Here is a 72089-nt window from a genome sequence, read left to right on the forward strand (position 1 = left end):
CTCTGTAGCAGTAGAAGCATGAAACGCACTTGAGATCATTTGGTATTAAATACATGAATGATTGGCTATAGTGCAAGTGGGAGATTGTTAGAGTAGATGCCCTAGAGCCAATCAATTATTGTAGAATTGACTCTTTGTAATAATGTTCATTAATCAATAAAAGGCATTTTATTCTATATCGCGTAAATCATTATTATTGCAATATGTATTGATATATGTCCTTAGAATGGTAGATTGAATATTTCCTTAGATGGTAGAACCGTGACGAGGGTATCAAGTGTTTCAAATCTTGATAGTGAGAACCCTATGAGCACATATGGTGGCCATTCTAGAAACGTCTGTCCACAGTACTATTCTGAAGTAAGGGCATAAAAATACGTTAAGGCTATCATAGTGTTGATCTCACTTGTCAAGGTTGTTTGGTGACAACCTGGTGCAACACATGGGTATTTGCTGTAGGCTAATACACCACAACAAGTTCACTGGACTGACCCAATAAAGGATTTCATATGGATGGTAACCCAGTGTCTATGGAACAAATCCTCTAACGAATGGTGGTGCATGTGATCCTTAGACTTGAGATCACCGGAGCACCTTGTGCACCGATTGGTGTAGTTTGACATTAGCCTAATGCAGTTCTTTTCAGAGCTGTCAATACGATGGTAATTGGCTGCATCAAGGAGTGTATCAAGACATAGGATTCATCACTCCCGGGTACGGGAGAAAGTTATCTCACGGCACAATTCAGTATATGGCAATGACACTAAAATTGTGGTCACAATAGGATTGAGTTGTTGTTCTATCTAGTTTATAATACAGGTCATTGGTCTAGAAACTGAATACATAATATCGAGAGTAACTGAAGGTTGACACTATTTCTATGCCTTTGTCTCGTCGAGATAACGGATGATGAAAGGATCGAATTGTACGATAACTATATCGTTGACAGGTAGCTACTTTGCTGAATTCGAATCTATCGAGTGGCCATGATGCCTTGCTAGAGGCCAATCTTGGTCTGTGTATTAGTGAGACGATTAATTGGTGTTAATTGCAATACTATACACTACTGGTATGATGAGGAGCCTATGGGTCACACACATAGAAGATAATTTAAGACTCGGGAAGTAAGAAGGGCATTTTCGTCTTTTTAAGCGAAAGGGTATTTTGGTAATTTCACAGTGCAATTAAATTTGCTGAGGTAGTAGCCTTTATTTAATTTGTTGGAAAAATTAAATAAGTGAAATTACAATTAAATATGTGTTAGCATATATTTAAATATATTATCATTATTGTTAAATGTTAATATATATATTAAATATATATTAATTGATTTTAATTGAGATAATGATGAATTAAAATAAATATCTAATTGGGAGTGTTTGGAAACAAGGGGTGTTTTGGTTGAAGCCTAAGCCTATTCCATATGGGAATAGGGCAATTAAATTTTACTATAAAAGAAAAAGGTTAATTGAAAAAGTGGGTGATTTATTCATTCATTCACTTTGATTAAAAAAGAGAAAGCACACAGCCCCTTTTGCTCTCCCCCATGCCAGATTTGTTTTGATTGAAAATCAAACACTCTTCATTTCTTCTTGATTCTTAAGGCTAAAGAGGATCTAGCAAATCCCTCTTTAGTTCCTTGTGATTGTCTTCGTGTGGACTACGTCGGTTCGATCCTACACTTGGGTCAGTAGCAAAACACATTTAGAGACAAAGTTGGAGGAGCCTCCAAACGTGCATATGGTTTCTTAAACTCTATATTAGTTTTCTGCAGATTCTTATTTTGATATAAACTGTAAAATTATACCTTGATCTTGGTTCTATGGAACAATCCTTGTTATTATTATTTTTTGTTTTCCGCTGCGTAAATGGATCGCTTCCTAACAATACTTTTGATAGACCATTGCAGAACCAACAACTTATTCATATTTATAATAATAAATGTTTCTTTTGTTTTGAAATCTCTATGTTGTGGAACTATTTTAATGTGTGGTTGTAACAGATGAAGCTTTATTTCAGTTCAAATCTTGTTGCAAGATCATAATATTGTATGCTATAAAGTTTTAATAAAATATTTGTCCATCCATAAATTTACATAAAAAAATGTAGTAAATCATTTGTTATCAATTTTTTAATACAATTATAAAAATCTAGACTCAACAGACGTGAAAAAAACAATGCAATTAACACAATATATTTTTTGTTTTGGTCAGGTGCAAGATTAAAAAATGGTTCTTATGGATGAAGATGCAACATCTATACAGTCATACATTCAGGAATTATATTTGCAAGCGATTGAAAACTATAGATTGACATATGATTCTTGACAAATAAGTATCGTTGATTTCAGAACAAAAGTATGCAAGGAGAATAGAAAATTGAGAATGTTTATATGGAACAAACAAAGGCCTAGATTTCCAAAGCGAGTCAGAAAGTCAATCTCCAAAAAGAAAAAAGGTATATTTAATATTAGAACTTCATGTAATTATTATATAAAGAGTAAATGAGTTTAGTCTATATCTTTTTTCTTTTAGTTATTCATGAACTATAAATCGATGTTTTGACGTATGAATTTCATAGCAAAATGATCCATAATAAAGTATCCAACAAAACTAACTACCTTATTTATTTTGCTATAGTCACACAAATATTTTGTATATTACATGGTTGAGTAAATCAGTTTCTATTTTCTTTAATGATATAATTTGTTGTGTAACATAGTCTCAATCATAAAACTTGTGTATCGAAGACAAAGAAAGACCCAATAATTTCTTTAGATACTTCTATAAATATAAACGAGATATTTAATTGCTGTTTTTGCCTTTTGATTAAGCTTTTCAATTATATAATTTGTTGCATGGTATAGTATTAATTCTTCTATTATTATTATTTTTAAATTCAGATGAGAGATCTAAGGAACAGAAACAATATCTATCAAACACAGAGAAGTGTTCTACAAGTTCTTCAGATGCTTATGTAAATGTAAATGAGATACATGAGGAAAATAGAACAGAGAGAATGTCCGTATTAAAAAGGAAGAGAGGTAAAAAATATTATATTAGTGGTTACCTATATTTTTTAGATTATGATAACTTAAATTGGCTAACTAAATCTATGTTTTTTAGGTGCTTCTCCGTGTGGAGAGCCTGACTCTAATATTTCAATTACTAATGCAGAACAATACAATTGTGAGCCATGAATTTGACAACATATGTTTAAACATTCAGTTTGTTATATCTTAAAAACATAATGTTGTTTCATTATTTTGTAAAAATAAAGATGCAGAACTTTGCAAAAATAATTTTGACATTGCAAGTCTTGTTGAAAATTGTGATGATCTTTTTTTATTATTTTCATTCTCAGGTCAGACAATGAAAAAAAAAATCTTTATCGAAGACAAATAGAAGTTCAAAATCTCGCTCAACAGAAGGAGGTAACAAGTGTAATACCCAAGATGTCAAAGGTATGTCCCTAACTCGAAATAGTCATTTAGATGTTAATTTTATGTTAAAAAGCATAAAATCTAACTAAGGGCAAAATAGTCGATTCATTTGGAACGGTATGAATCAATTATCCATAGAAAGGCATTAGGGGTGAAATGGTCATTTTGCCTATGGATAAGCATTGAAAAATTCAAGGATGAGTAGGCTTCATTGCATTTAATGACATTGATTAAGTAATAATTATGTCTAGTGTGAAATTACCAAAATGCCCTTATATGAAGAATTAAGGACTTATGAGTTATACAACTAAAATAATTGGGTCAATTGCATAATTTTGGAAAATAAATGAAATATTTTCCTATACATGAGATGAAATTCGTTCAAGCCAAGGGAGAGAGCCTTTCTTCAACATTTCTTCCATTTTCTCTCAAATCTTCCATGAAACAAGATTTCTTTCTCTAAGTTTTAAAGGAGTTTTGCTTAATTTTTCAAGGAGAACAAGATAGGAGCCTTGGATCTTCAATTTGAAGGGTTTAAGGTAAGGATTAAAAACTTTAGTTTTGATGTAATTTGAAGATTTGAAGTAGATGTTGAGGTATAATGTTATATATGTAGGATTAAGGTGTAAAAGAAGTCAAAGGCAAAGGATTTGTTGGAGGAAGTCTTTAAAAAGGTAAGGAAGAACCTCCCATGACTTTAGGGTTTATGCTAGGGTTTGTAGATTTTTATGAAACCTTAAATTAAGGCTTTAAGGCATAGAATTAGTTGATGGCAAGTGTAGTTGAACTCATTTATTCTACTTATTGCTTTGAATTCATTATACATGAAGTTATTGCTATTTATGTTTTATGAGTTGTTATGTTTGATTGAAGAAAATGAAGTGTGGATGCTGATTGTGGCAAAACTTGTAGTATTGGAGGCCACATGGTGTTGAATGGTTGCTATTAGAAGTGTTGAGGTGTTGTTTGCATTAGCTTACAATGTTATAGCAATAATGGATGATTATGGGAATGAGATTTTACACTTCCTTTAAGATGTTAAAGACTATTAAGGGGAGGTTTATTTGATCCATAAGTTAACCTATTGGTTAATGTCAATAGGAATTGATGTGGCATAGTTAATATGAAAATTCGGATTTAATGGGCTTAGGGGTTTTGGTAACCCTGCTTCTGTATTTCGACCATAACTTGAGTTATAAAAATCGAAATGAGATGATTCTTGAAGCATTAGAAAGCTAAGACACAGACCTATAACTTTTATGTTTATGCCAAGAGCCAATTCGTTTGAGAAAAGGATGGAAAATGGCCTGAAGCATAAACTGGTTATTAAAGTTTAAGATTTAACATAATCAATTCTTATGATTATGAATTGATTATTAATGTATTATTGTAAGTATGCCATGTACTAATGTTTACCCATTAGTTAGATGATCTTTGAAAGATATACATGGTCATGATGTCAATGCATGATTAATGTTATGAAATGGCATGAAGATGCAATGTAATACATGTTTTAAGATGATGTATGTGAGCAAGAGGTAATGTAAATGGGTTGATAATCCATAGATGAATTAAAAGTATTAAGCTCACCAAAATATGTATTTACATGCCATAAGATGTTAGAGATGCAAATAGACATGATAGAGATGCATATAGACATGATGGAAAACGCGTAAGCATATCCTCGTATACCGGTTGAGGAAAGATGAATATATGCTTTAGATGCTAAATAACGCGTAAGCACGCCTCCCGATGATATGAGCTCTAGATGAAATTTGAGGCTAGATGATATGAAGTGCTTAAGATGCTAAGAAAGGTCCGATCGGCTAGACGTTAAATGTTTCATATGCATTTAGTTGCATTACATGAGTTATGATGTTATTTACATCATGAGATGATTTATACTCATGTTAGATGATTTTAGATGTTATGTCATGACATGTGATGTGTGTGTACTATGTTTACATACTTATTTGTATGTGTACACATTGATGTTTATATAGCCATGGGATAAAATGATGAAAAGCATATGAATTAGTAATAAAAGGGGAAGTATCCCTAGATGTAAAAGATAAGTGATGTGTTAACAGATATGTTTAAATAAAGATCAAATAGCACATTTAGAATGAAACGGATCATTCCTTACTAAGCGATTAGCGCTCACCCTTTTATTGTTGATTTCTTTACAGGTAGACTAGAAGCGAGGAATGCTAGAGACAGCGGGGCTACACGTGAAAGGAGATGATTTATTGTCATCTTGATGTTTTTATCTTGATGTAAATAATGTAAATGATAAATATTTGTGAAACACCTTTTGGAATAGTCCACCTATAAATATGTTTCGAATGTGTATTTTATGGATAAATTCTTAAAGTTTTGAAATTATATGTTTGGATCCTGCGTGACATTTTATATGCGTGTATTGGATATTACTATTATTATCCTTACACAGATATTTTTTCTAAATACAACTCGTTTTCCAGACATGTATCCTCGAGATTCTCATTGAGAGATATTCAGAGGATACCTGACTGGAAGGGGGTTTTAAAACAAGTGTCACATTGTTAGTTATACATATTTAAATGTTAACTCAAGTATTAATCTTAGTAAAAAAAAAAAAAATGTCATTTTGAGTTTCTAAATTAACAAAACACGCCAATTACTTTCTAAAAATGACACGTTATTTCTTTACACAGTGGAAAAAGAGTCCTGGAACTTTGGTGAACCATACTACAAGTGCATTCATTGTGGATCAGTCATGTGGTAAGAAGAGCGAACTGTTAAGAACCAAGAGCCAGCCATCCCTTTGTTTTCATTATGTTGTATGGATGGCAAAGTTCAGTTGCCGTTATTGAAAGAACCACTAGAACTATTAAAAGGTTTATTAGATGTGTCCAGTGGTAACAAAGGGATTAGTTTCAAGAGTAAAATAAGAATATACAATTCATTGTTCTCATTTACATCAATAGGAGGGCATGTTGACAATGAGGTTAACAAAGGGGGTGGTCCATACGTTTTCAAACTCTGCGGACAGAATTACCACCAAATAGGATTGTTACTTCCACTTGAAGGAAGGAAACCTCAGTTTGCGTAGTTTTATATTTATGAACAGAGTATGAAACAAATCATAGATTAAATTCTGTATGAGGTAGTACAACTAATGATACTGTTGACAGGGAATTAGTACAGGAATTGCAATTGATGTTTGATGCGAACAATGAATTGGTTAAAAGTTTTTGTTCTGTCAAGAACCATATCCATTGGAATGATATTAGAGATGTGCATTTGTAGTTAAAAATGAAAAGGGAAAAGGATGGAAGACAATACAATTTGCCAACTGCATCTGAAATTGCAGGTTTAATTGTTGGTGATATTGGAATTTTAGAAACTAGAAAAGATGTGATTGTTCATCATTCGAAAAGTGTTTTCAAAGAATTTCTTACTTGCATCCAAGCTTTATGGCATTAAGTTATCCAATATTATTTCCTGACAAAAAGTCTTCAAAAAGAAACAGGCTAAGCATGAGAGAATATTATGCATTTCGATTGTAGTATAGATTATGTGAAGGGCATACTCTATTGAAATCAGGTAGATTATTGCAGCAATCTATTGTGGATGCATATATGGCTGCTGAAGAGGAAAGATTTCGTTGGATTAGAAACAATCAGAAAAAATTGAGGAGTGATTTGTACAGTGGGTTGATGGATGCCATTTTAAAGGATGATGTTAATGCACAACATCTAGGGAAATCTACGTTGCTCCCTTCATCTCACACTGGTAGTCCCCGATATTGTGTTCAGAATTATCAAGATGCAATGGCAATCTGCAAATGTTATGGATACCTAGATATTTTTCTGACGTTCACCTATAATCCCAAGTGGCCGAAGATACAATATCTACAGAATTGTATTAGACAATGTGATCAAGAAAGTAGAATAATTGCAATTTGCAGAGTTTTTGAGATCAAATTGCTTGAGCTAATCCGAGATTAAAAAAGGTGAATAATTTGGTGAAACAGTGGCAAGTAAGTATTCCAACAAATAATATTTCTACTTTTTTTAACAAATTGTAGTTCGTTGATAATTTATGACATGAAATTATGTTCTACCAAGTATTGTTGAACACGTTATAATTGTTTCTGTCAGTTATCTACACTATCGAGTTCCAAAAGAGATGCCTCCCACATGCTCATATATTGGTTTTTCTACATTCCCAATATATGAATCCGTTGGCATCCAAAATAGATGAAATAGTTTCTACCAAAATTCCAAATAAGGAAACTGATGGTGTTGCCTTTGCAGCTATGGAGAATCACATGATCCACGGTCCATGCTGTGATGTTAACAAGAATTCACCATGAATGGAAAGAGGAAGATGTAAAAAACATTTTCTGAAGAAATTTGTCAATGAAACATCTATGAATGACAACAAATACCCAATGTATAGAAGACGGAATAATGGAGCATTTGTTGAGAAAAAGGGTATAAAACTGGATAACCGTTTTGTTGTTTCTTATAATAAGAATCTTTTGGTTAAGTTTGATGCTTGCATAAATATTGAGATATGTAATCAACATAGATCAATCAAGTATCTATTCAAGTATGTCAACAAAGGGCCAGACAGAATGAGAGTTTCTATGGAAATTCAAAACAATGGTCAATAGAACAATCAATGGGAGATTTTATAGGACAAAGATGAAGTAAAGGCATATCTGGACTGTAGGTATTTACAAAAATACATCAAATATCATGTTTTTATAATGTTTGTTGATATTTGTTATAAATACGATATTAAGTAATTCAATCAAAAAAATTATAGATATATCTCTTCTATGGAAGCTTGTTGGAGGATATTTAAGTTTGACATCTATTACAGAGAACCAATTGTTGAAAGATGGCCATTCCATTTAGAGAACAAACAAACAGTTATTTTCGATCCAAGTAATTGTTTGGTTCAACTTTTGGAAAGCAAGGTTGTTACGCAAACAAAATTGACTGAATGGATGAAGTGTAATCAATGATACCATTATGCAAGATCATTGACTTATCCTGATTTTCCGAGTGAATGGGTTAGGAAGGATACAGAAAGACAATGGTCCCCAGGACAAAAATCAAGGTGTATTGGCAGGGTGTATTTTGAATTTCTAAGTAGTGGTGAGAAATATTATTTTCGAATGCTTCTAAACTTAGTAAGAGGAGCAACATCATTTGAAGATATTTGAACTGTCAACGGAGAAATATTCCCTATATTCAAAGATGCATGTTATGCATCAGGGTTGCTCGATGATGATAAAGAGTGGAATGATTGCTTGGATGAAGCATCAACGTGGGCTACCGGAAGATAGTTAAGACAGCTCTTTGTAACTATTCTTGTATATAATGAAGTGGTAAGTCCAAGAGACTTGTGGAGAGAAAATGCAGAACGCCTATATAAAGACATTCCCTACATTCTTAAATAGAAAATGCAGATGATAGAATTGAGATGCACTAACATATTCACAATCATGCATTGTTCGAGATTGATGAGTTCATGAAAAAGGGAGGAAAATCCTTGGTTGATTTCCCTGGAATGCCAATTCCAGGCTGTTTCGTTTTTTAGAATTCATAGAATAGATTAATTTCTGAAGAACTAGATTATGATATCGACAACATGAAAACAGTGCATAGTGATTTATACAAGGGTCTCAACAATGGCCAAAGACGTGTATATGATTCGATCCTTGATTCTGTCAACAATTAAAGTGGAACACCATTTTTTGTTTACGGACATGGTGGAACAGGCAAAACCTTCCTATGGTAAAAAATCATGGCCAAATTAAGATCCGAGGGTAAAATTGTAGTTGCCATAGCTACATTAGGAATTGCTACATTGCTTCTAACCGGTGGAAGAACAACACATTCACGTTTTCGAATTCCTTTAGATATCACTGAGGAGAGTACATGTGATATCAAAAAAGGGACACAATTGGCAAAACTACTTGCGCAAACAGCTTTGATCATTTGGGATGAAGCACCCATGGCAAACAAGTATTGCTTTAAAGCTTTTGACAAAACTCTGAAAGATATTTTATCTGAAAACTATCAATCAAACGTAGATAGAAAATTTGGAGGCCTCACCGTTGCCTTGGGAGGTGATTTGTAACGGCCCACAACCGCTACTGCTGCTGGGTCCGGCCATGGAGTTCACACAGCTCCCTACGTGGCAGGATATCTCCCCCCCCCCCCCCCCCCCTTTCTTAAGGGATTTCTTTTGCCTTCCCCACCACTCGAACCCAAGACCAAGGGGTTATAGTCAATTGGGAAGCATGGTGAGTACCATCAGGCTATCACAACCCAATCTAACTGTGGGCCCGACTGGGGATCACAAAGCACCCACTCTTGTGACCATTTTACTCAGTACTGTCCCCCCCCCCCCCCCCCTTAAGGGATTTCTTTCGCCTGCCCCATGGCTTGAAACCATGCCCAAGGGGCTATAAGCTAGCCTGATGGTACTCATGGTGCTTCCTATTTGCCTATAGTCCCTTGGGCATGGGTTCGAGCCATGGGGGAGGCGAAATAAATCCCTTAAGGGGGGAACAATACTGAGTAGAGTGTTCACAATAGTGGGCATGCTCTGTGATCTGGCCCAGCTGGGCCCACAGTTAGATTGGGTCGTGACATGATTTCAGACAAATTCTACCAGTAATACCAAAAGGAAAGCTGTTTTTGTCATCTACCCTTTGGAAACATGTAACAGTGTTGACACTTACAAAGAACATGAGGTTGAAGACAAACTTGGTGAACCCAACAGAATTGGATAACTTGAAGGCTTTTGATGAATGGCTACTTAGTATCAGGGAAGGAAGGGATGTTGCAGAAGATGAAAGTTACATCCAAATACCTAAAGACTTGAGAATCGATCAACATACCAGTCACGAAGAAACAATTATGAATGTTGTTTTTCCAGATTTAGTTGCTCAGACAAATAATATTTATTATATGAGAGAGGGAGAGCAATATTGACACCCAAAAATGAGACAGTACATAGATTGAATGACTATATCACCCAGAGCCTGCCAACATATGGAAAGACGTATTTAAGCTTGGATAGCACTTGCAAAGTAGCAGGTATCTCAAACAATGATGACATTATCTATCCCACCGAATTTCTTATTTCTCTTATGTGTTCTAGCATGCCCAAACATGAATTGCATATGAAAATTGGCACTCCAATTATGTTGTTGCAATCAATCTAATGGTCTTTGCAATGGAACCAAATTGATCGTAACCCATTTAGAAAAGTGGTCCATACAAGCAACGATTATCATCGGGTCAAACATTAGAGATATTGTCACAATTCCCAGAATAATAATGTCAAATGTAGATATGAAGTGGCCTTTCAGGTTGAAGAGCAGATAGTTACCTGTGACAGTTAGCTTATGTATGACAATAAACAAAAGCCAGAGTCAATCACTCAAAATTGTAGAATTGTATATGAACCATCAAGTCTTTACACATGGTCAATTGTACATGGCACTATCAAGAGTAACTTCGAGACAAGGTATCAGGATTCTACTAGCCCTACAAGACGATGAATCGGTGGAGACATTGACAAATATTGTTTTCAAAGAAGTCTTTAACTATAAGGATTAATATGTTCTATATTATATGAATCATTGTTTATAATAGAACAGATTGATCCATTGTATATAATATAAGACATTGATTTGAGAGATTGATGTGAAAAATTAAACATATTTATATGAATATGAAAAGGTCACATTAAATGTTTAAATAAATGCAGTAATATAATTTACTTGATACAAAGACATTTATATGTTTTATATTATTATTGTTAGATACGATGAACACTACATTGAATGTATTATCTGTTATAAATACATATTTTTTACACACATAAATTATCGCGTGACAGGCGTCATCAAGATATTTAACATTAATATTACAATTAAACAGTTTAAATATTTATAGAATTACATAAACTGGAGATTTTGTTTCACATACACAAAAATTACCATCAGCTGAATACATCCACGTCCATGATAATAATACGATTATAAACACTTGTGAGCCAAATTTTGACAAAATATTGTGAAAATGTTTAACAAACGGTTTAAATATTTACAGAAGTGTTATTAAGTGGACCAGAGAAAGGTACAACAACATTGCAATCAATATAATCAAAATTAGACGACATCTCCTCAATTTTCAACACAATTGTCTCTAAAAAACTAGAATCTTCATTTGGGAATCTGTGCTTAAATGTAACGCCCACATCAAGGTACGTAGCTTTATTCATGCCCTAATACCCTTAGTTGAATTTTGTTAAAGTTATCTTGAACAAGTGTGAAGAATATTCTTTAAAATGTTATTACGGCTAAAATTGTCATTTCACTCATATTTAGATGAAAGAGTGGGAAGTGAAAAGAAATAGAATAACATGGAGAAGATAATAAAAATGAGGGCATTCTTGTAAATGACTAAGGGACATAGATGGAATTTTTAGAAAGTGCAAGGGTAAAATAGTAATATAAATATAAATATATATAATATATATACTATATATAGATATATAATATAATATATATAATATATGGAAATAAGGTTCAAGAGGAGAAACCCTAGCCACTCTACCCCTCCATTCATGCCATTTCTCTACCCAAATTCTCTCAAATTTCTTCACTAAATTTCCAAGGAAATTCATAGGATTTTGGCTAGATTTTGATAGATTTTCAATCCTAAAGCATCCTAAGGTAAGATTCTAGCAAAAGGAGTGTGATTAAACTTTAAACTTTTAAATTTTTATGGTTTCTATATGATCTAGGTCCAAGAGGAAGAGATTTTCAGCAAAATGGAAGTGATCTCACATGTTCAAGGTAAGTAAACCTAATTTGAACCTTAATTTGAGCGAGACTTGTGTTGAATGAATTTTTGCATGTTTGTATGTGATGGTATGAGAGAATTATGGGCTGTTTTTGATGTTTATCGATGTATAAATTCTAGCCATGAGAAGTAGTGTATGGTCATGTGATGATTTGGTGAAGTTGTGGAAGATTTTGTGATGAATTTGTTGGAGTATAGAGAAGTGAGAAATTCGGCCAGGTTTGATACTAAATTTAGTGAGTTTTTGGCTCACAATTTGGTTGAATTAGAGAGTTATGGAAGTGTAGCCAACATGGTAGTTGCATGTGCATATGAAGTGTTTGATGAAAATCCAAAGAGAAATTGCATGCATGAGTTGGCTAAAGCCTAATGAAGAAAGGGTTAGAGGAAGGCAAGAATTGAAGTTTGATTGTCTATTATTGATCTTTTAACATGTTTTCACAGGGGAGAATGGTTAGGAAAGGTTAGTGAGTAAGTGGAGGTAAATAGGTATAGAAAAGCCTTAAAGTAGGCATGTTACCAAGGTTGCCCTGTCAAATTCGTGACCTTTTGAGTGATTTTTGGGCATCTTACCTATCGAACTGGGTTGAGACCTAAATATAAAAGTTGTAGCCCTTTCTCTAAGATTTAAAATGAGACCAAGATCATAGCAATCTGATTTGTGAAACTTGAGATATGCCTTTTTGAATATGACATGTGCAATATGACTACCTCAAGAATGCTTCCAATTTATTAGTTTATTTTTAGTCTAATAATCTATGATTGATTTCAAGTATGGGAATATTGTTGGTAGAGAATACTAGTTCCCTAATGATATCTTTATATGCCATAATGCATTCTCACATTCTCACATTCACATTTAGAAAGAATAGCAAAGAATGAGCATATTTCCATGCACATACACATATATGAGAACATAAAAGAATAAAGAGAAAGAAAGAAAAGAAATAAATTGTAGAATCATCCGCTAAAGAATATAATTAAAGAAGTTCAAATCTGAAATTTATTTAAAGAAATGTAAAAAGAGAAGAGAAGAGAAGGTTGTTACGATGGGGAACCCGTAAGTGACCGAGAAGAAGAATAGCCCACATGCACGCCACCTTTAGTGAGCGGTCTTAGAATAAGAAAGAACAATTTGTACAGTCCATTAGAAGTGCATGTGGATGAGGACTGTACCCAGCAGAGCATACCTAAATGCACGCCACCTTAATTAAGCGGCCTCATAATAAGAAAGAAGAATTTGTACAGTCCGTTAGAAGTGCATATAGATGAGGACTGTACCCACTCACACGACCAGGGTTCCGAATCCATGCCTCAACCGAGTTCGATCGGCAAAGAAAGAATAGAAAAGAAAAGAAAAGAATAGAATAGAAAAGCAAGAAAGAAGAGAAAAGAAAGAAGAGAAATAGAAAAGCAAGAAAAATAGAAAAGAAAGAAGAGAAACAGAAAAGAAAGAATAGAAACAGAAAAGAAAGAAGAGAAATAGAAAAGAAGGAATAGAAACATAAAAGAAAGAAGAGAAATAGAAAAGAAAGAATAGAAACAGAAAAGAAAGAATAGAAACAGAAAAGAAAGAATAGAAACAGAAAAGAAAGAATAGAAACATAAAAGAAAGAAGAGAAACATAAAAGAAAGAATAGAAACAGAAAAGAAAGAAGAGAAACAGAAAAAGAAAGAAATGCAGAAAAAGAAAGAAAATAGAAAAACAAAAAAGAAAATGCAATGCGTTGAAAAGGTTTATGCATTTGTGCATATGCATCATGCCATTTCTACTATCTTGAGTTAGTTTCCCTATTTGTGCTTATATATCACTAAGTGAGAAACTAGAATCTTAGAAAGGGCAGAGAAGAATTGAGAAGTTTGTGTAAGGAAAGAAAATCCAGGATCTGAGTAACGGAGAAAGAATAGAAGTATTGTGGGTTTACTTACTGACAATTAGTGCTCACTCTATTGATTTCACTGTTTTTCAAGTAATAGATGAGATGCGGTCGGGAGGAATGTCAAGTAGCAGACAAGAATGGCACCACTAGCTGAGATTACTTTGCACTTATTTTTGTTATCTTGTACTTAATGTAGAGATTTGTATATAAAGTCAAATTTAATTTGGGCCTACTATTACGTTCGTATATGCATATATATTTTCTATAACATGTTAGTGAGTTTTACTTATATTTTTCCAAAGAACATACTAGCTAGAAGGAATATTACATTAAATTCTTTGACATAAGCTCTTCTGGTGGCCAAAAACATTTATGACACCAAATCATAGGCCTCTTCTTCATCTTTCTCAGCTTGTGCAATTAAAGATTTAATGTTATTATTTTCTTCAGACAATTCATAACTTTTCTTTTTAAAGACTTCCTTTTGCTACCGCTCATTTGCAAAAGACTCTTCAACATTTCTAAATGATTCTTGACAGTGTTTCAATTCAGTTTTGGCCTTTTCAAATGCATCCTTTGATGTTTTCCACTGTTCTTTCAATCTGGAAACCTCAGCAATTGCATCTTCATTTTGTTTTGTCAAATCTGTGACCACATCTTCTGAAACAAGCTAATGTTCTCTGATTTCTAAGAAACCTTCATAAGCCTATTTCAAAAACAATGAAACCACCTTAACATTATGATGCCATAAGTATATATTCACATGATACAGTGAAAAAACATTACCTCTTTCCTTAGACTAAAAGTTTTGCTGTCTAGATCTTCTTTACAAAGATTTTTCCATTTACATTTAGAATTTGTATTTGGACCCCGTTGCTAACAAGTTTTCTGCCGTTTCACCACTTGAGGTAATGGAATTTCTTCTGACTGATTATCTTTTTCTTCAGTCAGTTTAACATGGCAGGAACCAGGATCAGGTTTCACAGGATTGGAGACTGATTGCAGGTAAAATAAAAGTCTGTATAGGCGTTAACGATTCGGACTTAGAATCACTACTTGATCATGCTTTATATAGTACTTTAGAATCAAGTCTTCGAATAAATTTCATCAAGTTTTTTGGAGCCATTACTACAATAAAAACAAATGACAATATTACAATATATACTAAACACAACAAGATAATATACCACTCGCATTTCATAACATGGATTCATAAAACAATGACAGTATTACAATATATACTAAATACAATGAGATAATAAACAAAATCATAATGAGGAAAACATCAACTTTAGCAATAGATTTACTGACGAGATAATCTACAACATGACTACCAGGACAATAGATAAACAACCCAAGCAGAACAAACAAAATCATAACGAGAAAAACACCAACTTCAGCAGTAGATTTACTAACAAGATAATCTGCAATATGACTACCATAACAGCAGAACAAACAAAATCGTAATAAAAAACACACAAATTTCAGCAGTAAAAAGATCGACATAATAATCTACAACACAACTACTAAAGAAACAAATAAACAAGGCAAATACAATAAATTATCAGCACAACTATCTAAGAACAGCTTCTTATAACAATAATAACAAATCTCAGAGCTATGTAAGAATAACATGCATTTTAATCAAAGTTAAAATCAATGACAAATTAATTAGACCAATGGAAAATAAAAAACGACATTGTCACTGTAACTAAAGAAAATGTACTTACTTATCTCAGTTTTAGTCAACGATAAAAGACGGATGTAGAAAATGTGACAAACAAACTGGGACAAATGCTCTTAATGTTGAAACTGATAGAGAAAACCCTGAATCCCAAAATTTACTTCAAGTAATTAAATATCAACAACATTTTAAACAACAACGTTTTTCAGTACTTACGAATTTTACAAAGCCAAAACAACAGCGCACTATAAAACTTTAATATTACCACTTGAGCCGAGCAATAAGTGCCACTTAATATAAAACTATAAAAGAAGGAAAATGAAATATTCCTTCAAAATCTCACTATCAAATACTTAATCTCACAATACTAATGAATTTGACACTAACGTTTAAAGAACCAATAGACTTTCAAATTCAATAACAATTCCTTACATAAAATAACATGAATCAGAAACAGTATTTCCAATTCAAGGTGGAAAAAATGTAAATAGAGAAATATAATAAATTAAAAATAGAGAAATCCTTGTAATTTAATTCTAAGAATGTAAATGACAGATAAAACACTTGATTGTGTATTGATCAACTTAAAGCAACAGGAAGTGAAATTTGACCATATGTACAAAATCATGCAAACAGATGATGTTTTTCTAATGGGAGTTGATCGTCACGCAAGTATTACAATGTTGACGAACTAAGAAAAAAGTGTTGGGAGGATGACAACCTAAAACCCAACAGACCAATTCTATATATGCCTATTCAAGAACATATTATGTAGATATTATATACAAGCAAAACAACATGTGAAGAAGAAGTACATACATTGTAGTTTCTAACCAATAAATTACAGTCTCTACACTATTCTAATCAAAGAGAAAGAGACTTTGTCTCATCCATTTTCCATAGGCCTTCCTCATACTTGTACCACCTCAGAAATTCTTCATCACTTCGGCTACACTGGCAGATGATGCACGAGGGTTCAGTACATGTTAAGAATTCACGTAATCGAGCAGCGTTCTGCAAGATAATTTTATCTAACTTCTTAATAATTTTTTCGGGCAACGATAGAGGAAACAGTGGACCTTCTATAAGAAGACATTGTGACATGTTGAGGATTTTCAGGTTTGGTACATCATCCAGTATAAGCAATAGGGCATCCTTAAATATCATTGAATATCTCAAGCTCAAAACCTTCAAATTTGGAAGCAATCTGGCTATCATAGAAGCAAAGAGAAAATCAAAAGACCCATGACCTTTAGTTCACTAAAGTTCTTGCAATTTAAGGCTATTTCCTCTATAAGATAAGGGGATTTGCTATATTAGGCATTGTCAGAGATTGAAGACATCTCTATGTACGAATGGACTTACAGATTATGCCCTTTTTTATTCTGTTCCAAGCTGGCATAACAAGGCGCCTCAGCTGCGGGCATCTGCAGACAACAATATTATTAGAGTAGATGCCTTAGAGCCAATTAATTATTGTAAAATTGACTCTATAATAAATGTTTATTTATCAATAAAAAGCATATTCTTCTATATCATGTATGTAATGATATATGTCCTTAGGATGGTAGAACTATGACAAGGGTATCAAGTGTTTCAAATCTTGATAGTGAGAAACCTATGATCACATATGATGGCCATTCTAGAAACATCCATAGCCCTAATATTATTGTGACCAAGGACGCAGATAATACGGTAAGACTATCATAGTATTGAATGACCATGTTGAAAGGCAATGATTGATCTCACTTGTCAAGGTTATTTGTCAACAACCTGGTGCAACGCATGGGTGCTTGCTAGAGGCAAGTTCACTAGACAGACCCACCAGAGGTTTCCATATGGATGGTAACCCTAGTGTCTATGGATTTAGATCCTCTAATAGATGGTGGTGCATGTGATCCTTAGACTTGAGACCACCGGAGCGCCTTGTGCACCAATTGGTGTAGTTTGACACTAGCCCAATGTAGTTCTATTCAGAGCTATCAATACGATAGTGACTGGCTACATTGAGAAGTGTATCAAGACTATGGTGGATCGACAAAGGATTCATCACTCCTGGGTACGAGAGAAGTTATCTCACTAGGTAATTCAGTAAATGGCAATGACACTAAATCTGTGGCCATAGTGGGATTGAGTTGATGCTCAATCCAATTTAATATTCCTGTCATTGGTCCAGTAACTGAATACAAACATGTCTAGGATATCTGAGGTTGACACTATTTATGTACCTTAGTCCCGATGAGATAACAGTTGATGAAAGAATTTGATTGCACGGTAACCATACCATTGACAGGTTGCGGTTTCAGTGAATCCGAATCTATCGGGTGGCCATGATGTCTTGCTAGGGGCCAATCTTAGTTTGTGTGTAGTGAGACGATTAATTGGTGTTAATCATGATACTACACACTATTGATATGATGAGGAGCCTACGGGTCACACACTTAGAAGATAATTTAAGAATCAATTTATGAGAAGTGTATTTTCGTCTTTTAGGACGAATGGGTATTTTGGCAATCTCACAATGCAATTAAATTTGCTGAGGCTGTTGCCTGTATTTAATTTTAATATTAAAATTAAATTAGTGAGATTATATTTAAATATATCTATTTATATATTTAAATGAATTATTATTATTAATTAAATGTTAATATAGTAAAACCTCTATATAGTGATACTCTATATAAGAGTAAACTCTACATAGTCATAAAAAGTTCTAGTCCCCATTTGGGATAGTTATAAATAAGAATAAACTTTACATTGTAATAAGTTATAATTTTTCTAATTCCCGTCTTAAGGAAGGTTGCATCCACATAATAATAATTATCTGTATATTACCAAAAAATATATGTCATGTTACATTAAAGGTTTAAGATGAAATAAAATATTTATCTAAAGTTGTTTGGGACAATGATTTATATTTTAGAGTTGTTACCACATCTTTTACATTGCTAGTATGTAATAACTTGCTAGCATAGACACCTTCTTGTTGAAGCTAAAATATTTTTAGCTTCTTAAGCATGTTTAGAGCTTTATGACATGAAACTTTTTGTATTTCTGTACTATCATCCTTAGGATTATTTCCTTTATCTTCTTGTCTAATTGTAGCAATGATTTCTTTTTCAGTTAAAGCATACACGATTTGTTTCTCATTTGGATGATCGAGGAAGACATTAATATCCATTCGATTAGTGTAGTGAAATTGTTGAATCTGATCACTCAATTTTGCAATGACTCTTTTATTTTTCTCGTCCACTTCATTTGTAACTTGCAATTCATCGAAATCGGGGGTCCTAATTTTGCAATACTTAAAACCATTGGCAATTGTCTGTGGCTTCACATCAATTCACCATGCATCAACTGCATTTATAGTTCCATCAATGACACTTATCTTTGCTGGTTCCACGACACGGTCTTTTATCCATTTCAAAAGTAGGCAATTGAAGCGCTGAATTGAAATCCTAATACTACTAAAATATGAATTGAAATCCTAGTATTGTATTACTAAAACGTGAATTAAAAAATAAGAAATCAAAACTACAATTTTTGTAACTACACCTCCATTAAGTATAACCTCCTTATAGTAATAAAATTAGTTGGTCCCACCATAATGACTATAGAGAGGTTTTACTGTATATTATTATATATATTAATTGATTTTAATTATAATAATAATTAATTAATTAAAGTACCATAAAGGGTATGTTTGGTTGCAAGGGTGAACTAGGGTTGGAGCCCATGGCTATTCCTAAGTGGAATAGGGTTTTAATTGTTACACTATATAAGTGCAACTTAAAAATTAAAACATATAGGAAAGATTTATTCATTAATTAAAACCCTAGCCACCCTATCTCTCTCTCTCTCAAGAAGAAAACTTTTCTTGTTCTTCTATCTTTATTCTTGAAGCCCTTGATTGTTCTAGCAAAATAATCAAGGGTTCTGCAGATTATCTTCGTGTGGACTTATGTGAGTGTGATCCTACTTTGGATCGATTGGCGAAAAATCATGTGAACAGTAACTGTGAATAGTATTCCTGTCTGAAATCAGAGATATTCGAACGAGCCTCCAAACATACGTAAGTATTCTATTATACAGATTTTTGTCTATAAACATGTAAACGGTATAATCTATACTCGGATCTAGGCAAAGAAAGGTAATTAATTTACCGATTGAATTTTTGTTTTCTGCTGCATATGGTAGATCAATTACTTACAAATATATGGTAGATTACTTCCCAGTTCACTGTGAAAAAAAAAAAATTAAAGATGATGATCACTGGTACCAAAGACAATTGAGAAGATTCGATCAATAAACAGCGAGAATAAAAAAAAAATAACCTTTCAGCAAGGTTTTAAACAAAAACATAAAAAACGTTACCTTTCAGCAATATAAATAAATTGTTCATCCCTTACATACAAATTGAAGTGAAAAATCAAGATTCATGAATACCCATGCTAGTTGTTCGCCATGAATACCCATGCGGATTGTTCGTCGTGTGGCACATTTTGGAAGATCTAGGATTGCCCAATTTTGACACATTGGAGAGTCAAATTGCTTTATCTTGACACGTTGGATGGTATTTATTGCGTCATTTATAATTAATAATTGATAACAATAATAATACAGGTGCATTGCATTGGCATTCCAAATATGTGAATTAATAACAAGTATACAGGTGTATTGGATTGGTATTATGGCGTGCTGTCGTAGGCACCCAGAATTAAAACCTAAAAACACATGTAGTAGTGTGAGTCAGGGTCATTCCCACGGAGAGTGTCTAGCCATATTTTATGTTATGTGAACAAGGCTGAGGGGGGTTTTAGTAAAACAGAAATAATCTCAGGAAAAACAAAAGCAATTCAAATCTAAATTAATCAAAATAACGAAACTTGGTCTCTGTCAACATCCACCGTCGGAATCTTACAACTGATCATTAATGCAAAAGTAAATCAATTCTTACTTTGAATATTCACCGTTGGAACTATTTTCCTATCTCTCCTTAATTGTAATTAATTAGGAAACAAGCGATCTTAATTAATCTTACCACTAAACAACCCTAGACAAGCGCTAAAGATTTAATCTAGTGGCAGCCTTAAGAATTAGAGAAATCGATGAAGCTAAACAACACAAACTCAAGCGGTTGTATTTAATTTAGTCGAGTGTTCTTCTTAAGATTACTAATTCCTGACACAGCAAATTATTAACCCTAATTGCTTCACAAGTTAGAGGAATCAAACAATTACGGATTTGATATCTAACTACCAGTAGATTGCAACAATTAAAAACTAGTAGGCTTCTATTAATTAAATGCAACAATCATAAATTAGGCACAGAAGAACATCCAATACTCAAACACAAAAATTGAACACAAAAAAAACTAGATTAGATCTCACGGTTTATTGATTTCAAGGCCTTCGTTTCCTTGACAAGTTAAAAATTAGCCACTCATGGCCATCCGAATATTCCAAGGACAAACGAAAATCCCAAAAAGAGAGAGAGAGGCGTGTGTGATATCTGTTGTAATCCCTAATCTGATCTTCTCTCCAATATCCAATTCGAATTTGAATTCTACTAAATCTAAATCTCCTAAAAATATTATAAAATCCCAAAATAACCTTATCATCCTAATCTGAGTAGTTGAAAATAAAATAAAGTCTTAATACAAAATAGGAAAATGGTGTGTCCAGCTGTAATTTTCGTGCAAAGGCCTTCAAATCCCAATAAAAATCTGCCTATTTGAATTGCCTGACAAGGTAGAATGTTCCGAACGTCCAGTGCAGATGCGTCAACTTCAAGCTCGATTACAACCTTGATGCAGTGAGTATCTCTCCAAACTCAAAACATGAAAGTGTAGATCTCTTTCTTAGAGTTCACAGCATTTTGAATCATCTCAATCGGAGCTTGGATGAGAGCGTATGCCCAGATTATGAAACAACATCGAGACTGTCCTAATTCACTTAATTATTCCGTTTTGCAATTAACGCTCCATTTTCATCCAAATAAAATAGATAATAATGAGTATATTTAGGCAGCAAATAAGTCGAAAAGACTAGACATTAAGGGGGTTAAATGACATTTTGCATTCTCATCATATTACTTATTGCATTGTATTGACATTGGAAAACTCTCTTCATATTGAATTCGTATTTAATTGCGTTGGTATTCGGAAGGTCTAAATAAGGGGTTATAAAAGAGGGACATGTTCAGTTGTAGATCATCGCAATTGTTGATTGGTGTCAACAATACATCTGGTATTTTGTTAATTGTTAGATTGAGTGATTGTTTTCATTCGATCAATTTTTTGAATGATTAATTGTATTTCTTTTGAACAATCGTCTGTTACAAATTACATATGCAAATCTCTAAACGAACAACAAACGTAAAAGACTCTTACATAGAAGAAACATTGTAATATCCCACTGGGTACGTATTTAAGAGTTGTTGTATTAGTAAAAGTTTATTGTTTCAACTTAAATGAGTTTGTATGTTGAATTGTTGCCTTGAATTGGTTGAGTTTTGGTAAGTTGGAAATCCAATCTTCGCCGGGGCGAAGAAGAAGGTTCGCCGCGGCGAGGAGGGAGAGTTGATTACAGGTAGGTTCTGCCCTATTTCGCCGAGGCGACGAAAAATTCTTCGCCGCGGCGAAGAGCCTAAAAAAAGATTCTTGAGTTTTCTAGAGAATTCTTCTTTTGGGACACATGACCATTCTACCCCTAATTAGTAGGAAAAGTGGGGAGTAAAATGAAAGGAAATTTAGTAGAGATTGTGTTTGTATGGGGGTGTAGTTGTAAAGGATCAAAGGATAGATGGAATTTTCAAGAAGGACAAGGGCAAAATGGGAAATGAGCTTTAATATGAACTAAAAAGAGTAAAGTGTAGAGAAAGCCCTTACTCATCTTCATTCCACCGCCTCTTCCATTGCCCATATTCTTCAATTTCTCCACCCAATTTTCCAAGAGTTCTAAGGGATGTAGAGGGGTTTTGAGTAGAGATTTCATTAAAGCTTCCTAAGGTAAGAATTCATGCTTTAGATGTGAATTTTTTTATATATAGTGAAGCTTATGGGTTGTTTCTGTCCTTGTGGTTGTTTTGAGTTGTAGAGAAGAGACAAGCCCACAAATGAAGGAAAAGTGCTAAAGAAGCCATCTTTGCACAAGGTAAGTAAATCCAACCAAGTTGAGTTATGACTAAGCTTTGAGTAGAGACTTATTTTAATTATGTATGTACATGGTAACCTACTGAAAATTGAGATGAGATGTGTGCTTAGTCTTAGTAGTTGGGATTGATTAAATATGAGAAGTGTTGTTGATATGTGTATTGAGAATGGAGTTGAGAGAAGTTTGAGAGATGTTGTGTAATCCTTTTTGGGAGTGCTTTTCTTGACAGGGATTATGAGTAATTGAGGGAGTTTTTCCCCAATTTGGATGACTAGAAAAATGAAGTTTAGTAGTAATTTTCGTAGGGTGTATATGCACATGAGATGTTGAGGAAATGCCTAAGTGAAATCTGCCCTGTCACTGCCGAACTTTCGGAGTAATTTTTGAGTATCTACGGTTCGAACTGGGCTGAGACCAAAACTGAGAAGTTGTAGCCCTGTTTCTAAGCTTTGAAACGAGACCAGAACCGTAGTAATCCGAGGTGTATAGCATAAGTTATGGCCGTTTTAGTGTGACTGGTGCAGAATGACGTTTTGAGGAATTTTGTAATTGGCATTTCATTAGGGCATTAGGGAGCATGAGATAGCTCTACACCTTTGTTTATGCACTTAAGCAGTAAGATGTAGCTTGGATATAGTATAGAATATGAGTATAAGCTACTCTCTTAAGAGAAAGAGAATAGAGTAGGTTGTGCGATGGGGAACCCGTGAGTATGGGTAGAGTATTCCCGCATGTACGCGCATTGAGAGAGCGGCATGAGTATCAGATAGAGAAGTGGTGTAGCCCGTGAGAGTGATGTGGATGAGGGTATACCCGAGTACCCGAGAGAGAGAGATTATTCACTCACATGGCCAAGGGTTCCGAATCCATGCATAACCGAGTCCGATCGGCTAGAATGAGTAGAGATCAAGAGTGGGAGTGAGTCCCGGCCGTGCCCCCAGTAAGATGGGGTCGTGATTTATGAAGAGTTAAAAGGAAAGATTCTAAGGGAAAGAGAAAGACAAAAGAGAGAAGTACCCAAAGAGAAATTGAATGAGGAGTTGTAAGGAAAGAATTAGAGAGAGAGTTACGGGGCTAGCATGAGTAGAGGATTTACTTACTGAGCATTGTTTTAGTGCTCACCCGTTGTTTCCTATGTTTTGCAGGACCTAGGTGAGGACACTGTCGGATGGACGTCGGCGTTCGAGAAGGAGTGGTTACACTGTCCCTTCTGTTTTTGATGACTTTTGTATATGTCATATATTTTGTGTAAAAATGCATATGTTTGTAAAGAGTATGTATATATGTTTAATAAAAGAAAAATTTGGGCCCAATTTCTTTATCTTATTTATATGTATTTCCTTATAATCTTTTGAGTAGTAGTGGCTATTACAAACATCTTCAAACAACGATACAAACTAAAGCATTAACAACAACAGGTCTTTCCATTTTGAAGATCCTTGCAGAAGCAAATAATAACCATGCTTCGCTACTATTTGGAACACATTGTTTCTTGTGGAAAATGAAGAAATAGAGGATTACAACTACTCATTGCAACTTGCAAACAAGATGACTAGCAAGCAATGTATCAAACTGTCGTTGCTCTAATCACTATGCACGACAATAGAGGTATAAAAATTATATGACCTATTAATTCTGCATGTTTTCTTTAAGTATAAACAACATTTTAAATGACAATGTTTTTCATCATTTAGGAGTTTTAGAAAGCCAAAACGACATCGTATAGTAAAACTTTAATATTACCACTTCAATTGAACAATGTCACTATAACTTATCATCAAAGTATAAAAGAAGCGAGACTCAAAGATTCCTTCAAAATCTCACTATCAAATACTAAACCTGACAATGGAAATGAATTTCACAATAACAATTACAAAATAAATAACATGAATTGAAATATATAAAATACTCAATTGCGTATTAGTTTGAAACTACTTCATTTTGAAATAATGTTAACGAATAACGAAAGATAAATTTGAAACAACAGAAAGTAAAATTTTAGCATGTGCACATAATTATGCAAACAGATAATACTTTTCCCATGGGAGAAGATCATGATGCAAGTATTACAATGTTGATCACCTAAAACGAAAGCCTTAAGAGGATGACAACCTAAAACACAACAGACCAATTCTATATATGCTTATTCAACAACATATTATCTATATATTACATACAAGCAAAACAAAATATTAAAATTATAGTCTCTACAGCGACCTAATCAAAGAGCAAGAGACCTTGCCTCATCCATTTTCCATAGACCTTCCTCACACTTGTACCACCTCATAAAGCTTTCATCACTTCGAGTACGTTGGCACATGATGCATGAGTGCTCAATACATGTTAAGAACTCATGTAATCGAGTAGCCTTTTCCAAGATAATTTTATCTGGCTTCTTAATAATTTTTTCAGGCACCACTGGAGAAAGAAGTGGACCTTCTATAAGAAGACTATGCGATATTTTGAGGACTTCTAGATTTGGTAGGTCATCCAATATAAGCAACAGGGCATCCTTTACTATTGCTGAGCATCTCAAGCTCAAAACCTTCAAATTTGGAAGAAATTTGACTATCATAGAAGCAAAGAGAATGTCAAAAGGACCCATGATCTTGAGTTCATTGAAGTTCTTGCAATTTACGACTATTTCCTCTATAAGATAAGGTGGATTTACTATACTAGACATTGTCAGGGATTCGAGAGAACTCCATGTACCATCCGTCGACATTGGTCACATTCTTGAACCATCCGGAAGGCATCCTTGAATAAGGTTGGCCAATAAAATCCAGATTGAAGGACCTTGGCCGCTGTCCTACTTCCTCCAAAATGACCACCCACTTCTCTCTCACGGCAATGCCGTAGAATACTCTCCATCTCCTCTTCCGGTACACACGTACATATCATCTGATCAGCATAGTGTTTGTACAGAAATGGTTCTTCCTAGAAATAATACTTCAAGTCAGAGAAAAACTTCCTCTTCTACTGAAAGGTCATTCCATTTGGGAGCACTCTCGATGACAAGTAGTTTGCAAAATACCACAAGCCTTCTTCCACTCTCATCAATTTCTCATTCGAGAAGGTTTCTTTGATTTGGGATTCCTCTTCACTTCCTTGACTTGATCGTTCAATCCTTGACAAATGATCTGCCACCACATTTTCTGACCCCTTTTTATCTCGGATTTCCAACTCAAACTTTCCTAAAATAAAACTGTGTGTTTTGGAGAAAACAAAATTTCGCAGACTTCACTGTGGCGAAGAAAGAATTTCGCCGCAGCGATGAACTAAAGTAAATCTTGTGCCTAGCTTCTTTCGCCACGGCAAAGAATAAACTTCGCTGTGACGAACCTTCCTGGAGTATTTTGAATTTACAGAATTGCCCTCCGCTTGCTTCCTTGTTTGAATCTTCAATCATCGATGCTTTCCCATGGGAACAAACTTCATAGTGCTTCAACTCTGCTTCAGAACTTTCCCAAATTCTGAGATTCGCTTACTTCTAGGTCTAGAAACTCCAATCCACTCATTATTCCCTCAAAATGCACGTTTCGGCCTGAAACATAAAATATATAGAATTAAGTAGCAATTCAGGCATAAACAAACCAAGAAGTATCTAAAATCCGGCCAAAAAGCCTAAATAAAATAGTATAATCCTCGGATTATCACTCTTTAATGCTCTTATGAGTATGTATGCATGTGGCTCATGCTTATTATTCTTTCTAGATTCACATGTTTGGATGCAGTAATGCAACATGGAATGTGAACATGTCATTCTCTACCATCTACCAACTTATATGAAGATATCAAATAATCATAATCATGTATTCACTTCACTTTGACATTTCATCAAACAATTTATATGCACACATCAACTCTAGTTTGGTTACATTTCTACCTCTCTTCTAAGCCACCAAAATTTGGAATAAAACACACCAAGATTAACGTCAAACCTATCGAGGATTCACACTCCATAAATTCTACTCCAATTCTTCCATAATTCATCCAAACTCTCATCAAACATCAAGTACACAAACACTACTTCTCATGGATAAATTCTGACCATCATCCAATATCCATTCCATCAACAATTCTTCATATATAAGTATATACATGCATAAAAGAAATTCTCTACAATTCATCCAAACTCTCTTTCTCTTTGTTCTTTAATGTTCTCATACATGTTTATGTGCATGGAAATATGTTCATTCTTTGCTATTCTTTCTAAATGAAAATGTGACAATGCATTATGGCATATAAAGATATCATTAGGGAACTAGTATTCTCTACCAACAGCATTCTCATACTTGAAATCAATCATAGATTATTAGACTAAAAATAACTAATAAATTGGAGGTACTTTTGAGGTAGTCATTCTGAGCAGGTCATATTCAGGAAGGCATATCTCGAGCTATACACATCGGATTGCTATGATCTTGGTCTCATTTTAAAGCTTAGAGAAAGGGCTACAACGTTTATGTTTAGGTCCCAACCCAGTTCGATGGGTAAGGGGCTCAAAAATCACTCAGAATGTTATTGATATGACGGGGCAACCATGGTAACATGTTTTCTCTTAGGATTTTCATCAAACAATTCATATGCACATGCTACTACCATGTTGGCTACACTTCCACAACTCTCTAATTCAACCAAATTGTGAGCCAAAAACTCACTAAATTGGGTATCAAACCTGGCCGAATTTCTCACTTCTCTACACTCCAAAAATCTCAACACAAAATCTTCCACAACTTCACCAAATCATCACATAACCATACACTACTTCTCATGGATAGAATTTATACATCAATAAACATAAAAAACAGCCCATAATTCTCTCATACCATCACATACAAACATGCAAAAAAATTCATTCAACAAAGTCTTGCTCAAATTAAGGTTCAAATTAGGTTTACTTACCTTGAATTTGAGCAACTCCAACACTATACTCTCTCTTTGGTAGAATTCCCTCCTTCTCAAACCCTAAGCATATATAACCATAAGAATTCAAAACTTTAAAATTTAATCTCACTTCTTGGCGCAAGAATCTTACCTTTGGATGCTTAGGATTGAAAATCTATCAAAAGTTAGCCAAAATCCTATGAATTTCCTTGGAAATTTAATGAAGAAATTTGAGAGAATTTGGGTAGAGAATGGCTTGAATGGAGGATAGAGTGGCTAGGGTTTCTCTTCTTTAACTCTTAATATCATAAAATTATATATATTTATATTCCCATTTTACCCTTGCACTTTCTATGAAATTCTATCTTTGCCCTTTAGTCAATTACAATAATGCCCTCATCTCCATTGCATTCTCCATGAAATTCTACTACTTTTCACTCCTCACACTTTCATCTAATTATGAGTGAAAATACCATTTTACCCTTAACAATGTTTTTAAAGAATTTCCTTCACACTTGTTCACGATAACTTTAACAAGATTCAACTAAGGGTATTAGGGTATAAATAAAGCTGCGTACCTTAATGTGGGCATTACAGTGTGTCACGTCAATTTTTCTAACTTTAAAAAAATTACAAAATATTTTGAAGATTATTTTTTTAAATACAAACTTGGGAGTCTGGCCAGTTAAATTTCCTTCCCCAATATCATCATATCTTTCCCTGAACAAAAATCTTCCTTCAAACAACAGCTACTCTATCTATAAACCAACAAGCTCAAATCCACTGAAACCTTCCACATACTCTCTCTTCAATGGCACAAAATCTACCTCTGCCTCTTCTCCTCCCAAACCCACGGCCCATAAAGCCTTTCTTTCTTAACCAAAACCAACACAATCCTCAATCCACAATGCCTTTTTCACGATAACAACAAACGACTTCACCACCTCCCTCTTTCACTCCTCTTCTGCAAGACTTCTTTCACCAAGAAAACCCTCGCACACTTCTTCACTACCCTTTAACTTCACATCTTCCATACCTAGAAACAGAACCCGAATTGGGAAGTCATGTGACGTTAACCATGGGAAACCCAGGTCAAACCACCACCTCTCTAGTAAAGGTCAGCGACTTCTCCAATCTTTAATTGATGAATTGTTTGATGTGAAAGATATTGGCAGTGTTTCGTTACAGTTATTTGAGTCTTATTGGGAAAACCCAGATGTAAAGATTGATGCTTTGAGTTTTGATATGTTGGGTATTGTTAAGGGTTTAGGGTTTTACAAGAAATGTGACTTGGCGTTGAGTGTGTTTGAGTGGTTTAGGAGTCATAAAGATTGTGAGTTTATCTTGAATGGTCGTGTTATAGTTGTAATTATTAGAATGTTAGGGAACAAAAGGTAAAGTTTCGGCTGTGGCTTCGTTGTTGAATAGTTTGCATAAAGATGGGATTGATATTGATGTTTATGCTTATACTTCATTGATAAGTGCTTATGCTAGCAATGGGAGGTATAGGGAGGCTGTGATGGTGTTCAAGAAGATGGAGGAGGAGGGGTGTAAACCTACTTTAATAACTTACAATGTGATTTTGAATGTGTATGGGAAAATGGGTATGCCCTAGAATAAGATTGTGACTCTAGTAGAGTGAATGAAGAATGTCGGAGTTGCCCCAGATTCATATACTATAATATGCTTATAAGTTGTTGTCGGTGGGGTTCTTTGCATGAAGAAGCAGCTTGGGTTTTTGAGGAATTGAAATTAGCGGGTTTTAGTCCAGATAAGGTTACTTAGAATGCCTTGTTTGATGTTTATGGGAAGTCTAGGCGAGCGAAAGAAGCCATGGAGGTATTAAGGGAGATGGAGTTTAATGGTTGTTCACCTAGTATTGTGACTTACACTTCATTGATATCAGCTTATGCCAGAGTTGGTTTGATGGAAGAGGCGATGGAGCTTAAAAACCAGATGGTGGAAATAGGGATTAAGGCTGATGTTTTTACTTACACCACCCTCTTATCTGGGTTTGAGAAAGCTGGGAAGGATGAGTCTGCAATGAGGGTTTCTGAGGAGATGAGAAGTGCAAGGTGCAAGCCAGATATTTTTACTTTTAATGCTTTGATTAAGATGCATGGAAACAGGGGAAAGTTTGTGGAGATGATGAAGGTTTTTGATGAGATCAAGACAAGCAATTCTAACCTGGACATTGTTACATGGAACACACTTCTGGCAGTATTTGGGCTGAATGGGATGAACTCGGAAATGTCACGTGTGTTCAAGGAGATGAAGAGGGCAGGTTCATTATTGAAAGGGACACTTTCAACACCCTAATTGGTGCATACAGTCATTCTGGTTCTTTTGATCAAGCCATGGCTATTTATAAGAGAATGCTGGAAGATGGGGTTACACCGGATCTTTCCACCTACAATACTGTTTTGGCAGCATTGGCTCGGGGAGGGATCTGGGAACAGTTTGACAAAATACATGCTGAAATGAAGGATGGTCGGTGTAAACCCAATGAGCTGACATACTGTTCTTTGCTTCATGCTTATGCCAATGGCAAGGAGATTGAATGGATGCCTACTCTTGCAGAGAAGATATTCTCTAGTCTGATTGAACTTCATGTTGGGCCCTTGCAGACCTTTGTTTTTTTTAATAGTAAACATGACCTCCTTATAGAAATAGAGCGTGCCTTCTTTGAGTTGAAGAAAAAAGGATTTTCCCTTAACATAACCACTTTAAATGCCATGATTTCCATTTATGGCAGGAGGCAGATGGTACCAAAACAAATGAGATCTTGAACTTCATGAATGAAAGTGGGTTCACTCCTAGCTTGACAACTTACAATAGCTTGATGTATATGTGCAGCCGTTTTGAAAATTTTGAGAAGTTCGAAGATATGTTAAGGGAAATTTTGGAGAAAGGATTGAAACCTATATAATATCATATAATACTGTCATTTATGCCTATTGTAGAAATGGTAGGATGAAAAAGGCTTTAAGGATACTTTCGGAAATGAGAGATTTTGTCCTTGTTCCAAATGTAATCACCTACAATACCTTCGTTTCAAGTTATGCAGTTGATTCATCATTTGTGGAGGCTATTGATATGGTTCGATACATGATCAACCAAGGATGTAAACCAAACCAGGACACATACATCTCCATTGTAGATGGCTATTGTAAACTCAATCGTCGAGATAAGGCAATCATGTTTGTTAATAATCTTTCGAAGCTTGATCCACACATATCTAAGAAGGAAAAATGCAGGTTATCAGACTGTATAGCAAAGAAGTTATAGACATTCCTCTTCTCCAAAGGGATTGGCAGTTTAGTTTGTGTGCTTTTTCAGTGTCAGCCACTTGTGCATCTGGTATTTTGTTTCTCATCTTGTGCCTAATTTGTATATTGTGTTGGACTAGGGATGAGCAGGAATGTAATTATTTGTACTCGATTATTCCTGGAACCATATTTTTGGTCTCTATATATGGCCAATCAAGGACCTTGTATAGACGAGATAAAAGATGAACAGGAGGGAGGAATATGAATTAACTTCACATTATGGACAATCAACCTATGTGCCAATGAAATATAATTTGATATGATACCTTCTGTTGACCTGTATTTCTATGCAAATTTTGTGATAAAATTATCACAAAATAATTGTATTGATAGGTTCTACATCTGGTGTAATATGGCATGACTAAAATCATATTTTCAAATTTTATGTTAAATTCATCATAATACTTTAGAAGTCACAAAGGAAAATTTATTTATTTGCTAGACAAGTGGGGGATTTGTGTGAGGGCACTCCTATTTTAGAATTTAGAGCAATTTATTTTTATACATAAATTTTGATACACATATAACATCATTTAGAGATATATATAGAGTAACATTCAAAATATTATACAATCCAATAGATAATATATACATTTCTTCCACCAATCAACTCTGGATTTGGTAAGTTCTGACTGCCTAGATTGTGCAAAAGCTACAGTCAAGTAAGTTATGATGACATAATAGAACTAAACCTTCCAGAAATGTGTCGGATGATGCAGTGTTTAATTTTTGGTCATAAATATATACACATGATCACCGAAATGATGCTTTCTATAAGTAGAATTGGTGAAAAACATAAGGAACACTCCTTGGAAGGTCTTCGAGTCAAAATAACTGAAGATCAAGATCCAATGTGGTCCTAGCTTTCCCCCACATACAATGAACTGGTGATAAGTAGGAACTAGGAGCAATAGGTGCACACTCCTTGGAAGGTTTTCGAGTCAAAATAACTAAAGATCAAGATCCACTGTCGTCCTAGCTTTCTCCCACATACAATGAATTGGTGATGAGTAGGAACTAGGGGCAGTAGGTGCTGCAAAAGCAAATAAATATAATCATTCCATCAAAAATAAGAAATAGTCATCCCCTTTTGTGTAACTAGTCATATGCATTCTAAAGGCTAAACCCAAAACTATAAACCATAAACACTAAAGCCTAAAAATTCATCAACACAAAAAATGCTAAACCTTAAAAAACCATAAATCCTAAACTATAAACATTGAACCCTAAAAAATCGTAAACACAAAAAACCATAAACCATAAAACCTAAGCGCTAAAAAACCCTAAACCCTAAACTCTAAAAAACCATAAATCCCAAACCTTAAAAGACCCTAAACCCTAAATCCTTAAAAAGCCTGAACACTAGATCCTAAAAACCCTAAACCCTAAATCTTAAACTCTAAAAAATACTAAACTCTAAACCCTAGATGGAAACCCAAAATCCTAAACCATAAACACTAAAACCTAAGCCGTAAACTGTAAACCCTAAAAAACCTGAAACCCTAAATTGTAAAAAACACTAAACCCTAAATCATAAAAAACCCTAAACCCCAAACCCTAAAAAACCCAAAACCCTAGACAACTCTAAACCCTAAACGCTAAACCCAAAAGCCTATACCATGAACAGTAAACCCTAAAAAATCATAAACACAAAAAACCATAAACCGTAAATTGTAAACCCTAAAAAACCCTAAATCCAAAGCCCTAAAAAACCCTATTCCGTAAACCCAAAATCGTAAACCTTAAACCCTAAAAAACCCTAAACCATAAACGCTAAACCCTAAACCCTAAAAAATCATAAACCCTGAATCTTAAAAAAACCTTAAACCCTAAACCCTACACCTTAAACCGTCAAAAACCCTAAACCCTAAAAAATTCTAAACCCTAAATCGTAAACCCTAAACACTAAAAAAAAAAAAAACCTAAACCCTAAATCCTAAAAAACCCTAAACCCTAAATCCTAAAATACCCTAAAACCTACCTGCTTAAAAAGCCTAAACCTTAAAAAACTTTAAACACTAAAACCCTAAACCCTAAAAAACCTAAAACCCTAAAACCTAAAACCTAAAACCTAAATCTTTAAAAACCCTAACCCTAAAGCCTAAACATTAAAAACCCTAAACACTAAAAAGCCTTAAATTGTAAACCCTATACCCTGAAAAATCTTAAACGCTAAACCCTAATCCCTAAAAAATGTTAACCCTAAATCCTAAAAATCCTAAATCCTAAAAACCCAAAACCCAAAACCCTAAAAAACAACTATACTTTTTTTTTTTTGGAAAAGGTAAGTATTTTATAGAAGAGACAAAAAATGTAGAAAAGCGAAGGGCATACCCCAAGAGGATGAGTGATAATTCTCAGTCAAAAAAACACATGGGAAAACCCACAAAGCTACAAACGGCATAAAAAGAGCCCATAGGCTCCCCACAAAACAAAACAAGAAGATGCCATAAATAAAAAAGCCACAAACCGGAGCACGTAGGCTCCTTGCAAAGCTAAACAGGAAGATACCATATCGCATGAAGCTGGGTCGAGATCTCGTATTTAGGTGCTAAACCCAAAATCTTGGCCTGGACTAGATCACAAATAGCTAAAACAGTATCTCTGTGAGAGCTACAGTGCTGACAAAACACTCTATTATTCCATTCAAACCATAGGAAATAAATAGTGGCTGAGAGGACCAACCGGGAAAGAAGGTGTCTGAAGTCACCTTTGCGTCTAAGATGCAAGATGGCCCACTAGAGCAGAGGGAGCCAAGAGAGAGTATGCCATGTAGTGAGCATCCTAGTAGTGACCTCCCGCCAAACATAACTTGAGAAGTCACAACTGAAAAACAAATGGTCATGGGTCTCTATAGCTGAACTGCACAAAACACACAGGGAGGACATAATAACACCATGAGAGTTGAGCCGATCCATGGTGTGAAGCTAACCAGGAGAAGCGAGCTAGAGAATGAAAGAGTGGAGTGGAATATGCCCTGGAAACCACAAGAGATGATGAATCGAGTTCACATCCCGTTTGTCTCGCAACACATTCCAGACTGAATCAATAGAGAAATGCCCAAACGGGTGGCCCTTCCATACAAGATGGTCAGGAAGACTTGCTGAAGGCTGCACTGTAATTGAGTCCTAGATATGCTGAAGGTCGGCACTACCCGAAGGAAAATCCCACAAACCGTCTCGAATAATGTCTGAAGCCCGAGCATCCCATGACAAACCAGTGGAAGTCAAAGTTCTAAAAGGGTGTAAGTCACACAAAGGTCCCTACGGCAGCCAATAATCTCGCCATAACATGGTGTCCCTACCATCACCGATACAAGTCACAATATTATTTTGCCAACATTTCTGGGTTGGTGACTAATCCAGAGAAGAGCCAATTGTTTCTTTCTATGGTTACAGATGAGGAGCAGATTCAGTTACAGTCCATCATGGGTTTCCAGTTGCGCCAATTACCGGTTAGATATCTAAGGGTTCCTCTTATCTCTACCCGGCTTTGACATTCTGATTGTAGACCTCTATTAGAGCGAATTTTATCTCAGATTAGGCTATGGACGTCGGCATCTTTGACCTATGTAGGCCGACTACAACTGATCAAGTTGGTGCTATTCTCCATACAAGTATATTGGTCATCCATGTTTCTTTTGCCAACAGCTATAGTTAGACAGATTGAGAGTATTTTGGCATCATTTCTTTGGAGGGGTACTTCTTTGTCCCCTTCTGGTGCCAAGGTTGCATGGTCTTCTGTTTGCTATCCATTGAGAGAAGGTGGGCTGGGGATTAAAAGGATCTAAGATTGGAATAGAATGGCTATTCTTAAACATGTGTGGAGACTACTTAATGATAGGTCTTCTGTATGGTCCTCTTGGGCCCGTTTGGTTCTCCTTCATGGTTAGTCCTTTTGGTATATTTGAGTTACATCTGGGGCTTCATGGGCTTGGAGGAAGATTTTACTTAGCAGGGTTTGGTAAATCCAATTCCTCACTGCGCGTTGTTTCGAGAAGCCGTTAAGGCCTCTAATATTCCAACTCCCTATCATTGGAATTGGGATAGAAACAAGATAAAAAATCACTTGAGCCTAAGCCCCCGCTTTCCCCGACCTTTCCCCTTTACCAGGGGTGGCAAGGAAATTGATCCAGATAAGGCAGCATCTGGTGTCTAGAGATCATCACTATGCAGAATAAGCGAGGCAAACCTGTTGGAGGAAGTAGATTGCCTGCTCCCAGAACTCATAAACGAAACCTGAGTGTTTAGCGTGCAATTTGTGAAACCCATAATGTGGTCCTACTCATCCTCAATAAGAAAAGGTGAATCATGTTCTGACCCCGATTCAGAGCTAGAAAATTCACCTCTGCTAGCACGAACAGTCTGCTGATAAGGGACTAGAGCCAAAGAAGCATCCTCATCTCTAACTGTACTCGGAACTGAAACTCTAGCTGGTGTAGGAAAATCCCTCTCCCGCTCCTTCTCCCGCTCCCTCTCCCTAATGGGATCAGTAGTGGCTAGCTGCCTCAAAGGCTCGTAGTCCTTAGATCGCACTGCAATAGCTTTCCCCGGTGCCTTCTAGAAGCTAGTAACTATCTTACTCTTACCTTGAGCCATAGTTGTAGTAGGTACCTCTGGTTGGTGACAAACATGGCCAAAAACACAGCACTTGGGGCACCTCTTGAGGGTCCACTCATATTCCACTGTAATCTAAATGGGTTCAGCAGATAACTGACATTGAAATTCAAAATGGTGCTTTAGAGGCTTTGCTGCACTATCTCAACACAAACCCAAGCATAATCTAAACGGGTCCATTCAGAAGTTGTCTTATCACTCGACAATGGCCGAACCAACATAGAAGAAACCATACAGAGTCCTTTGTGAGACCACAAAGGATAAGGCAACCTATGCAAACGAGCCCATACTGGAACCTTGAAGATGTGGCTTTTATCAAAAGAAAATTGAGCATGCCATTGTTGTAGAACAATAGACTTGCCCCCAAACATCCATGGCCCTCTCTCTAGGATTGAATGCACCGTATCCTCATCCCTAAATTTGAAGATGAAAAAACCAGTACCAGTGGACATAACATCTTCCAACCCTGCAGCTTCCCATGCACGCTATACTCTAAATCGTAAACGCTAAACCCAAAACCCCAAACCTTAAACACTGAACCCTAAAAAATTGTAAACCGTAAACCCAAAAAACCGTAAACCAAAACCCTAAAAAATACTAAACCCTAAACGCTAAAAAATTTAAAATCCTAAACCCTAAAAAACTTAAACCCTAAACACTAAACCCTGAAAAACCCTAAACCCTAAAAAACTCCTACACCCCGAACCCTAAAACTTTAAAAACCTTAAAGCCTAAATCCTAAAAAACTAGAAACCCTAAACTCTAAAGCCTAAAAAAGTGTAAGCCCTAAACCCTAAATAACCTAAAACCCTGAAAAATGCTAAACCCATAACTCTTAAAATCCCTAAACCGGTAAAACCTTTAAACCGTAAACTTTAAAAAACCAAAACCCTAAACCCTAAAAAATCGTAAACACAAAAAAACCTAAACCCTAAACCCTAAAACCTAAGCCTTAAAAACCTAAACACTAAAAAACCTCAAACCCTTAAGAACTCTAAACCCTAAAAATCGTAAACCCTAAAACTGAAAAAACCCCAACCTTAAATCCTAAAAACCCTAAACACTAAAAGCCCAAAACCCAAAACCCTAAGCCCTCAAGCATAAACCCTAAACCCTAAAAAACACTATACTTGAACCTTAAGCGCTAAACACAAAACCACAAACCTTAAACCCTAGAAAAACCTAAACCCTAAACACTATGTCCTAACCCTAAACCTTAAGAAACCTCAAACCCTAAACTGTAAATGCAAACCCAAAAAAACCTTAAACCCTAAACCATAGAAAACCCTGAAAAACCTTAAACCTAAACCCTAAAATACCCTAAACCCTAAAATACTCAAAACCCTAAAAAATCCTAAACCCAAAAAACCCTAGCCCCAAATCCTAAAAACCCTAAACCCCTAAAACCCAAAACCTTAAATCCTAACAAGCCCCAAACCCTAAGTCCTAAAGCTTAAACAATAAACCGTAAAAAACACTATACTTTAAATCCTAAATGCTAAACCCCAAGCCTCGAACGTTAAACTCTAAACCCTAAAAAACTGTAAACCCTAAAACACCTTAAACCCCAAAAAACCTAAAACCCTAAACGATAAACCTTATACCTTAGACCCTAAAAAATCTGAAACCCTAAAACACGCTAAACCCTAAACCCAAGAAAACTTTAAGCCCTAAAAAACCCTAACCCCTAAAAAACCTTAAACTGTAAACCTTGAAAACCCTTAAACCCTAAACCCCAAAAAACCTTATACCCTAAACCCTAAAAAGCCTTATACCCTAAACCCTAAATCCTAAAAAGCCCTCAACCTTAAATCTGAAAAAAACCCTAAAACCTAAATCCTTAAAAACCCTAACCCTAAACACTAAACCCTAAACCTTAAAAACCGTAAACCGTAAACCCTAAAAAACCTTAAACTCTAAACCCTAAAAAACCCTAACCCTAACCCTAAAACCTAAATCTTTAAATCTTAAAACATAAATCCTTAAAAACCCTAACCCTCAACCCTAAACCTTAAACCCTAAATATTAGACACCCTAAACTGTAAAAAACCTTAAATTGTAAACCCTGAACCCTTAAAAACCCTAAAAAAAATTTAATCCTAAACCCCAAAAAGCCTTGAACCCCAAACACTAAACCAACCCTAAAACACACTAAACCCCAAACCCTAAATCCTAAAAAAACTGGAAACCCTAAACTCTAAAGCCTAAGCCCTTAATCCTAAACCATAAATGCTAAACCCAAAAGTCTAAACCATAAACACTAAAGCCTAAAAAATCATAAACACAAAAAATGCTAAACCCTAAAAAAACCCTAAACCCTAAATCCTAAAAAACCCTAAACCTTAAACCCTAAAAAACCAGAAACACTAAAAAACCCAAAAAAAGGTAAACCCTAAACACTAAAAGATCTTACACCCTAAACCCTAAAAAACCCAAAATCCTAAAAACACTTGAACCCTAAACCTTAAGCCATAAAAAACCATACACCTTAAACAATGAAAAACCCTAAACTCATGACAATAGATTTGTGAATGCCACCACTGAGGAGAGGTATAAAGAGGCTACCGCTAATTGTAGAGGTTTCGTTGATGAGCGAGGTTTTGAGTTTGAGGGACTTTGCCATGAGGTTGCTGATGTTATTAGGGACTTGGGATGGGGAGCATTTACAACCCACTCGGATGCTGCTGTTGAGCCTCTGGTTATGGAGTTCTATGCGAATACCTTCGAGAGCCAATCAAGGAATATTATGATTAGGGGAAAGGAGGTGAGTTTTGCTGCAGAGACGATCAACAAGTATTATGGGTTAGTAGATGTTCCGCTTAATCAAGATGAATACTCCACATTCATCAAGGAACTGAATTATGATCAGGTGTTGCAGTGTTTGATAAAGGGTCGGGGAGAGTGGATCATTGGCTGTAATGGTAAACGTAAGGGTTTCTTTGTGACATCTCTCACTTTCAATCACAAGTTATGGCAGTGCTTCGTTTGCGCCAAGATTTACCCTGTGAAACAACACAGCACGGTGGACACTAAGAGATTTGTCATGCTTTATGCTATAGCTTAGCGTATGCATATGGACATTGGTCAGGTCATTTATTCTAGGATTATGCATGCTGCTCAACTTTTTGGGGTGTCCTACCTGTTTTCGAGCCTCATCACTACTTTGTGCATATCTACAAGGTTCCACATAGAAACGATGAAGTGAAGAGGTTGCCATCTCTGAAGTTGACACTGAAGTATCTTCAGAAAATCCATAGTGGGCCCAAAGGAGCTGGAACTAGTTGGCAGCAGCGCAGATAAAGAGCTCCACACCCGTCAACATTATTCACCTTGCCTACACTTGATCAGATGGACAGTATGAGAGCACAGATTGCCAGAGTGTTTAATGTGGTTTGCCAGATGAGAAAGTGGCAATCACGGGCTATGGGTCAGATGACGTATCAGGCTAAGTGATGGCAGACAATGCAATAGATCCAACAGTTCAGCTATCTCAATTAGGAGTGGATCTACAGCAGTTTGTATTTCTGATATACCTGTGGGGCATGAGTCGAGGGCACCTGCTGAAGGTGCTGTGACTCATTATAAAGCTAATGATGTAGGGGGTGCTAGTGATGATGACAAGGAACCTGGAGATGACATGGAGGATGACGATGATGTTGAAGAGGAGTGAGAGTGGAGTGGATTAGGACTTCTGGATGTTCTGTTTTTAGTTTGTTTAGTCATTTTCATTTATCGTTTTATGTTTTTGTTTCTTATGTTTGTTCAATTGCTTTTATTATGTTTTCTGTGTGTATGAACTCTATTTACTTTAGTGTTTATTTCATATCTTCTTATTTTTTTGTGTTTATTTCTATTACCGTAAACTTATGACGATTAATAGACAACATGGATTCTATTTCAAGACACCATATGTCCTTCTCTTTTGTCTTGGTAGATTTCATGTTGATTATAGGATACAAATTCAATGGAGTTACTTCCAGTACTTTACGAGTTGTTAATCAAGGGGGGTAACTTGTTTCTTTTCCTTTTACTTTGATTTTCTTTTAATGACTACATTGAGGATAATGTAGGATCTTGGTTGGGGTAGGGAAGATATGAAATCTATGCCTGTAAATTTTTTTTAGTTTGTGGGAATTTTTGTTTCTTGGATTATTTCAAATGTCTATGATATAACATGATTGCAATGATATGTAGTGTCTAGAAGAGGTGATTTTTTACACTAATTTGAGAATTATTCTGGATGTTGGTTTTGCTTGATTTTGAAACTCTTGGGTATGTGGCTTGTTTGGCTGGTTGGTTCTAGCATTTAGAGGTGCTTTGTGTGTAATCTTCCTATGACTTTGTGAGATCACTAAAATTCTAGAACCTATTTGATGATCACTTGAGGTGAAATCCTAGATGATGCATGATTTAAGAATTGACTTAGGCTATCTTTGGACTATTTGTACTTTTCAAGCCAACCCTATAGGTTATTACCCTTAGTCACCTCTTTGAATTGATATTGTATATATTTGGCCCTGATGTTCTTTCTTTTATCTTGCTATAACCTTCCATTTATAACCCTTAAATACATTTCCTACCTATGATAAGGATTAATCTAAATTTGTGAAAGTGAAAATGTGTATGGTTTGAGATTTGTAGAACATTTTGTGAGGATGTTCGAAAGAATGGGTTGGGGATTATTGGATGGTAAAAAGGGGAATTTTTTATATCCATACTTCCTAAATTTCTGTAATCTTGTTCTATTATTAAAAAAAAAAAACGAATAAGTATGAAAAGGGTACAGATTCAATTATGGTTGGGAAAGAGTGATGTATAATAAAAAGGGTTTAGGGTTTGAGGGAATGAGTTGTTTTGAGTGATCATGCTTTTGAAATGTGAGATTATTCCTCTTAATTGCTTGAATCTCTTACGTTCTTTTACGACCCAATACCTTAGCCTAACGATACATGCTTAATGAAGTCCTAATGATTTGAAGTTGTGCATTAGTGGAGAGTGATCTGAAAAGTAGGCCTATGGAGTCATGTTTTCAAAGTCTTCATTTTTATGGAATCATTTTTTTTTTCTTTATGGAAGATGCATATAGAACTACCTCTACGGCTAGGATTATGTAAAACCCCCCTCCAGTCAGGTACCCTCTGAATATCCCTTAATGAGAATCCTAGGGATACTTGTCTCGAGAACAAGTTGTATTTAGAAAAAATCTGTGTAAGGATAATAATAATAATATCCAAAACATGCATATAAAATGTCACGCAAGATCCAAACTTATAATTAAGAAACATTAAGAATTTATCCGAAAACTACACAATCAAAACATATTTATAGGGTGGAAGCTTCCAAAGGTGTTTCACAAACATTTATCATTTACATCAAGATAAAAACATCAAGATGACAATAAATCATCTCCCCTCACATGTAGCCTCGCTGTCTCTAGCATCCTTCGCTTATGGTCTACCAGGAAAGCAATTTGTTAGGAAACGATCATACATGGCAGCAGAAACAAAAAATTATTTAAACATTATAGATCGTTCCTTAGAACCAAGATCAAGGCACAAATTTACAGTTTATATAACATATTGAAATCTGCAATAAAACAATTCAACGTTAAGAAACCATACCCACGTTTGGAGGCTCCTCCAATTTGTCTCGGAATGGATTTCGCTACCGACCCAAGTGTAGGATCGAACCAATGTAGTCCACACGAAGACAACCTCAAGGAACTAAAGAGGGATTTGCTAGATCCTCTTTAGCCTTTAAGAACTAAGATGAAAATCAAATGAAATATTTTCTTCAAATAAAAGAAAACTAGCGTGATAGAGAAGAAAAAGGGCTAGAATATTTGTTTTCAATGAATGAATGAATTAATTAAACAATTCACAAAGTGTTGCACTTAGATAGTGCACATTTTGCCCTATTCCATCATGGAATGGGTTGGGCTCCAACCCAAACACCCCTTGTATCCAAACAGCCCCTTTAAGATATTTTAATTTTAATCATTATTGTTATTTCAATTAAATTCAATTAATATATTCATTTCATAAATTAACATTTAACAATAACAATAATTCATTTAAATATATGCGAACACATATTTAAATATAATTTCACTTATTTAATTTTAATTAACAAATTAAATAAAGGCTACGACCTTAGCAAATTTAATTGCACTATGAAATTACCAAAATACCCTTTTCTCCTAAAAAGATGAAAATGCCCTTCTTACAAACTGGTTCTTAAATTATCCTCTATGTGTGTGACCCGTAGGCTCCTTATCATACCGGTAGTGTGTAGTATCGCAATTAACACCAATTAATCGTCTCACTACACACAGACTAAGATTAGCCCCTAGCAAGGCATCATGGCCACGAAATAGATTCAGATTCAGCGAAGCAACTACCTATCAATGATATGCTTACTGTGCAATCTAATCATTTCATTATCCATTATCTCGATGAGACCGTGGCATAGAAATAGTATCAACCTCGATTACTCTCGATATTATGTATTCAGTTACTGGACCAATGACTTGTATTATAAATTGGATAGAGCAACAACTCAATCCCACTATGGCCATAGTTTTAGTGTCATTGCCATTTACTGAATTGCGCCGTGAGATAACTTCTCCCATACCCGGGAGTGATGAATCCTCTGTCTATCCACCATAGTCTCGATACACTCCTTGATGCAGCCAATCACCATCGTATTGACAGCTCTGAATAGAACTGCGTTAGGCTAGTGTCAAACTACACCAATCGGTGCACAAGGCGCTCTAGTGATCTCAAGTCTAAGGATCACATGCACCACCATTCGTCAGAGGATTTGTTCTATAGACACTGGGGTTACCATCCATATGGAATCCTCTGGTAGGTCAGTCTAGTGAACTTGCCTACAGCAAGCACCCATGTGTTGCACCATTTTGTCACCAAACAACCTTGACAAGTGAGATCAGTCACTGCCTATCAACAGGGTCGTTCAAGGCTATGACAGCCTTACCGTATTATCTGTGCCCTTACTTCAGAATAATACTAGGGCTATGGACGTTTCTAGAATGGCCAACATATGTGCTCACAGGGTTCTCATTATCAAGATTTGAAACACTTGATACCTTTGACACGGTTCTTCCATTCTAAGGACACATATCAATACATATTGCAATAATAATGATTTACGCGATATAGAATAAAATGCCTTTTATTGATTAATGAACATTATTACAAAAAGTCAATTCTACAATAATTGATTGGCTCTAGGAAATCTACTCTAACAATCTCCCACTTGCACTATAGCCAATCATTCATGTATTTAATACCAAATGATCTCAAGTGCCTTTCATTCTTCTCTTGCAACAGAGGCTTTGTCAGTGGATCCGCAAGATTGTCGTCAGTATGCATTTTACTAATCTGCACATCTTTCCTCTCAACTATCTCTCTGATGAGATGGAATTGTCTGAGTATATGTCTGGACTTTTGATGAGATCGTGGTTCCCTAGCTTGAGCGATTGCTCCATTGTTGTCACAATAGATGTCTATTGGATCAACAATCGTGGGAACCACACCAAGTTTAGTAATGAACTTCTTAATACAGACTGCCTCCTTAGCCGCATCTGACAATGTAATACACTCAGCCTCTATTGTAGAGTCCGCTATAGTGCTTTGCTTGGAGCTCTTCCAGTTCACTGCATCCCTATTGAGACAAAATACAAACCCTGATTGCGATCAATAATCATCTTTGTTCGTTTGGAAACTAGCATCACTGTATCCTCTTACGGTGAGCTCATCTTCCCCCCTATAAACCAAAAACATATCCTTAGTCCTTTTCAGGTACTTAAGAATATTCTTGATAGCCATCCAGTGATGCTCACCTGCATCTAATTGATATCTACTATAAGTGCTCAAAGCACATGAGACATCAATATGAGTACATAGCATGGCATACATGATGGATCCAATTGCTGATGCATATGGGATCCTCTTCATCCTATCTCTCTCATCTTGTGTTCTAAGACACAATTCCTTAGAGAGATAAACATCATGTGACATCAGAAAAAACCCCTTCTTGGATTCTTCCATATTGAATCTTTTCAGTACTTTGTCAATATATTGGGACAACAACAGACTTCGCCGTGGCGAATAATTCTAGTAAGTACGTCGCTGCGGCGAAGTCTAGAAATCCCAAAATGCACAGTTCGCATTTTTTGCAGTTTTTCAAGTAATAACACCAATCCAAATCAAATCGAACGCACAAACATTCCACCAGGATACCAACCAACCAATATAACATTTATCAACACATTATTAAACCAATTTATCAATTGAATCATTCATTCAACAGTAGATTTTGCAGATTTTGCAGATTTAACAAAAATAACATGTTATAAATCAAACAATAAACTATAAAATTTGGTACCCATGGATCTGATACCATTGTTAGGAAACGATCATAAATGGCAGTGGAAACAAAAAATTATTTAAACATTATAGATCATTTCTTAGAACCCAGATCAAGGCACAAATTTACAGTTTATATAACATATTAAAATCTGCAATAAAACAATTCAAGGTTAAGAAACTATATCCACGTTTGGAGGCTCCTCCAATTTGTCTCGGAATGAATTTCGCTACTGACTCAAGTGTAGGATCGAACCAATGTAGTCCACACGAAGACAACCTCAAGGAACTAAAGAGGGATTTGCTAGATCCTCTTAAGCCTTTAAGAACCAAGATGAAAATCAAATGAAATATTTTCTTCAAACAAAAGAAAACTGGCGTGAGCGAGAAGAAAAGAGGCTGGAATATTTGTTTTCAATGAATGAATGAATGAATTAAACAATTCACAAAGTGTCGCACTTATATAGTGCACACTTTGCCCTATTCCATCATGGAATGGGCTTGGGCTCCAACCCAAACACCTCTTGTATCCAAACAGCCCCTTTAAGATATTTTAATTTTAATCATTATTGTTATTTCAATTAAATTCAATTAATATATTCATTTCATATATTAACATTTAACAATAACAATAATTCATTTAAATATATGCGAACACATATTTAAATATAATTTCACCTATTTAATTTTAATTAACAAATTAAATAAAGGCTACGACCTTACCAAATTTAATTGCACTGTGAAATTACCAAAATACCATTTTCCCCTAAAAAGACAAAAACACCTTTCTTACAAACTGGTTCTTAAATTATCTTCTATGTGTGTGACTCGTAGGCTCCTTATCATATCAACAGTGTGTAGTATCACGATTAACACCAATTAATTGTCTCACTACACACAAACCAAGATTGGCCCCTAGCAAGGTATCATGGCCACCCAATAGATTCGAATTTAGCGAAGCAGCTACCTGTCAACGATATGGTTACCGTGCAATCTAATCCTTTCATCATCCGTTATCTCGACGAGACTGTGGCATAGAAATAGTGTCAACCTCGGTTACTCTCGATATTATGTATTAAGTTACTGGACCAATGACCTATATTATAAACTGAATAGAGTAACAACTCAATCCCAATGTGGCCACACTTTTAGTGTCATTGCCATTTTGTGAATTGCGCTGTGTGATAACTTCTCCCATACTCAGGAGTGATGAATCCTTTGTCTATCCACCATAGTCTTGATACACTCATTAATGTAGACAATCAGCACCATATTTATAGCTCTGAATAGAACTACATTAGGCTAGTGTCAAACTACGCCAATTGATGCACAAGGCGCTTCGGTGATCTCAAGTCTAAGGATCACATGCACCACCATTCGTTAGAGGATTTGTTCCATAGACACTAGGGTTACCATCCATATGGAATCCTCTGGTGGGTTAGTCTAGTGAACTTGCCTACAGCAAGCACCCATGTGTTACACCAGGTTGCCACCAAACAACCTTGACAAGTGAGATCATGTTAGAGTAGATGCCCTAGAGCCAATCAATTGTTGTAGAATTGACTCTTTGTAATAATGTTCATTAATCAATAAAAGGAATTTTATTCTATATCGCGGAAATCATTATTATTGGAATATGTATTGATATATGTCCTTAGAATGGTAGAACAATGACGAGGGTATCAAGTGTTTCAAATCTTGATATTAAGAACCCTATGAGCACATATGGTGGCCATTCTAGAAACGTCCGTAGCCCCAATATTATTCTGAAGTAAGGACACGGATAATACGATAAGGCTATCATGGTGTTGAACGACCCTGTTGAAAGGTAGTGACTGATCTCACTTGTCAAGGTTGTTTGGTGACAACCTAGTGCAACACATAGGTGCTTGTTGTAGGAAAGTTCACTAGACTGACCCACCAAAGGATTCCATATGGATGGTAACCCCAGTGTCTATGGAACAAATCCTCTAACAAATGGCGGTGCATGTGATCCTTAGACTTGAGATCACCAGAGCGCCTTGTGCACTGATTGGTGTAGTTTGACACTAGCCTAACGCAGTTCTATTCAGAGTTGTCAATACGGTGGTGATTGGCTGCATCAAGGAGTGTATCAAGACTATGGTGGATAGACAGAGGATTCATCACTCCCGGGTACGAGAGAAGTTATCTCATGGTGTAACTCAGTATATGGCAATGACACTAAAACTGTGGCCACAGTGGGATTGAGTTGTTGCTCTATCCAGGTTATAATACAGGTCATTGGTCAAAAAACTGAATACATAATATCGAGAGTAACCGAAGGTTGATACTATTTTTATGCCTTCGTCTCATCGAGATAACGTATGATGAAAGGATCAAATTGTACAGTAACCATATCGTTGACAGGTAGCTAATTTGCTGAATCTGAATCTATCGAGTGGCCATGATGTCTTGCTAGGAGCCAATCTTGGTCTGTGTATTAGTGAGACGATTAATTGGTGTTAATTGCGATCTTATACACTATCGGTATGATGAGGAGCCTATGGGTCACACACATAGAAGATAATTTAAGGCTCAAGAAGTAAGTAGAGCGTTTTCATCTTTTTAGGCGAAAGGGTATTTTGGTAATTTCACAATGCAATTAAATTTGCTGAGGTCGTAGGCTTTATTTAATTTGTTAGAAAAATTAAATAAGTGAAATTACGTTTAAATATGTGTTAGCATATATTGAAATAAATTATCATTGTTGTTAAATGTTAATATATATATTAAATATATATTAATTGATTTTAATTGAGATAATGATGAATTAAAATGAATATCTAATTAGGAGTGTTTGGAAACAAGGGGTGTTTGGGTTGGAGCCCAAGCCTATTTCATATGGGAATAGGGCAATTAAATTTTACTATAAAAGAAAAAGGTTATTTGTAAAAGGTAAGAGTTTTTCATTTATTCAATATTTCATTTGAGAGAAAACACACAGCCCCTTTTTCTCACTCTCACACCAGATTTGGGTTTTTGCCTAAAATCAATTACTCTTCATTTCTTCTTTGTTCTTAAGGCTAAAGAGGGATCTAGCAAATCCCTCCTTAGTTCTTTGCGATTGTCTTCGTGTGGACTACGTCGGTTTGATCCTACACTTGGGTCGGTAGCAAAACACATTCAGAGACAAAGTTGGAGGAGCCTCCAAACGTGCGTATGGTTTCTTAAACTCTATATTAGTTTTCTATAGATTCTTATTTTGATATAAACTGTAAAATTATACCCTGATCTTGGTTCTATGAACGATCCTTGTTATTATTATTTTTGTTTTTCACTGCGTAAATGGATCGCTTCCTAACAGATCAGTCACTGCCTTTCAATAAGGTCGTTCAACACTATGATAGCCTTACCATATTATCTGTGCCCTTACTTTAAAATAATACTGGGGCTACAGACGTTTCTAGAATGGCCACCATGTGCTCATAGGGTTCTCACTATCAAGATTTGAAACACTTGATACCTTCGTCACGATTCTACCATTCTAAGGACATATATCAATACATACAATGATGATTTACGCGATATAGTATAAAACGCCTTTTATTGATCAATGAACATTATTACAAAGAGTCAATTCTACAATAATTGATTGGCTCTAAGGCATCTACTCTAACACAATCAACAATGAAAGGGTGAGTGCTAATCGCTCAGTAAGGAATGATCCATTGCATTCTAAATGTGATATTTGACCCTCATTTAAACATATTTGTTAACACACCACTTATCTTTTACATCTAGGGATACTTTCCCTTTTTTTTTTTTTCCTTTCTATTTCGTATGTCTTTCATCATTTTATCCCATGGCTATATAAACATCAATGCATACACATACAAATAAGTATGTAAACATAGTACACACACATTACATGTCATGATATAACATCTAAATATCATCTAACATGAGTATATATCATCTCATGATGTAAATAACATCATAACTCATGTAGTGCAACTAAATGCATATAAAGCATTTAATGTGTAGCCGATCGAATTTTTCTTAGTGTCTTAAGCACTTCAAATCATCTAGCCTCAAATTCATGTAAAGCTCATATCATCAAGAGGCGTGCTTACACGTTATTTAACATCCAAAGCATAAATTCATCTTTCCTCAACCCATATACGAGGATATGCTTACTCGTTTCCCATCATTTCTATATGCATCTCTATCATGTCTATATGCATCTCTAACATCTTATGGCATGTAAATACATATTTTGGTGAGCTTAATACTTTTAATTCATCTATGGATTATCAATCCATTTACATTACCTCTTGCTCACATACATCATCTTAAAACATGTATTACATTGAATCTTCATGCCATTTCAAAACATTAATCATGCATTCACATCATGACCATGTATATCTTTCAAAGATCATCAAAATAATGGGTAAACATTAGTACATGACATAATTACAATAATACATTAATAATCAATTCATAATCATAAGAATTGATCATGTTAAATCTTAAACTTTAATATCCAGTTTATATTTCAGGCCATTTTCCATCCTTTTCTCAAACGAATTGGCTCTTGGCATAAACATAAAAGTTATAGGGTTGTGTCTTAAATTTTTAATGCTTCAAGAATCATCTCATTTAAATTTTTATAACTCAAGTTATGGTCGAAAAACTGAAGCTTGTTTAACATAACCCCTAAGCTTACCAAATCCGAATTTTCATATTAAACTATGCCACATCAATTCCATTGACAATTAACCAATAGGTCAATTTATGGATCAAATAACCCTCTCCTTAATAGTCTTTAATATCTTAAAGGAAGTGTAAAATCTCATTCCCATAATCATCCGTTATTGTTATAACATTGTAAGCTAATGCAAACAACACATCAACACTTCTAATAGCAACCATTCAACACCATGTGGCCTCNAAAAAAAAAAAAAAAAAAAAAGAATAGTTTTTGTTTTTAGGAAGGTTTATGCTTTAAGTCATATCTTTGAACGTCTAGTGATGCATGAAATAACTTGACTTTGTTGTTGAGCATATTCCTTGACTTAGGATGTTAGCAATCTTTCGTAAAATAGAGTTAATCAGATTTGAATCTTTGAAGTTTGAAACAATATGTCTTGAGAAGTTGTGTGGACTTGGCAACGAAGCATGATTGAGGAGTGTATAACAACCCTTAGAAGAAAAAAAAAAAAAAAAACTGTTTCTTTTAAGGTAGTCCTAAATTTGGGTTTAAGCAAATAGGAAAAAGAAAAGAAAGGTATATGGTGAGTTGAGATGGAGCGTAAAACGCACTCGCCCATAAACACAACCATGAAATGAGATGGAGCATAAAATGCACTCATTCTTTTTCAAAACAGAAAAAAAAAAAAAATATCCCTAGTTTGCTACCCAGTTTGTAGTAGTAAAGAGAAACAGTTGAGGAAAAGTTGAGAGGGACATTGCACATGAATTGGTTGTGATTAGTTTCCTTGTTTGCATTGACTGATTGAGAGTAATTGTGGAAAATGATGAAGAGAGATGAATGCCATTAACTCTACTTTATTTTATTTTGTTGCTTCCTAAGTTAGGTATGAATATGCATGGATTAAATACTATTGCTTATGCATCATTATGGTGTTCTTGATATGACTTGAGTGTAGTGTTTGTTTGAATTAGTTTGCCCGAGGACTTGCAAAAGCTAAGTGTGGAGGAATTTGATGAGAATGCAAAATGTCATATTTACCCCCCTTAATGTCTAGTCTTTTATACTTATTTGCTGCCTAAATGTACTCATTATTATTCTATTTTGATTTAGGATGCAAATGTAGGCGTTAATTGCAAAACGGAACTAATTAAGTGAATTCGGACAGTTTCGAAATTGTTTTGTAATCTGGGCATAACTCTCTCATCCGAGCTTCGATTGAGATGATTCAAACTGATGTTGAACACTAAGAAAGAAATCTACAACTTTCATGTTTTGAATTTGAAGAGATAATCGCTGCATAAAGGTTGTAATCGAGCTTGAAGTTGACACACCTGCACTGCCGACGTTCTGAAACATTCCACCTTGTCATGCAATTCAAATAGGCAGATTATTACAAGAAGTTTTGAATACCTGTTGCACGCAAATTACAGCTGGAAAACACCACTTTCCTATTTTATTTTAGGACTTTATTATTTTATTTCCAATTAATCAGATTAGGATAAATGTTACTTTAGGATATTAGAATATTTTGAGGAGATTGAGTAGAATTAGAATTCGAATTTAGATATTTTTAAAAGAGAGATTAGATTAGGGATTACAACACACATCACACATGCCTCTCTCTCTTCTCTCTCTGGGGGATTTTTGTTTTTTCTTTGAGTTTTGATTATGGCCATGAGCGGCTAAAACTTCTATAACTTGGTCGAAGGAAACGGAGGCCTCAGAATCAATAAACTGTGAGATCTAATCCGTTTTATTTTAGTGTTCAATTTATGTTTGAGTATTGGATGCTCTTCTGTGCCTAATTTTATGATTGTTGCATTTAATTACTAGGAGGCCTACTAGTTTATTAATTATTACAATCTACTGCTAAGTTAGATATCAAATCCGTAATTGTTTGATTTCTCTAACTTGTGAAGCAATTAGGGTTAATAATTTGCTGCGTCAGGAATTAGTAATCTTAAGAAGAGCACTCAACTAAATTAAATACAACCGCTTGAGTTTGTATTGTTTAGCTTCATCGATTTCTCTAATTCTTAAGGCTGCCACTAGATTAAATCTTTAGCGCTTGTTTCCTAATTAATTGCAATTAAGGAGAGATAGGAGAATAGTTCCAACGGTGAATATTCAAAGTAAGAATTGATTTACCTTTGCATCAATGATCAATTGAATATTCAAAGTAAGATTCCGACGGTGGATGTTGACAGAGAACAAGTTTCGTTATTTTGACTGATTTAGATTTGAATTGCTTTTGTTTTTCCCGAGACTATTTCTGTTTTACTAAAACCCCCTCAGCCTTGTTCACATAACATTAAACTCGACTAGACACTCTCCGTGGGAACGATCCCTACTCACACTACTACGTGTATTTTTTAGGGTTTTAATTCTGGGTGCCTACGACAGCACGCCAGCACCATAACAAATTCTTAATGCCCATACCTTGTTCGGAAAGCTGTTTTTGGTATTTCTTCTTTAGCCACTCTAACCTGATGGTATCCTGACCTTAAATCAATTTTAGAAAACACTAAGGCATCTTTCAATTGGTCAAACAAATCATCTATTCTAGGCAATGGGTACTTATTCTTTACCGTTACTTTATTCAGTTCACGGTAATCTATACACATCCTCATAGACCCATCCTTCTTTTTCACAAATAGAATTGGAGCAACCCAGGGGGAATGACTCGGCCTGATAAAGCCCTTGTCTAACAACTCTTGTAACTGCTTCTTCAATTCTTGGAGCTCAGCTGGGGCCATGTGATAAGGAGCCTTTGAAATAGGGTCTATATTAGGGGCTAATTCTATACTAAACTCCACTTCTCTCTCTGGAGGTAAATGTAACAACTACTTTCTACTATCATGATCATTAAATATATTAAGAATAAGACAAGTATACTTATCAAAATAGTTGGGCCCAAAAAATTTTCTTTACTTAATATATACATTCTTTACAAAGTACAATATCATTTGTACAAGAGGACTCTCAAAACAGTGGATAGTATAGCCAAGTCTCCCCACTTGCCGATGTCCATCCGACCATGCCCTTACCTATGACCTGTAAAACATAGAAAACAACGGGGTGAGCACAAAGATGCTCAGTAAGTAAATCTTCTACTCTACTATCCCCGTGTATCACTGTTCAATTCTTTTCTTACTCCTGTCACTTTCTCTTATTCAATCTCTCTTGTTCTTTCTCTACTTCTAGCTCTCACTATTCTTTTCTTTCTTTCTATTCTCATCACCCATGGAGAAAATCATAATAACATGCATGGATGAGATGCATATGCACTAAAGCATAACAATGCAATTTTTTTTTTCTTTTCTTTCTATTCTTTTTCTCATGTTTTCTTATTCTTTCTTATTCTTATTCTTTTCTTTTTCTTATTCTTTGCCGATCGATCTTGGTTGATGCATGGATTCAGAATCCTTAGCCATGTGAGTGTACTCTCTCTCTCGTTTATAGCCCTCACCCGCGCATGTATTCTCATGGCTATACAAATTCTTTTTCTCATTCTCATTCCGCTCTCTCATGGCGGAAACCGCTCTCTCGTGGCGGAGACCGCTCTCTCACGGCGGTTACACGCAGATAATTTCTACACTCACGGGCTCCCCATAGCACAACNCTTGACAAGTGAGATCAATCATTGCCTTTCAATAGGGTCGTTCAACACTATGATAGTCTTACCGTATTATCTGTGCCCTTACTTCAGAATAATACTGGGGCTACGGACGTTTCTAGAATGGCCACCATATGTGCTTATATGGTTCTCACTATCAAGATTTGAAACACTTGATACCCTCGTCATGATTCTACCATTCTAAGGACATATATCAATACATATTGCAATAATAATGATTTACGCGATATAGACTAAAATGCCTTTTATTGATTAATGAACATTATTACAAAGAGTCAATTCTACAATAACTGATTGGCTCTAGGGCATCTACTCTAACAATCTCCCGCTTACACTATAGTCAATCATTCATATATTTAATACCAAATGATCTCAAGTGCCTTTCATGCTTCTGCTGCAATAAAGGCTTTGTCAGTGGATCTGCGAGATTGTCGTCAGTATGCAATTTACTAATCTACACGTCTTTCCTCTCAACTATCTCTCTGATCAGATGGAATCGTCTGAGTATGTTCTAGACTTCTGATGGGACCGTGGTTCCCTAGCTTCAGCAATTGCTCCATTGTTGTCACACTGGATGTCTATAGGATCAACAATCGTGGAAACCACACCAAGTTCCGTAATGAACTTCTTAATCTAGATTGCCTTCTTGGCCGCATCTGACAATGCAATATACTCAGCCTCCATTGTAGAGTCCACTATAGTGTTTCACTTGGAGCTTTTCCAGCTCACTGCACCGCCATTGAGACAAAATACAAACCTTGATTACGATCGATAATCATCGTTGTTCGTTTGGAAACTAGCATCACTGTATCCTCTTACAGTGAGCTCATCTTCCCCTCCATAAACCAAGAACATATCCTTAGTCCTCTTCAGGTACTTAAGAATATTCTTGAAAGCCATCCAGTAACGTCACCTGGATCCGATTGATATCTATTACAAGTGATTAAAGCACATGAGACATCAATCCGAGTACATAACATGGCATACACGATGGATCCAATTGTTGATGCATACGGGATCCTCTTAATCTTATCTCTCTTATCTTATGTTCTAGGACACAATTCCTGAGAGAGATAAACACCATGTGACATCAGAAGAAATCCCTTCTTGGATTCTTTTATATTGTTGCTTGCTAGAACCTCAAGCAACTCGTGAGCTTCTTCCGAAGTCTTATTCTATAATCTCCTCCCAGGCTGCATCCACCATATGTTTGCCATTCACACGTTAATCCATTATAAATGTTTCGACTTCCATCCAAACTGGCAACCTATATGTGGACACCTTCCAATAATTCTTTGTATCTCTCCCAGCCTCATACATGATTCTGACTCTCTTACTGAATGACATGCATGATCATTTCTCAACTTTGCCAACTTTGCTGGGAAAGAATTTGGTTAGGAACTTTATGCTAAATCATTCCATGGGTTTGTGATTGTTTCCTGTGGTAGTGCCACGTAACCATCCCTTTAGCTTTATCCTTCAATGAAAATGGGAATAGTCTCAATCTGATTGCATCATCTGACACTCGGTTTGACTTGAAAGTATCACAAATCTCTAAAATTTGCAATATGTAGATTTGGATCTTCCTTCAAATCACCCCTGAACTGAACCGACTGCTGGATCATTTGGATGATTTGCCAGCTTTTATCTCGAAGTTTGTTGGCTTGTACCACTAGTGATCCAATTCCACACCAATTTGCACACCAACCCACACCACAAAATATGCCCTAAATTCAAGCTTAATTCGGCCAATACACTTAAACAGCATGTCACACCTACTTGCAATTTTCGTGGGTTAAACATTAAAAAACACTTCACGCATAAGGAATTACTTTCTCCACCAACCTGAATTGATTCACCACCAATCTCCTTGCCAAGACTTTGGATATAAGAAATCACAACAAGAAACAAAGTTCTCTCACTGGTTAAACCAAATTTTGATATTCATCATACTACCTATTACAAGGAGAATACTTTTGCCTTTATATAGGCAATTACAAGGTTACAAAGAGTAATCACCACATACAATCAGATGAAAATGAATATTACATATTACCACAAATATTTCAAAGCCTTTCATTCAAAATAATGGCCATACCTATTTAATGCAAAAGGGCATGATCCCTAATTCTAGGATCCTCGTTTACCACCCCTATTAGTTGAAAAAACTCACTTTACTAGCTCAAGATGCTTGATCAATGATCCCTAATCATCACTATAAATAGGGAGTTAAGAGTTTGGGCCTTGAGATCTTGCAAATTGAGTCCAATCAGGTTCATGTGGGCTTTGCCCTTTTGAATGAGATTTTGGTCGAATGGGGTCACTTCAACACTTGGGCTTCTCTCTCTTGGTGGGCTTTTGACTTCCTTTGTTGGGTTGGGCTTGGGGACTTGGAATGGTTTCCGGGCCGAAAATGCTTTGGCTCTCTCCCCCCCTTGGAACTTGCTTGTGTTCCGAATTTCTTCCATTGCTTTCCACATTCCACAATCCAAGTGTTTTAGGACTTGGATGACCTCTTGATTCAACACCGAATTAGCAAGGTTTTAGGACTTGTAATTCCGTGTCCACTCATGTTTGCAAGTGTTTTTGGACTTGTAAACGTTGTGTCTGCTGTCCATGTTACTCTGACCCCTGCCCTTCAACATTAGAACAGAGAATTCCCCTCATGTTCTATTCTCTGCCATCTCTACAACTTTACTTTTAGTTCAACTGTAGTTTTCTCTTCGCTCTCTTTCTCTTGCGTTGTTCAGTCGTGTCGAGTGGTTCTTTCAATCTCAGGATCAACTAAGAACCATGGCGTACGGTCTGCTCTTCGTATCACCTACCACAAAAATAGGCAAGAGTGAAATCACACCAAACAAAGAAAATAACGAACTAACAACAACAATTAAGTAAAATAACACTTCCAATCTAGCTAACACAGAACATTTTAATGTTAACATAAAACTCAATCCCGTGGGCAACGGCACCAAAACTTGATGCGTTGTTACTATAACATGCATAAATCAGTGGACTAGTCACACAGCGCGAATAATAAAGTCTGATGTGAGTATCGTCCCCCACAAGTATTGATTGCGAAGCACTAATTTTCTACTGTTTTCAGCAGTTGGACAACTAGTTGTTTGATTACTGGGAAAATTAAACTTAAAACTAACCAAAATTCTCCAAATATTCAAGACTAAAGTTATGGAAGCATGATTAAAAACAGGTAATGAATCATTTTAAAACCCCGGGTAGGGTTGATTAGTTTGTTCATCAGTGACTCTAACGGATTATACCTATATAATTCATGTCCTGTTTCCATATTCACATGCCATTGTAGTGTAAATCGAATTTCCTAAATTGTAAACAATACCTTCTGCAGTCTCATGTTTTCCTACTTTCCCCTATTATCACCTTCCCTACACACAACAAATTAAGATCAAATTATCCTAAGCAGCTCTTAGCGACCCTATACATCCTAAGATTGAGTTTCATGTGATTTCTTAAATCGATCTCTACATTATACTATACAATGATGATTACACCAAGAACTTAACTGAATTATTTCTCAATCTCATCAATGCATTAAAAAAAAAACAATGAATACCCTAAAACCTACTAATCCCACAATCAGTGCAATAGCAGATGAAAATAATAAGATCATACTTACTCCATGAGAATCCGAACTATAATCAAAAACCCTAACCAAATGAGTTAGTTCATCGCTACATCCTACACTAAGGCAGAAAAACCATAACACAAGTTCACATAATACAAATGAGAAAAAGACAATAGCTCTCCCCCTACATTGAAATCCACCCCCCTGGGTTATTCCAATCTTCTCACTTTTTAACACAAATTCGTCAAAATCAAACTAAGATATGACAGGTTTGTTCTAGACTCAGAAAACTGCGACTCCCCTCTCAAATGGGAAAGTTTCGTCTTTTTAGACCTCGCCCCAAAACCTAAAACTTTGCCTAAAATTGGAACTTTGCTTTTTTAAAAACACTGACAACTGTAGACTTTGCACGGCGAAGAATAAATCTCGCCGCGGCTACGAAGTTGAAATGGATTCTCGTGGCGTGACTTATTGCGCGTGGCGAGAACAAATCGCTGCGGTAAACCTCCATGAAGATTCTGAAATTACTCAATGCCCTCCTGCTATGCTCTTGCTTGAATCTTTGATCTCGGTGTCCTCTCCCATGTGACAAGCTCCTAGTGCTTTTCGCGTCTGCTTCAGAACTCTCCCAATTCGAGATCCGCGTTACTGCTGTCTAGAAACTCCAATTTCTTAAAAATCCTTATTTGCTCAAAATGTCCATTTTATCTGAAACACAAATGTCAAGAGTTAAGTACAATTCCGGCACAAAGGAAAAAAAGTATCTAAAAGCCTAATAAACATATAATTCTCGATGTATCAACTGAGTGAGTGCTGGTAGGAGTGTTTGTTATTTAGTTGATTTTGCTTGTCGTGTCTAGATAGATCCCATGGATGTAGCTAAGATTGGATTTTTAGGCTGAACCATGTATATGCATGTGTTGGGCTGGTTGACTTTATTGTTTATGGAGTTGATTCATGCTTAACTTGATATCCTTAATCAACTTTGGTAAAACTTCTGCTGCACTTTTATAAATGGGTAATCTAATCACCAAATAGAGTTCACTAACTCTAAAAATATTAACCATACAACACATCTCATCCCTTTACATTCACTTAATTTCTCTTCTAGCTAAATGAAAACATTTAATGTGAACGTGAATGTTTTGTATTTATGTTCTTAAAACACATTCAGCACACATCCCCAAATCAATAACTACTATTACATATGCCATTAATACGAAAAATAGCAAACACAAATACATTAAGCAACATGTACCACAAACTCCTATCATTGCCCACAGTTCCCACATCAGCATCACGATCACATAATCCCAATGATAACAATTCCACATCACACCAATCAATACAAGCACAGTTGGACATGTAGGCACGATCCATTACAGGGGGCAGCGGGGGAAAACAAAAAAAAACAAATAACAAGGACGTTCCATAGAACCAAGATCAAGGTACAATTTTCCTTTTATAATCAAATAAGAATCTGCGAATTAATCTGAGAGTTTAAGAACCATACACAGGTTTGGAGCCTCCTTCAAGTTGTCTCGGAATGTATTTTGCTACGGACCCAAGTTAGGATCGAACCGACTTAATCCCAACTAAGACATCCAAAGAACTACGGAAGGATTTGCTAGATCCTCCTAGCCCTTAAGATCAGAAAAATGAAGATCTTTTGTTTCATCAAAACCAAGTCTGGCGTGGGAGAGAGGAAGGGGTTGGGCAGTTTCCTCTTTTACATGAATGAGTGAAAATGAATCTCTCTCTTTGTACAATTACAACATTTCCTTTATAGTAACACATTTTTAATTGCCCCTATTCTCATATGGAAAGGCTGGGGCTCAACCCAAACACCCCGTGTTTCCAAACTCCCAATTAGATAGTTTATTTAATTCATCTTATCCTAAACTTAAAATCCATTAATATATATATATATATATATATATATATATATATATATATATATATTTTATATAGAATATATATTAACATTTAACATAATGATAATTTCTTTAAAATTTATGCAACACATTATTTCATGTAATTTCACTTATTTAATTTTGTCTAACAAATTTAAATAAAGGTACACCTCGAAATTTAATTACACTGGAAATTGAACCAAATACCCTTCGCCCTAAAAAGACAAAACGCCCTTTCTTACTTCTTGAGTCTAAATTATCTTCTATGTGTGTGACCCATAGGCTCCTCTCATACCGGAGTGCTAGTAGCACAATTAACACCACTAATCGTCTCACTAATACACAGAACCAAGATTGGCCCCTAGCAAGGCATCATGGCCCCAAAAAACCCCGATAGATTCGGATTCAGCAGGTAGCTACCTATCACGATATGTTACAACAATCGATCTGTCATCATACGTTCATCTCGATGAGATGAGGCATAGACATCGTTTCACCCTTCGATTACTCTCAGATATTATTGTATTTAGTTTTTGGACCAATGACAGTTTTATAAACTGGATGACGCACAACTCAATCCCACTTGGCCCCCCCACAATGTAGTGTCTTGCCATAATACTGATTGCGCCAGTTAATACTTCTCCCTACCCGGAGTATTGATATCCTCCGTCTAGCCACCATATCTGATACACTCCTTAATGTCGCCAATCACCACCGTATTGACAGCTCTGCATAGACTGCGTTAGCAGTGTCCCCCCCCCCCCCTGCTAATCATATTTTACACTATGATTTTGCATTGGGATTTTGAATAGGATTTAGGCGACTTTCATACATTTGGGCCATAATTGCTACCTAATTCTACTATTTGTCTTTGCAAGGCCTAACGATGATTTTTAGCATCACTGTAGTTTTTGAGCGCAAATTGTGTAAACTTGAGCTTGGACTCGGAATGACCTGATTTAGAAGATTTGAAAAGCTAACGAAGAAAGATATATACTATTCATTTCATGTTTTTGGGTTTTTCCCTAATTCTCACTGGACAAGGGTAAAACTTGGGCTTTAAGTCGGTGAAAAGACAGCTGTGAACTGAAGAAAAACTTCTTTGGACGTTCTTCAGTATTTCTGAATAGAAACTTGAGTTGTAGACATCGGATGGTACTGATCTTGAACTACGAAAATACCATTTAAACGGCTACCAATTCGTATTGTAACACTTTTCCAATAATTCCACCAATCCCCTATCATGCTCCAATTTTGTGCCTCGAGTCTTCGACCACGGCGAGAAAAGCTTCGGCTGCTGTAAACTGCATTCATATGTAAAATAAACGGACGCGTTTTGGTTTGCTAGGGCTTCATCCTTAGTGAGGAGGTATAAATTAGAGTGAAATGAAGAGAAAAGGGGTCTTGGTGTGTCCATTTGAAGGCAGCTCATGGAAGGAGAAGAGTATTGAAGATTAGGGCCTGCAAATTAGAGAAGATTTTTCCCATCTTTTGCTTTGTTTTTCAATGAAAATCTTGATTCAGTTGGTTTTTGTTTATTTATTTCGTGTTTGAGTATGAACTTAGTTTTTAGCTAGGTCTTGTTAACCTTGATACAATGATTCACATTTTTATATGAATTGATTCTTTGAGTTTTTAATTTCATGATTGATGTTTATCTCTTTGCTTAATGACTTTTGTATGTTTGATCACCCTTCAAGGTGTGTTGTTCCATACTGAGACCTGCGGAAGTGATTTGTGATTGTGGCCTCTTGGGATAATCTGTATATTAACAAGCTAGAGATGTTTAGTGATCTAGTGAAATCTAAGATGAAATTCCATAAAGCGTAACAAGACTTTGGAACTATTCATCTTCATTTGGTTGGGTGCGGAAGCTTGATAGGGGTACGTAGGACAGTAGCTTGGAAGGTACTGTTTTAACAACTTAGGGAATTATTCGATTTTCAATCAAGAATTAGAACTGGGTAATAGATTCTATGGTGGTTAAAATCTATTCTAGGTGAAATAAAACCCTACATTTTTTTTTATTTTAGCATTGTTTTAATTAGTTCAGTTGTTGGTTTTTGCTTTAATTTCATTATCATTCTTTATATTTTGTTAATTTGTTTTTAGTTGCTAATTTTCGAGCAATCCAATTTATTGTTGCTTTAATTAGGACTTAAACTAGGGAAATTGTACTATTAACACTGTCCTTGTGGCACGAACTACTCTACGTACACTTTATTACTTTGTGTGACTATTATACTTGGCTACATTTTCCATGGGTGTATGAAACGCGCCCAGTGTCAACTACCCAATCGGTTCAGCAAGGCACTCCAGTTATCGACAGTCTGTAGGATCACAGGCACCCCCACCCATTCGTTAGAGGATTGTTCCACATAGACACTAGTTACCATCTATAGTAATGGCCTGGTAGGGTCAGTCCAGTGAACTTGCTGGTGTGTCATTCGCCTACAGCAAGCACCCATAGTATTGCACCAGGTTGATCACCCAAAAAACCTGATATTTTGAGTTAGGAACATACCTTTGACATCTTGGGTATTACACATCCTTCGGTAAGCAAAGGCGCCATATGGACAAGTGAAGGTCGTCTTCTCTTGATCCTCAGGAGCGATGGCAATCTGATTGTACCTTGAATAACCATCCAGGAAATAGTAGTAAGCATGCCCTGCCAACCTCTCCACCATCTGATCGATGAAAGGAAGTGGGGAATGATCCTTCCTTGTCGCTTCATTTAATTTTCAGTAATCAATACACACTCTTTAGCTTGTGACCGTCCTAGTTGGTATCAATTCATTGCTCTCATTCTTTACCACTGTGATACCTCCCTTCTTCGAAACCACTTGCACCAGACTCACCCATGGACTATCAGAAATGGGATAAATTATTCCCGAATCTAGAAGTTTCACCACCTCCTTTCTCACCACTTCCTTCATTGAAGGATTCAATCTTCGTTGTGGTTGAACTCTAGGCTTGATATCATCCTCCATGAGTATCTTATGCATGCAAAACGATGGAGAGATGCCTCTAATATTCGAAATAGTCCATCCAATTGCTAATCGATGTTCTCTCAAAACCCGAATCAATCGCTCTTCTTCCAAGTTGCTCAACTTTGAACTGATGATTACTGGGAATGTTTCCGATTTCCCAAGATACATGTATTTGAGGTGGGAAGGTAAGGGTTTCAATTCAAGCTTTAGAGGTTCCTCATTTCTTTCCTTTGCCTTCTCTTTCTTATAATCAAATTCCTCAAATTCAAGATCTTGGTTTTCATCAATCGGCTGAAGTTCTTCCAACAATCTAGCACAATCATTCTTTGCCGATTCCTCTACCTCTACTGTTCTTGATTGTGCAATACATGCTTCTAGAGGTAGTTATGGAGTATTCTCTTCAATGGTCTCCGTTACTAATTTATCCACCACATCAACACTAAAGCATGAATCCGTCTCGGATGGAAACTTCATAGCCTCAAACACATTGAAGGTTACTGTCTCATCCTGAACCCTCAACAGTAACTTTCCTTCTTGTACATCTATGAGTGTTCTTCTTGTGGCCAGAAATGGTCGACCCAAAATAAGAGGCATTTCCTTTTCCTCCTCCATGCCCAATACGACAAAATCTGTCAGAAAGATAATCTTGTCCACCTTCACCAACACATCTTCAACTATACCCCGTGGATGTTTTATGGACCTATTTACAAGTTGCAACGACATGGTTGTTGGCTTCACTTCACCAATTCCGAATCTCCTGAAAACAGAAAAAGGCATTAAATTGATGCTAGCACCTAAATCACATAAAACACGATCAAATGTAATATCTCCTATAATGCAAGGAATAGTAAAACTCCCTAGATCTTTAAGTTTTGGAGGTAGCTTCTTTTGGAGAATGGCGCTGCACTCCTCCATCAGCATCACTGTTTCCTCATCCTCTAACTTCCTTAAGAAATTTCGCGTAGCTCGGCATCTACTGTAATGCATCTGCAAAAGGAATGTTAATATGCAATTTTCTAAATATTTCAATGAATTTGGAAAACTGCTTATCCTGATTTTTTTGCTTTAGTCTTTGAGGAAACGGCATAGGTGGATTGTGATGTGCCAATTCTGGTGGTATCTCGGGAAATGGAAATTTCTCTTTCCTTCTCTTTTACCTCTCTTCCCGTTTCTTTTCTTCTTCCCTAGAAATAGATGGTTTCTCTTCAGCAACTATCTCTTCATCTACTTCCTCATCAGATTCTTCCTTTTTCCTTGGTGGTTTTTCTTCTTCACTTGCTTTTTCCACCTCTTCCAAAACTGTCCCACTCCTTAAAATTATTGCATTTGCTTGCTCACGTGGGTTAGTCACTATGTTGCTTGGTAAAGACCCCTGTGGTCTCTCATTTAGCTTTTCAGCTAACTACCCCATATGTACCTCCAAGTTCCGAATGGACACCCCTTGATTTCTGAAATTAGTTCTCGTCTCATTCATAAAACCCGTGGTCTCTTGCATAAACTTCCCAAACATATCCTCCAATTTTGTCACTCTTGGGTTTCCTTGTTGGTTGTTCACCCCTGTTTGGTTGTTTGGCAATGCCCTTTGATTCCATTGATTGTTTTGCTGATTCTGTTGGTTTTGATTGCCCCAAGATAGGTTCAAGTGATTCCTCCAACCAAGATTATACGTGTTTGAGTACGGATTGTTCAGTTGCCTTTGATTTCCAGCCAAGTAGTTAACCTGCTCCGATGATGACGATGTTGAGGCAAATGTGTTCCCTACTTGACATTCACTGCTAACGTGATTACCTGCACAAAAATCACAAGTTAGTTGAGAAGCTTGAATGGAATTTACCTACATACTTCCCAACTATTTCTGAAGTGCTGTCAGTTGGGCTGAAATGGCTGTATATGCATCGACATCATGAAGACCCACAGATTTCTTCGGTTGCACCCTCTCATTAGGTCTTTGATAATTATTGCTTGCCAGAACCTCAAGCAACTCGTGAGCTTCTTTCGAAGTCTTATTCTGTAATGCTCCTCCCGAGGCTGCATCCACCATAGTTTGCACATTCACCGTTAATCCATTATAAAATGTTTGGACTTGCATCCAAACTGGCAACCTATGATGTGGACACCTTCTCAATAATTCTTTGTATCTCTCCCAAGCCTCATACAATGATTCTGACTCTTCCTGAATGAATGACGTGATGCCATTTCTCAACTTTGCCGACTTTGCTGGAGGAAAGAATTTGGTTAGGAACTTATGTGCTAAATCATTCCATGTGGTGATTGTTCCTGATGGTAGTGCCAGTAACCATCCCTTAGCTTTATCCTTCAATGAAAATGGGAATAGTCTCAATCTGATTGCATCATCTGACACTCTGTTTGACTTGAAAATATCACAAATCTCTAAAAACTTTGCAATATGTAGATTTGGATCTTCCTTCAAATCACCCCTGAATTGAACCGACTGCTGGATCATCTGGATGATTGCCAGCTTTATCTCAAAGTTGTTGGCTTGTACCGCTGGTCTAGTAATACTCGACCCACTGCCTTCAACTGTGGGAACAGAGAATTCCCTCAGTGTTCTATTCTCTGCCATCTCTACAACTATTACTTTTGGTTCAACTGTAGTTTCTCTTTCTCTTCTTTCTCTGTTCAGTCTTCGAGTGGTTCTTTCAATCTCATGATCAACAGGAACCACTGGCTGACGTCTTGCTCTTCGCATAAACTACACAAAAAAATAGCAAGAGTGAAATCACACCAAACAAAAAAAATAACGAAAATTAAACAAATAACAATTAAGTAAAAATAACACTTCAATCTAGCTAACACAAGAAAATTTTAATGTTAACACAAACTCAATCCCTGGCAACGGCGCCAAAAATTTGATGCGTTGTTACTATAACATGCATAAATAGCAAGTGCAGTAGGCGCACAAAGTAATAAAGTATTGAGTGAGTATTGTTCCCACGAGGATTGGTTGCTAAGCACTAAGTTTTCTACTATTTTCAAGTTGGAGCAATCAAGTTGTTTGGATTAATAGGAGAAAATTAAACTTAAAACTAAAACAAAATTTCTAAATATTCAAAGCTAAATTATGAAAGCACGATTAAAAACAAGGTAATCTCAATTTAAAACAATGGGTAGGGTTTTGATTTCATTCGGACTCTATGGATTAAACCTACAGATTATGCTATTTCCATATTCACATGCATTGATTGTAAATCGAATTCTATAAAATGTAAACATAAATTCTAAGGCTATGTTTTACTACTATTACCTATTAAACTTCCGCACCCAACAAATTGAAGATTAATAGTTCTAAGCTCATTAAGCACCTAGAATCCTAGATTGATTTCATTGATTCTTAAATCTATCTCTAGCATTTAATACTACAATGATGATTACCCAAGAAGCTTCAAATGAATATTCTTCAATCTCATATACTTGATCAATTAATAACAATAAAAACAGAATAACCCCACACTCATATTCAAATATTCAATTTGTTTAAAAAAAAAAAATAATAAAAATCATTTTCTAACTTTGTAGTAATTTCCTTAAACATGCCAAACCCTAACCAAGAATTATTTATTACATATCTACACCATTAGCAATTCAGTTATAATAAAAAAACATAACCACAAATTTCAACATAATAAAAATTTGATATCAAATACGAGTTAGACCTCCCCAATTTGTAACTAAAAGGGTCCACTGAGATTTTCATCCAAAGTCTTCGCTATTAACAACTACATATTTCAAAAATCATAATTAATAATATTACACCTTTTTTATACTAAGTAAATCTTACTCCCACCTCAAAAATTTTTAAATTTTAGATTCTTAGTAGACCTCACCCAAATGCAAACAAACCCCGAAAACTTGCCTATAAAATTTAAAACTTTCTTTTTTAAATACAGACTGAACACTGTCTACTTCGCGGCTTCGTAATAATAAATCTCTCGTTTTCGAGAGAAGTTAATAGGATTCGAGTGACTATTTGCATGGCAAAGAACAAACTTCGCCGCAGGCAAACCTCTATGAAGCATTGCTGAGAAGAATTCCGCAGAAATTCCCTCTGTAGCATCTTTGGCTTGAATCTAGTTGGATCCTCTCGTGCTCTGACCAGGGGAACAAGCTTCCTAATGCTTCGCTCGGCTTCAGAACCTCTCCCAAATTCTGAGGACCGACTTACTATCTGGTCCAGACATCCACTTCGCCATTATGGCAAAACGCCATTAGCCTGTGAACACACAAAGACGTAAAGAATTAAGGTAGCACTTCAGGCTGAAAGGAACTACAAAGTATCTAAAATCTAGCCTAAAAGCCTAATAAAAACCCTATACTATCTCGGATTATTCAACTAGATCTTGGAATGTTTTATTTAGTGGAATGTGTTCGATCTGGATGGAGGTCCCATGGAGTAGGCTAAGAGTGATTTTAGATGAACCATACGATGCTAGTTAGTGCTTAATTAAATTGTTTATTGGATGTACTCATGTTAACTTGATATCCATTAACTCAAAATGTGGGTAAAAACTTCCGCTGCATTTTATAAACGGGTAACAATAACAAAAGGAGTTCACAACGTATCTAAAAATATTTAAAACACATACGAACATATAATCCCTTACATCACATAACTTTCTCTATATCTAAATGAAAAACATTTAATGTGAATGTAAGGTTTGTATTTATGGCATTAACAACAATTGCAGCAAACTCAATCAATAAGCATATTAATTATGCAATCAGTTAGATAGCACCCCCCCGAGAAGAAATATCAAAGCACCAAAGTACATTAGGCAACATGTAACAACAAATCTAACGATCGACATATCCCATCCACATCAGCAGCTCACATTACAGCCAAAGGTTACCAGAGTGCCACCAGTCGTCACCAGGCTCACATACAAGCACAGTTGGCATTAAGGAAAGATACCATAAGCGGTGGAACCAAAAAAACAATAATAACAAATGGATAGTTCCATAGACACCAAGATCAGGGGTAGCAATTTTACCATGATTATACAAATAAGGAATCTGCAGAAGAAAATTAATCTAGAGCCTTAAGACATACAAGGTGTGGAGGCTCCTTCAAGTGTCGGTTGAATGTGTTTTCACCGAGACCCAAGTGTAGGATCGAAACCGATGTAGTCCACATAAGGACAATCGCCACAGAATTAGGAAGGATTTGACGATCACTCCTTAGCCTTACTCCGAAATCAAGAAGAAAAGAAATGAGAGGGTTTGATATTCGAATCGCAAAACCAGCTGTCAGTGGCCGTGAGCGCCAGAGATGGGCAAAGGGGGCAGCTGTGCGTTACTTTTACCAGCCTGAGTGAAAATAGAAATTCTGCCCTCTTTCCCAAATTAAGAACCTTCCTGTATAGTTAACATTTTAATGCGCGCCATCCCCATATAGATCTAGGCTGTGCTCCAACCCAAACACCAAGTTTCCCACAAACCCTTCCCCGATTCAATTGTATTTTACTTCACATTATTCCCTTTAACATCGATTAAATAATTTAGGTGTGCATCTCATCTCTCTCCCCCTTTCCCACATATGATTCCTATTATTTCAAGTCTTATTCTGACCACCATCTAAATTTCCTTTCCTATTTCTTATTCCCCCCATTTACTACCCTTCTTCGCGGACCTCAGCAAATTATAAATTACGTGAAAGTTACCACAAAAATACCCTTTCGCCGTAAAAAAGAGCTAAAACACAACCACTTATTCTTTAGTCTTAAGTATATCGTTCCAGTGTGTTGACCCATAGGACTTCATCAGTACCGTAGTATTGTAAGTATCACAATTAACACCCAATAATGTCCACTAAACACAGACCAAGAGATGGCCCAACACGGCATTCATGGGCCACCGATAGATGTCGGATCAGCAAAGTAACACCTATAACGATATGGTTATGTACAATTGATCCTTTACATAGACGTATCGCTCTGAGGACGAAGACATAGATATATGTCACCTGCGATTACTCTCGATATTATGTATTCAGTTTCGGAACTAAATGACTGTTTATAAACTGGATTAGAGCACACAACTCATCCGCAATGGCTACAATTTTAGTTCATTGCCATACATAAATTGCGCATGAGGATAATTCTCCCGTACCCAGGAGTGAGAGAATCCTCGGTCTTCAACCATAGTTTGATACACATCCTTGATGCAGCCAATCCCACCAGGTAGTGACAGCTTGAATAGATGCGTAGGTCAGTGTCACACTAACACACGTGGACCAGGCGCCCAACGGTTGATCCAAGTCTAAGGAACGGATGCATCACATTTCGTTAGCGGATTTGTTCCAATAGCAATGGGGTTACCATCCATATGGAAATCCTTTGATGGATCAGTCAGTGAACTTGAGGTGTATTCGTACAGCAAGCACCTATGTGTTGCACCAGGTTGTCACCAAATAACCTGACAAGTGAGATCAATCATTGCCTTTCAGGGTCGTTCAACACATGATAGTCTTACCGTTTATCTGTGCCCCTTACTTCAGAATAACTGGGCTACGGACGTTCTAGAATGGCCCCCATATGTGCTTATATGGTTCACTATCAAGATTTGAAACACTTGTACCCTCGTCATGATTCTACCATTCTAAGGGACATATATCAATACATATGCAATAATAATGATTTACGCGATAAGACTAAAATGCCTTTATGATTAATGAACATATTACAAAGAGTCAATCTACAAAAGATGGCTCTAGGGCATCTACCTACACAATCTCCCGCCTTACACTATCGTCAATCAATTCATATATTTAATACAAATGATCTCAAGTGCCTTTTGCTTCTGCTGCAATAAAGGCTTGTCAGTGGAGTCGCGAGATTGTCGTCAGTATGCAATTTACTAATCTACACGTCTTTCCTCAACTATCTTCTGAGCAGATGGAATCGTCGAGTATGTTCTAGACTTCTGATGGGACCGTGGTTCCCTAGCTCAGCAAGCTCCATTGTTGTCACACTGGATGCTATAGGATCAACAATCGTGGAAACACACCAAGTTCCGTAATGACATTCTTAATCTAGATGCTTCTTGGCCGCATCTGACAATTGCAATACTCAGCCTCATTGTAGAGTCATATAGTGTTTCACTTCTTGGAGCTTTTCCAGCTCACTGCACCGCCATTGAGACAAAATACAACCTTGATACGATCGTAATCATCGTTGTTCGTTTGGAACTAGCATCACTGTATCCTCTTACAGTGAGCTCATCTTCCCTCCAGTAACCAAGAAAATCCTAGTCCTCTTCAGGTACTAGAATATTCTTGCAAAGCCATCCAGTAACGTCACCGGAGTCCGATTGATATCTATACAAGTGATTAAAGCACATGAGACATCATCGGTACAAACATGGCTACACGATGGATCCAATTGTGATGCATACGGGATCCTCTAATCTTATCTCTCCTACTTATGTTCTAGGACACAATCTGAGAGAGAATAAACACCATGGACATCAGAAGAAATCCCTTCTGGATTCTGTCCATATGAATCTTTCAGTACTTTGTCAATATATGCACTCTGACTAGGCCAAGCAACCACACATCTATCACAATAGATCTTTATACCAAGGATGTAGGCTGCTTCCCCTAAGTCCTTAGGAGACGATTAGAAACCAAGTCTTTACCGACTGCAAGTTCAGTATATCATTCATATAAAAGTATGCTTGACATACAACACTAGAATACTACTGCGTTCCCACTCATGTTCTGTAACCAACGGACATCTTCGTTCTCGTCAACTTCTTTTACGGCTCATCCAACAAATGTTCCCATCCTTTGAGCTTGCTTGAGTCAAATGGTCTCTGTAACCTGCCTCCCCTCAGCTTGCCTATCAGAAACGCCATCCGGTTGGTCATACCACTCCCCTCCAGGTTTCCGTCAGGACTGTTTGACACCCCTTTCCTCAGTCTGTCCTGTATGCCGACAGATTGCAGCATACTGGGCTTACACATCAGCCGCAACGGTAGCAAGGTTTCTCTAGCCAATGCCAGATATTTGAGAACCTTTGGCAACCAGTCATGCTTTATAAGTATGCACATTCCATCATGTTAGTTTTCTGAAGACCCATTTACACCCTATGGGTTTTACCCTTTAGTGGTGTCCACCAAAGACCACACTTGGTCTAGTACATGGATTCATCTCAGATTTCATGGCTTAAGCCATTTACGGAAAGGATCCGATATAGCGTTTCATAAGGGGTTTTACCTTTAGGTGGTTCCACAGAGACACAACTTGGTTTGTACATGAAGTCCATCTCAAATTCATGGCTTCAAGCATTTAATAGATTAGATCGTATATAGCGTCTTCGTCGGTTCGGGTCAGTCTTGGTAGACTAATATGTCCCATGTTGAGTCACGAGTAAACCGTATCTCTCGGTTCATGGCGTACTCTCCCAGATCTACATCGCTCATGTGCTACCTGAGGTGGTTCACTTGATCACCAAGTTGTGGAGTACCTCCTCTTGAGTTCAACAACACTTCCTGTGGCACATCATCCCATCCTTCATCTAGTATATCGTTGGGTTTCTAGAACAGTTCAAAGTTCTAGTTTTCGCCCTCTAGTCCTTTTAGAAAATATTCCTTTTCTAGGGACACTAGATCGAGCAAACAAAAATTTTGCACTCTTTGGGTGAGAAATAAGAACCTTTGGTCTCCTTTGGATACCCCAACTATACATTTATAGGATTTTTGGGCCAACTGTTCGAAGTCAATTTCTTAACATAGCTTCGCAACCCCAAATCCTTGATAAGACAAGTTGGGCTTTCGCCACTCCATATATATGAGTCTTATCTATAGACTTTGATGGCCACGTTCAAAACGTGAATGCGAGTCTCTAGGGCATAACCCAAGAACGATGCAGGTAGATCTAAACTCTATAGACCTAACATGTCAAGTAAGGTCTGTTCCTCCTTTCGACACTTCATGTGTGGGGTGTATAAGAAGGGGTGAGTGGATACTATCCCACATTCCTTCGTTCTCTGAAAACCTGAGCTTAAAGTATCACCTCCTTGATCCGACCGAAGAGCTAATATATTTTGCAACATATTCTGTACTTCATTCTTGAATTCCTTGAATTTATCAAAGGCTAGATTTATGTCTCATAAGGTAGATATACATATCTACTGAAATCATCAGTAAATGTGATGAAGTATGAATATCCACCTTGGCCTCAACTGTTAGGGACCACTACATCACTATGGATGATGCCTAAACATCAATAGCCCTTTCACCTTGACTGTGAAAGGAGACTTGGTCATCTTGCCTAACGGGCATGACTCGCATACCTCAAATGACTAAAAGTCAAAAGGGTCCAAAATCTCATCCCTTTGAGTTTTGCAATGCGAGGTCTTATAAACATGACACAATCTACAGTGCAGAGATATATGTGTTTTGATCACGATGTTAGCTTTCTTGGTTTCAATATTGAGAATATCTTTATTGTTTAAATCAAGAACATATAATCCATTATATAACCTTGCGATTCCAAATAGAATACCATTCAAACTAAAGGACAACAATCCATTAGATATCTCAAAATGATACCCTATATTATCCAAAGTGGATACTGAAATAATATTTCTAGAAATAGAAGGTAAGTGATAACAGTTATGTAGTTCCAATAACAAGCTCGTAGGCAAAGATAAACAGTAAGTCCCTACAACCAATGCAACCACATGTGCTCCATTTCCAACTCGTAGGTCCACCTCTCCCTTGGCGAGCACTCTACTCTGCCTTAGTCCCTGCACATCAGTACAAATAGGAGTACCATATCCTATGTCAATGACCCAAGAAGTTGAGGGAGAGAAAATAATCTCAATCATAAAATTACTTGAAGTTGTAACATCTAACTTCTTCTTGCTTGCGAGGAAAGTCTTGCAGTGTTTCCTCCAGTGGCCAGGCTTGCCATAAAAGAAGCAAACTACCTTTCCCTTCCCTATGCCACTCTCAGAACCAAGAACAACCTGTCCTTTGGGCTTGGGCTTGGGCTTGGGCTTGGGCTTGGGCTTAGGTTTGGCCTTGGCCTAACCCTTGACGTTACACTTTACTTTACTAGCAGTAACCAGTAAAAACAGGCTTGGACTTTTTCAAGTCCTGCTCTACAATCCTCAACATGTTCAAAAGTTCTAATAGGGTTTTCTCCATCGTGTTCATATTAAAATTCATTATGAACAGAGCATGAGAGTCAAGCAAGGATTGTAGAATTAAATCCATTTGTAATTCTGCATCTAAGCCACATCCCAAAGTCTCAAGCCTCCCTATGTGCTCGATCATCTTAAGCACATGAGGACCAACTTGGGCTCCCTCAATCAGATGACTCCCAAACAGTGGTTGCGACACCCTGTACCTCTCATGTCGAGCATTTGTTTCGAAAAGCTGCTTGAGGTGTAGAATGATGGAAGAAGTGTCCATATTCTCATGCTGCTTTTGTAGCATAGGTGTCATTGGTGTGTTGTCGTAGGCAACCAAGATTAAAAACCTTCCTAACCTAACTACTGAACTGTAAATAGGGTAAGTGAGGGTCCATCCTACGAAGAGTGTCTAGCCGAATTTTCGATGATGTGAACAAGGCTGGGGGGTTTTGAGTAAAACAGAAAATAATCTTATCAAAAACAAAAACAAAAACAATTCAAATCGAAATCAATTAATATAACGAAACTTGGTCTCAGTCAACATCCACCATCGGAATCTTACAACTGATCATTGATGCAAAATTAAATCAATTAATACCTAAATATTCACCGTTGGAACTATTTTCCTATCTCTCCTTAGTTGTAATTAATTAAGAAACAACCGATCTTAATTAATCTTACCACTAAACAACCCTAGACAAGCGCTCAAGATTTAATCTAGTGGCAGCCTTAAGAATTAGAGAAATCGATGAAGCTAAACAACACAAACTCAAGCGGTTGTATTTAATTTAGTTGAGTGTTCTTCTTAAGATTACTAATTCCTGACGCAGNAGCATTTAATACTACAAT

The 72089-nt window shown here is 36.2% G+C and overlaps 1 non-coding gene and 1 pseudogene across 1 annotated transcript; both read left to right on the forward strand.

Moving 5' to 3' along the window:
* Positions 1–9247: 9247 nt before the first annotated feature.
* LOC116141432 lies at positions 9248–31217 on the forward strand (annotated as a pseudogene).
* A 31965-nt stretch (positions 31218–63182) lies between these two features.
* LOC116141442 lies at positions 63183–63289 on the forward strand. The gene has a single exon (XR_004129802.1). It is a non-coding gene; the product is annotated as a small nucleolar RNA R71 (small nucleolar RNA).
* Positions 63290–72089: the final 8800 nt, after the last annotated feature.

This window comes from Pistacia vera, unplaced genomic scaffold (assembly GCF_008641045.1).
Source record: "Pistacia vera cultivar Batoury unplaced genomic scaffold, PisVer_v2 Contig399, whole genome shotgun sequence".
Classification (NCBI taxonomy): domain Eukaryota; kingdom Viridiplantae; phylum Streptophyta; class Magnoliopsida; order Sapindales; family Anacardiaceae; genus Pistacia; species Pistacia vera.